Raw genomic sequence first — 72,089 nt, 5'->3', positions numbered from 1 at the left:
CCGTTCCTCAGAACATCTGGTCTTCAGAGCTTTAGCGCTTGAGTCTTTCAGAGTCTACATCAGAGATCTAATCTTTAGAGTAACTGAAGCGTTTACTACCGTTCAGTAGAACGTAATGATTGCAGAAGCGTTACATTGGTTACTCTTGGGTCTTCAACTTCTGACATATATATAGTCTTTGAACCAGAGCCAGAGCCTGTTTCTCACAACTAAAAAGACAAACGTTAGAGTACCATAATTATTCATACATAATAATAAACTTGTTATCATCAAAAACATAGAGTTGTACCACCTGACCAAATATTGGTCTTACACAACTCCTTTTCAATCCTATAATATTCCTCTTAAACTTCACAATCTACTAATAGTACCGTCTTTACTAAAAGTCTTCAGTGTGAGTAAATTTACTCTTGAAATCGTGTATTTCAAGTTTCATCATTCGGCTTGCTTTGTTAAATCACATTGCACACATGGTGTTGCTTGAAGGGTCTCTTAGCAAAGATGGGTTCAATATGTTTCCTAATTTTCTTTCAGCAACTATGAGTTATGACCGCTCTTCATCACTTCATTCTGTACATATTGTTTAGTTATGCGTACAATTCACACCCTGTCCAAGATTTACCAGTCTCTATAAAAAAAATTGAAAATAAATGATCCAAAATATTTGCACAACATGCCGATTGCCAACAACTTAAAAGGCAGAATCGGAGAAGAGACAAAGAAAAGCGTTGACAGTGAGAGACTATTACTAACAACTCTACATCCCATTTGGAGATTGCTCAAAATACAAATCAACAAGAAGTTGGAGATTACAACAATAAAATACTCTACACCCTAAATAACACTTTAAGGCACTAGGCAGAAGCTTTAGACGAGATAATAATACACAATACAAATGATTATTTCTTTTTAAAAAGGGGAGAAAGAAAGAATAAACCTAACGCCAAAGGTGTAGCTACTTCTTGTTTTTCTCCGTCCCCTCATTCAACTCCCTCTGTACAATCTCAAAAAGAGACAATGCCTCGCATGAACCAGATATTCAATAAGTTTTACAGGCTTTCTTAACATGGTTCTTACCACATGCACTTGGGGAGCTGGATTTACTCATGTCAATCATCATGTTTATTCACCACAATTTTACCACTGCTCTATGAGACAATTTTGGAGATATCCTTGCTAGATCTGTTGTATTTCATGTGGCTCTTAACGAGTTGCCCGGCAGCAATTGCAGACATCAGTGATAGCTCCCCAGCAAGGACGGAACCAGCTACTATGGTGGCCAATAGCCTAGAATTTGCACCTGGAGCTTCTTTACTGGCACCCTTGACACCAAGTAAATTAAGACAAGCCGACTGAGATGCGAGTTGTGTGCCCCCTCCAACAGTACCAACCTGAATCCGAAGAAGGAATGATCTCGTCATCATACAAAATCTAGCTATGTATCATGCATGGGTCCAGTTAAAAAAAGAGAAAAAGTTTGATGCACCGACGGTGTAAAGTTTTTTTACACCGTAAACTAATCAGATTTCAAGGATGTGCCACGTCAATTAATGAAATTAAATAAAATGAGAAATTTTCTCACATCCTTGAAATTTGATTGGTTGACGGTGTAAAAAAACTTTACACCGTCGGTGCATAGAAATGAAACTCAAATTTCATACAAAGTCCCTGCAGGTTCATCCATAAAGGAATATTTAATACCAAACAGCTTAAAAACAGAGAATGAATTGTACCTCAATCGAAGGCATGGTGACGGAAATGTGAAGGTCCTTGCCATCATTCACAGCTTCCATCATGGTGATGCATTGAGAACTCTCCACATTCTGTGCAGGATCCTGACCAGTGGCAAGGAAGACAGCAGTGACAATGTTGCTAGCATGGGCATTAAACCCACCCAGAGCACCAGCAATTGCTGAGCCAGTCAGGTTCTTAAGCATGTTAAGCTCGACTAGTGCCTCCACACTAGTCTTTAATACCTTCTTCACCACCTCTTCCTTAATTATAGCCTCGCAGACAACAGACTTGCCACGCCCTTCAATCCAGTTCACAGCTGCAGCTTTCTTGTCGGAACAGAAATTTCCTGGCCAGAACATCCGGGTTACATGATGACAATTTAACAACAAATTTAGATAATGAGAAAAAGAACAGATTTAGGTTCAGGGATGAGTAGAGAAGAACACATGAGGAAGGTCATGTTTACCAGAGATTCCAATAACATCCATGTCAGGGAAGTCGCTCTGAAGGAAATCAAGTACATTTTGGACACCTTTGGACACTATGTTCATCCCCATGGCATCGCCAGTGCTGCAACGGAATCTAATGTACAAATTCTTGCCAGCAATAGCAGGTTGAATGCTCTGTAACCTAGCAAATCTGCTTGACCTGCACAAACCCATTAATTATTAATCAACCAATAACTAAAAAATGATAGTTGAACATGGAATTGAATGGACACCATACATCCAACATGAAAAGAAATCAACCAGACTCCTGATCAAAATAGTGACGACAGAAACTAACATATGGCTTTTCCAAAAATATTTTCTTCGAAATTGCAGCAAAATTAACACTCCTTTGTTTACCATATTTTATTCTCATTTGCAGCAAAACTAATTACCATTTTTTTATGCTAAAAAAGAAAAACAATTAGCATTTTTTATTTCTGTTACACCCATTTTTCAAACTAGAATTCACTTCCCTCTCTCTCTTCCTTCCTTCCCTACCATCAATGTGTCTGAATCCACAATCAAACATCCCAAAATCAGCTCTCCCCAGTCCCCACTACAAAAGCTACTCTCAGTACCTTCTTTGAGAAGCACTTTTCTCTATAATGAAACTTACTCGATCTCCTAACACAGGCATATTCTCCCCGTTGTATAGCAACCCCAAGGTGTACAAGTATATTTATCTCAATTAATCAATATCCCTTTCTTCACTTTCTTCCCCTAATCACTAATCAACACAATTTGAACCTAGAAATCACAATCAACAACTAAAACAAAAATTCACTAAAAAACTAGCAAACAAAACAAAGACATTTCAGCAAGAAAAACAAAAGCAAGGCATGTTGGAAAGTTACCTATTGAAAACAACAGCAAGGGAATCAAAATTGAGGGGATCTTCGAGGTAGAATTTCAACTGTGCAGCTCTCTTCGCAGTGGCGAAGCGAACAACAGGGGCTCTAGTCATGCCATCCCTCAGCAAACACGCAGAAGCACCACCGGAAGCATGAATCGCCTTACACCCTCTGTTGGTGCTAGCCACGAGACAACCCAATCGGCACTGTGTACTCCTTCCCGTCCAGCAACAACGGACCCGCCACACCCACCGGAATCTGCACAAACCCTATCGGCATCTCGCAGCACTGCCCCAATATCGACGCGTAGTCGAACCCTCCCAATGGCAAACCCTCCAACGACCTCCCTGTTATCCTCTCCACCGCCTCGCGCCGAATCGCCGCCGCCCTGCCGCAATCTCCGATCCTCGATTCCAGCGAGTACGATGGGATCGAACCAGAGACAACCGATTTCACGATCTCCTCGTCTTCCATTGATAGTTCGGTAGGCACCGGCACCGGCACCGGCTTCTTCACCGTCACCGTCACCGCCGCTGCCGCTGCTTTCTCTGGCTTCAACGCTGCGCAGGAGTCGATGAGTGCGGCGGGGCATGGTCCAGGGTTACGGGAATCTTCCTTGGCCATGACCTCGTCGTCGGAGAGGTCGTCGTCGGGGGAGGCGCGGAAGAAGAAGCCGAGGAGGTAGAGGGCGGAGGAGAGGAGGGAGACGATGGCGGCGGTCTCGGAGGCGGTGACGACGTGGAGAGGGGTGGAGTTCCGAATCTTCTCGCGCCAGCGGTGGAGGAGGAAGTAGATGACGGAGAAGAAGAGGGTGAAAAATACAGCGTTGGTGAGGGCAGGGGCGGAGGTGGGAGTTTGCTGGTTCTGGGTTTTGAGGCGTTCGCCGGCGGGGATGGGTCTCCGGCGAACGTCCATTTTCCGACGGGTGCTGCGGCTGCTGCTGACTGAGACGCAGAAGGCGAAGGAAAATGGACAAAACCCAGAAAGCGAGGATGGAAAATGTTTTTGTTTGTTTGGGGAGGGAAAAGCGAGGAAAATGATTTTATAACCGTTGGAATTGAGGGGAAGTGCGAGAGTTTAGTTTGGAAGGTTCTTTTTTAATAGAAAGACAAGGTTGGCGCGCTACCCACGCGTACTGCGTGGTTATCTTCTCCTTGTTATATTATTATTTTCAATCCTTTGTTTTTTTTTTTAATAATGTTTCATTCACACCTCTTTTTTGAGGTGGAGAAGTGGAATGATGAGAGAGATATGTAGAAAAGAAAAAGTAAGAGAGAAAAATTATGAGATGTGATAGATGATAAGATGAGAGAGATAAAAATAAAAAGAAGTGGGAATGAAGTATTTAAAAAATGAGGTGTGTATATATCATTACTCGTTTTTTTTGGTTCCACGTGCACTTTTTGTTCTTCCTCTTTAAAAAAAACGTGCTTGTTTTCTTTGGGAATAATGTTTTGTTATCATTCCATTTTCACCTCAGCCTTAACTATATAGGAAAAGAATTTGATGTGACAGGGAATGTGGAAAGGTAAAAATAAAAAATGTATAAAAATGAGATGAGAGATAAAGTAAAGTGTGAATGAGTCATTACTTTTTTTTTTTTTGTCTTGACCAAGGTATCCCCACAGCCAACAGCCGTGAGACTAATCCCTCACTCCACGGTCAGCGCACTAAGCAGTAGGGGGATGACCAAAGAGTTTTTTCTATTCGCAAGAGTTGAGAATCATTACTCTTTCTATGCATACTAAAACATTTGGTTTATGGTTGGTAGGGCTGCACATGGATTTGTTTCGGTTGGGTTTGGTGGGTTTTTGAACTCAAACCAGTCAATTATGTTTGAGCTGGGTTGGATCGGGTTTCATTATTATTTCTATGAACTTGAACAAAAACATACCGAATATGATAGGTTGAGTCGGTTCGAGTGACTATGTCTTGAGTTATAAGAACAAATTTGTCGTCAAAATCATCAACTAACACACAAAAAAAAAGTCAGAAACAAAAATTTATTTTAAAAACCAGGAGAACTAGTAGAATGTTGTAAAAAAAGAGAATAACACTGATATTCGATAAGAATCTGATCATCCAAAAAGTCGCACATTAGAAAAAATGTTTTAACAACAATCATCAAAAGAACATGATGATGACAACGATCTCAAAACGATAAAGAAAAACTTCACTAAAAAGATAATCTAAATGTATACAAAAAAATAATTCCCTACAGGTCGACCAACCCAACTAAGGAGAAGAGGAGGATCAAGATGTGATTCACGAATGACACGAAACAACGAGAAATTGAAGTGAGAATCGAGGAATAATTAGTGAAAAAACATAAGAAATGTAAAATCTCAGGAAAAGATCGAATCTTTATTGCAGCAAAACAATGTGGCGGATCGTAGATGCTCACGACAAAGGGATGCTTAATGATGCATGGTTCTAGTTGACATATCAAACACATGAACCAAAACCTTAGGCGAGTCCCAAATCAAAAAATTGTGTTGGCATCAGGGTTGAGCCTTGTGTTAAAGTGGTCGACGGTTCATGAGGAGACGTCGTGAAGGTGCAGCGGCGGAGCGAGAGACTGGAGGGGAAATCCTGAGTGTGAACTTCATGAGGGTGAAAGATGGCTTGAACGTTAGGTCACGATGTCTCTAGCTTATTTTTTGTAGTCACGTAAGTTACAGGTTAGGTTCAAGTTTGGATTATTTGGATTTCAAGCAACAAACTTGATACTCAAACCGGTTTGTTCGACTCCTTACATTTTTTATCCAATCTTATCCGTTAATCTGAACAAACCCGCTCATTTGTGTTTGGTTCAGGTTGGGTTGTTCGGTTTGATCTGATCTGTGTTCACCTCTACCTATTACAAACTATGAAAATTTGAAAAATAACACATCTTGAGACACTTATAGTTGAAGCAACAAGTCTCTAATTATCATTAGATTATTTAAAGAGGCATATTTTCTAATTATTACAGGCAATGACTACAGTACATTATCCTAGTAATTCACGTATAAGCATCATTTGTAAAACCCCTAATTAAATAAGTAGTTTTAATTATTTAATTTATGTAATTAAAGCGTCATGCTCTATTTTATCGCGTTTGTGCATTTGATTTATTATTCCTGCCACGTTGGCAGGAAATATTTATGTAATCCTATACTATATACTATTTCCGAAACAAAAAAGTGGCAACTTCGACAAGTTTCACCCCTCATTATATATTTTTCTTCATAAGATTTCTCTCTCATACTATAATTAGTAGGTATATGATGTCATATTTATATTTTTTGATTTTTTTAGTAATTTAAATATTAAATAATTCCATATTTTCGAAAATAAGTAATGTATTAATATTGCATTTAATAGTTATTAATGACATTAGAATACTTAACAAAAGTCAATTGTGATTTTTTTTTCAAAAATAACTACTATTTTAATTTGACATTTAATCGTTTTTAATGACATTAGAATAATTAGTAAAAGTCAATTGTGACTTTTCTATCAATAAGATGTATGCTGAAAAAATCTTTTTTTTTATGATTATGATTATTTTTTATATAAAAAAAATTGAATGTAATATATTACGTTGAAAAGTGATATCAAATATGTTAAAAATTGATAGTAGTATCAAATAGTTTTAAAGGATTGATTTGGAAATTAACTCGAAAATGTTGTATTTTATGTTTTTTTATATACATCTGGAAGATTAAAATGGTTTTGAGATATTGACTCAAAGCATAACAAAGTTGAATAAAAAAGAATTAGAATGTTATTATGATTAGAAAAAAACTTAAATAGGTGATGTGTTTGATCTACGTAGTTTGGTAGTTGATGCATGAAAAAGTTGAAAATACCCAAAGTTAGCAACTTTCAGGTGTTTAATTGTGCTAGACCTTGATGCATGCTGAAATTTTTGTTCGCCTTGGACAGATGTGTTACACAATGTTCAGGACATTGTGTAGAACATGCATACAACAAATAATAAAGTTAAGTGTGTTGTTTAAGAAATAAAAACAACAAAATAAATAACACAATGAATTGGTAACCCAGTTCGGTGCAACATCACCTACGTGTGGAGGGTTTTCACCTAAGAAAGGAAATCCACTATTAGTAGTTTAGGAACAACCGGTCTTACAAGAACACACCTTGTTCAACTCCTTAAAACCTAAACACTACCCAGTGTATTTCTACTTAGTACTCTCCCTAAGTATGAGAGCTCCTCTCACTTTCTCTCAACAATCACTGCCCCAGTGATTGAATCACAAAGTACAATAAGGATGTAGAGATTAACACTCAACGAAACACAACAACTCAGTGCTTGAATTATCAATGGAAGCACTTGAGTTGATTACAATACTCAAAGAATGGACTCACAAAGTGAACCCTAAAACAATCAACAAAAACGTGTAGTAGCTAGGGTTCCTTGATCAACTTAAATAGATGTTCTTCAGACAGTGTCTTCAATAGGCTGAGCATCAAAACATCCATGTAGTAAAACAGAAAGAAAAAAAATGTGACTTGGGCATGGTTCCTAAAGCCTGTTGTTCTTCTCAATGTATGATTCTAAAGCCGGATGCATTGACTGTTACTTAGGGGGGTTTTGAACACTCGTTGCTTTATTGCCAAAACTATGTCACTTAATCACATTACTTCTTCACATTGAGTTTGGTCTTTGTCAAATATTTTGGTTCAGTTATATATAACCCTTTTGATCATGACCAATGTAGTCTACCATTAGAAAGCAAGTGAGCATACCCTCTTCTTTCTCAACTGCTTTGACCCATTCCCCAACTTTTCTTCTTATGTAAATCACATGATCGTAACAATAGTGAGACCCTACAAAAAAGTTAAAATTATACTTAAACATACACATAAGTTCATCACAAACTAAAAGTTAAACACAATAGAAGATAAACAAAGTGTCAAACTCTACTATACGACCAATCTATAATTTTGAATTCTAGATAGCCTAGTATGTCCTACATGCATGAATATGAATAATCATCATTCGGTTGATCATCATTATCAATGACATTCACATCTTATAATTTAGTAGATTTTGTTATTTAAACATATAAAATTTTCTTATATGCATATAAAAACTCTTAATAATCAATTTATAAATGAGTTTAATGAAGAACTGATAGTGTAAAGTTTTTTTACACCATCAACCAATCAAATTTTAAAGATTTGTCATGTTAGTTAATTTTATTAACAAATTCCATATTTCTCACATTCACGAAATCTGATTGATTAACGGTGTAAAAAAACTTTACATTGTTGGGGCATGAAAATTTTTCTTTATGAGTTTAAATATATAATGATTTTAAAATATTTTACAATATATATACTCATAAAGTATTTATTATTTGCTTCAGATTGTAAGTTAAAATAGTTAGCAATTTCAAAATAAAAATCTTAAAATAATTATAAGTTATTCAGACCATTGCCAGACTTACTTTTTTTTTGAAAAGATATTGCCTAACTTGTGGCTTGTCTTTTACCTAGTCCATTATGATTACGACACCGTTGGCCTTTTTTTATGAAGTTTTTAAAGCATATTGGGCTTTTTAAGCCCATTTAACTCCCAAACCCTAATCTTTTCCTCTATTTATCTCCATTTTGTTACCAACAACGTACGTTCACAGTGCCGCATCTCTTCTTCTTATTCTCATCTTTGTCCGTTACCAGATCTGAATCCTTTCCTCATTCTTCTTTTTATTCGTCTTATGGTGCTTCACAAAAAAATATAGGTCATGGATATGAAGACAGCTTCCGGCGATAACCATAGTTTTCGCCAAAGGTTTCTGGGTCCAATATGCAGGTGCGATGCAATAGTCCTTGAAAATTAAGGTTTTTATCTGATTCAACTAAATCAAAAAATCTACCTTGATCGCGATCTTGATCTGATTTTATGATTTTGATCCGATTCATGTATGATTTAGGGGGATTTGTTATATAGCTTGCGATTAAATCACCAAGCTATGGTGAATCTTAGTGATTTAAATCTCGATTCTGACTACCATGGATCAAATGCAAGTTTTGTTCAAATCTTTTTTATTACCAATCATGGCTATTTATTGATGATTTTTCTTTCTAAATATTGTGCAGGAGAAGTATATAAACCAAGAGACATTGTTACGGCGGTGCAAACTCAACTCAATATGTGCAGGACAAGAGGCCGTCAACAACAAGTTGACAACTCTATCTCATGTAAAACGGTATCTTTTGGGTTTCTGAATGCTTACTGTAATTGAATTTTACTAGAACCTACTTTTTAAGAAGTGCACAACCCGACGGGTAATGCCACATATCATTGTGCATTGATCGCAAACAATAAACATGACTTTTCAAATGAAATATTTAATCATTCTATTGTAAACAACCAAGTTTTTCCACTTGATGACCATTTAGAAAGTATTGCATGTATTGATATGGATGAGCTTTCTCACATCTTTGGTTCTCGTGGTGGAAGCAATCTGCAATTGGACCTTTGCTGAGAGTATCCTACTGGAACTCAATCTAATTTCAGATTCCTTTGAGTTATTGTTGTCTCTAGGATCATGATTTTTGGGGTCTAACTCCTCTAATGCCTTTAGTGTGAGTTGTTTCAGTCTTGAAAGCGTTCCCAAATGTATCATCAATCACATTCTTCTTTGTCTCCCTAATGTTCATAGAATCAAGCACGAGATTTTTAAATTGTTCCACCATGCAATCTGCCATCCCAGGTCTGTCATTTATGTCCTCTACTTCTACAACAATTGGATCTTTGCAGAGAACATTTTCTATAAGTTGTTCTTGTTTACATTGTCATGGTTTCTGGGGTCTGACTCCCCTGACATATGATTAGCTTCTAATCCTTTAGAGTGAATAGTTTCACTCTTGAAAGTCTGCTCAAACGTATCATTAACCACATTGTTCATGATACTCGGAATCTCTCTTGAAATATTGGTATGTTCTTCAAATTATAAAAGGAATTGTTAGTTCTAACATTGCCCACAACAGCGAATTAGTTCATGAAAAAGGAAACACATAACTCTGCAAGAGTTGTGGCATATACAAGTATATAGTGTTGTGTTTTCAACCGAATCTATGAATTTTTCTTTTTACATTTGAATTTAGATTATCCATTTTTATGCCAATTGGTTGTAGTTTCATTTCAAAACGGGAGGCTTCTTTGTTAAATTTTTCTTTTTAAACTATTTCATATTGCAATTGTCTTTGTTTATGTGCACATTTAACTTTAAGCTTTAAATTTCTGATAACTTTATTTTCTCTCTTATAAGTATTGATATTATATCAAGAACATTGATGTCATTTTGTCTAGATAATTTTTGTTATTTATTTCTAATGGGGTATAGTGCATCAGAAATGAATAGTGTCGCAAGATGCACGCCAAGGGCTCTAATCTTGGGAGTCCTTGCATACAAACATCAAAAAGTTCTTCATTATTTGTCTCAAACCTTCTTCTTTTGATTTAAGCCAACAATGTTAGAAGTCAAGTAGGATTCTGCATATATTAAGGCAAGCATCCTAGTATGAGATTGTAGTGTCATTTCATTAGAACCAAGTTTTATAAGTGACCTTAACTTGAACTTGTATAACTTTTACTTTTATAAAGATGTTGAAGCCAATGTCTACCAAGGGTTCTAATCTTGGGAGTAATACATACAAACACCAAGATATTCTTCATTATTTGTCCCAAATCTTTCTCAACAGGAAAGTTTTGATTTAAACCAACAATATGTAATATGTCAAGTAGGATTCTCCACAAATTGAGGTGAGCATCCTAGTATGAGATACTAGTGTCATTTCATTAAAACTAAAATGGAATTGACCTTAACTTGACCTTAAGTGGAACTTTTATGTATAGGGATAAAAGTTATAAAAGTTCAAGTTAATGTCAGTTATATTTTAGTTCTAATGAAATGACAGTAGCATCTAATACTAGGATGCTTACCTCAATCTGTGAAAAATCCTACATGACATCTTACATATTGTTGGTTTAAATCAAAACTTTCTTGTTGAGAAAGGTTTGGGACAAATAATGAAGAATATCTTTGTGTTTGTATGTATTAATCCAAAGATTAGAACCCTTGGTAGACATTTGCTTCAACATCTGTATAAAAGTAAAAGTTATACAGGTTCAAGTGAATGTCACCTATAAAACTTGGTTCTAATGAAATGAAACCAAAATCTCATACTAAGATGTTTACCTCAATATATGGATAATCCTACTTCACTTCTTACATTGTTGGCTTAAATCAAAACCTTCCCGTTGAGTAGGTTTGGGACAAATAATGAAGAATTTCTTGGTGTTTGTATGCAGATACTCCCAAGGTTAGAACCCTTGGCGTGCATCTTGCGACGCTATTAATTCTCCATTCAATATACTCCATTACAAATAAATAACAAAATTCAGGACAAAATGAGATCAATGTTCTTGATATAATATCAATATTATAAGAGAGAAAACAAAGTTATCATAAATTTAAAGCTTAAAAGTTAAATGTGCATATAAGCAAAGAGAGTTACAATATGAAATAGTTTAAAAATCATAATTTAACAAAGAAGTATCTCGTCTTGAAATGAAACCTCAACCAATTGGTATAAAATGGATCATCCAAATTCAAATGTAAAAAGAAAAATTCATAAATTCAGTTGAAACCACAACAATATACTTGTAAATGCCACAACTCTTGTAGAGCTATGTGTTTCATTTTTCATGAATTAATTCTCTGTTGTGGGCAATGTTATAACTAATGATTCATTTTATAATTTAAAGAACATACCAAGAGTTTAAGAGAGATGGCAGGTGTCTTGAACAATGTGGTTGATGATACGTTTCAACAAACTTTCAAGAGTGAAACAATTCACTCTAAAAGCTTAGAAGCTGGTTATATGTCAGAGTAGTCAAACCCCATAAACCATGACAATGTAAACAACAACAACTTACAAAAAATTATTCTCTGCAAAGATCCTATTGTTGCAAATGTAGAGGACATAAATGACAGAACTAGGATGACAAATTACATAGTGAAATAATTTAATAATCTCATGCTTGATTCTATGAGCATTAGTGACACAAAGAACAATGTGATTGATGATACATTTGGGAACACTTTCAAGAGTGAAACAACTCACTCTAAAGGCATTAGAGGAGTCAGACCCCAAAAATCATGATCCTAGAGACAACAACAACTCAAATGAATATGAAATTAGATTGAGTTCCAGTAGCATACTCTCAGAAAAGGTCTAATTGCAGATTGCTTCCACCACGAGAACCAAAGATGTGAAAAAGCTCATTCGTATCAGTACATGCAATACTTTCTAAACGGTCATCAGGTGGTAAAACTTGGTTGTTTACAATAGAATGGTTAATTATTCCATTTGGAAAGTCATGTTTATTTTTTGCGGCCAATGCACAATGATATGTGGCATTACCCATATGGTTGTGCACTTCTTAAAAAATAGGTTCCGGTAAAGTTCCATACAGCAAGCATTCAGAAATCAAAAGGAAATGTCTTATATGAGATAGAGTTGTCAACTTGTTGTTAACTGCTTCCGATCTTGCACATATTGAGTTAAGTTTATACATATTGTAACAATATCTCTTGTTTATATACTTCTGTGCAATATGCAGAAATTAAAATCATCAATTAGCAGATATGATTATGAATTTACAAGATCTGGACAAAGCTTGCATTTGATCCTCTTACTACTTATTAGCAAATAAAAATCTCTCATATTCAAAAAAATATCCTTTGAAGCAACATGCTTAGTAGCTCTAGTCCATGAGTAATTGCAGTACATATGACCCTCATGATGAACACTCGAACGTAAAATTGCATATTTGAAGTTTAGTTAGTCTCAGCCCTATGAGAGCATCTCCAATGCAAGGTTCTTGGTTCTTATTTCTGAGCTAAGAACTAAGAACTGAGTTCTTAACCATTGGAGGGGGCTGACGTGGAGTTCTTAGTTCTTAAAAATAAGAACTAGTTCTTATATAAGGAGTTTTACTTTTTGAGTTCTCAGCATAAAAATTTAATTTTTTATCTCTCATTCATCAGCTCATTTAAATCAAAATTATATGAAAATAAAAAATATTACTAATATAATGGTATTGTGAGACCAGATGAATAGTGGTGAGAACTAAGAACTCATGGTTGGAGCAAAATCTGCAAAAAGTTGGTTAAGCACATGTGGTAGTATGAGCCCACATGAATAGTGCTAAGAACTAAGAACAAAGAACCTAACATTGGAGATGTTCTGACAATCTATTTTATATTTTAGTGTCAATTTATTTGCAGTGTTTTCACATCAATAAGTCCAAACTTCTTAAAATGTTTTTCAAACATTATTTTTTGGAAATTTTTTATAATATCACCCTTCCATTTGATTTTAAAACCCAACATTACACTTGTTTCACTCATGTCTTTCATATCAAATTAGGAAGCAAGAAAACATTAGTGTTATTATTGGCTATATAAAAGAAACCATTTAATGATTCATCATTGGCTTATAAAAGAAACTATTTAATGATTTATTAGAACTAAAGTCATCTCTAAGAAAAACTTGGTCAAATCTTTCATACTATTGTTTTTGCACTTAGTTTAAGCTATATAAAGATCATACGAGTTTCCATCTGGTTGGGTAATGTAATTTTCTTCTTCTAAATCATCATTTAGAAAAACTATTTTTACATGAATAACAAGCTTATTAATCTGATGTTAATGTTATTTAGACATTGATGTTATTAATTTGGGTTAGTCATTGAGGTCCCACCCCCCTTAGGTGCACATTTATATACTCGAGATACTTTTTCCTCCAGTCGGATATCCAATATTTGAAGTCGAGGATCATATTTCACAATTTTTAACCTTATATATACAATAATTGCAATACTTTATGTTGTTCTTTTCATGGTTGATTGGCTGCACTTAGTTCAAACAAGATGTTGGACAAGATGTTCTTACATGATGTACATGATGTTTGTCATGTGTGTTTCACGGTGCTGTGAAATATTCCATGTGTTTTCTAGAAGATTTGATTTGTTTCTCGTGGGCCTCAAGGTGTAGTTTATGTAGCTATTCAGCGTATCTGTGGCGATTGTTTTATTGTGATCAAATCTGGTAAAAAGAGATTTGTTTCTGTTTTATCTTGTTGAGAAAATATTTATAGGATAAAATCTTTGCAAAATATTTGTTTCATATTTATGTTATGGACTATGTATTCGTTCAAGCCCATTTAAGACAAAGGCCTGAAGAATGACTATTTGAGAAGTTTCAACCCTAGTTGATGTGTGTGGATTCATCATCATATCATTGTGTTATTATGGTAGTGTCTTGTGAGTCCTTATTGTTGTCTTGTACACCACTCTACTGCCTCCATTGATAATCATTAGGTATAGAGTTGGTTTGTTTAGTTGAGTTGTAATCTCTTCAATCTCATATTGTTTGTTGTTTCAGTCACTATGGTGAATGACTGAGAGAAAGTGAGAGGGGTCTCATGTGAAGGTGCGAAAAACACTAGAAAGGGGGGTTTGAATAGAGTTTTTGAATCTTGGGTATACTTTTTGGCCTTTTCAAAACTCAAGGATAAAAACTAAGTGCTGAAAGATAGGAAGAAAAGCACACGAGTATTTTATCCTGGTTCACTTGAGATAAAAGCTCAAGCTAATCCAGTCCACCTGTGAAGGTGATTTCTTCCTTCTTCTGATGAAGACAATCCACTAAAATCAATGAGTGTTACAACTGCACTTTGCAATCTGCTAAGTGACTAACAGTACACTGATTTTCTCACTAGTATCCTCTTAAGAAGCTGATCTACCGATCCTCTTAAGACTAGCTAAATACTGAATCAACCTTGATTCAGTCCTCTCAAGATCCGACCAACCTTGGTCTCTTGATGAACTTTACAATATGATGTAAAAGGTTTCGGGTTTACAATGAGTGCTTCTAACAAGCGAATAGTAAACTCAGATGTTTAAGAACAGTGAAGACATAATGCTAAGAGAATGGTTCGTTTGTGTTGAATATTTTTTAGCAAGGTTTCTTAACTTCTTTCTTTTTTCTTCAGCCTTTATATACTCCAAGACTTGTGATGTAGCCGTTGCTAAGGTTATATCCGTTGGAGTGGCAATTCTGTAATATCATACTGCTAGGCTGTACAAGGTAGGTGGCGGACAGACTGAGACTTGTACGACGTTGTACTGTGATAGCGACCTGTCCTTTCACCAGTTGACTTGAGATGAAGAAGCTTCAGATGAACGTTGATGAAGCTTCTGATCATCGTCATATTGAAGCTTGAATTCTTCTGACCATGCAACTTCTGCTACTGAACGAGTTCCTCAGAACTTCTGAACGTTAGAGCTAGAATAGCTTGGACCTTCAGAACCAACTTCTTGCAGGTCTTCAGAACTTGAGTCTTCTGCTTCTGGACCGTTCCACTGGAACATCTGGTCTTCAGAACTTTTGACTAGAGTTCTTCAGATCTTCTTGAGAGCTTCCATCTTCAGAGCTTCTGAAGTATTTGTCACTCTTCAGAACGAACATGGTAGGTTAATGAGCTCTCTTTTTAGTAACCCTTGGTTCTTCTTCTTCTGAATGAATAGGCTTGGGTCAGATTCAGAACCTGTTTGTCATAACATAAAAAGACAAACGTTAGGGTACCACAATTGTTCATCATCACAAACCTTAATTGTAATCATCAAAACATAGAGATGCAACCACTGATCAAACCTTGATCTTACAATCTCCCCCTTTTTGATGATGACAAAACAAGTATTTTGATGAACAATTTTTACACAATAAACTGAATACACAAGAGAGAATGGATCAGAGATTAAACTTATCCTTGTGTAACAGTTTGCAATGCTCTTTCTGAATCTGGGTTAACACCTGATTCTGAGCTAGTGTCTCCCCCTGACTCCCCCTGAATCTATGACTTGATGAATCGATGAATAGTCTAGATTCGGAGTCTGGTTATGTGATCAGAATTTACGCTTGAAGGGTTGTATACTCATCAGAAGTGATGGTTTCAGAACTTAGCGTATATCACATAATAGCATAGAGTCTTGTCTAGATATAATTGGAATAAGGCGTCAGAAGCAAGATTAGTTCAAAATGTATTCCTTATCTGAGACGCTTGACAATATCTATGTGCTATAAGTATTGATACTTGTTCTCCTCTACCGGTTTTATATAATATAAAAGTTTATCAAAACCATTTTATGTACTCCCCCTTTTTGTCATAATCAAAAAGGAGTGAAAAACACAAACAACAATAACAATAACAGAGAAGTGATGCAAATAAGATAGGTTATTATTATTGAATGGAGAAGAAGTACAAAGGATCGAGAGGAAAGAAGAAGACTAAGCCTAGACAAACAGGAAAGCTCGAGAATTCTTCAGAGAGAGAAGTTGAAGGTGGAGAGGACGAATGTCCTTATCAATTGAGGCTAACTGAGTAGCCAAATCCTCCTTCAAGACAACATTCTCCTGGACCGCCTCTGGATCCGCTTCATCGTTATCTGCTTCATATTCCAGAAGCATGCAAATGCTCTGGAACTGATCTTCAACGTCCTTCCGACGATTGGTCAGACGGAGGAGGTCATTCAGAACTTCTTGAAGGTTCTGAAGACAGTGAGTCTGATGAGAAGTGAGCCAACATGTCAGAAGATGCGTAATCTTCTCAATAGCTTGAGAGATCTCGGAAGAAGATAGATTGACACTCCATGGAAAGACTTGGTTGAATACCAGAGTCTTGAGTTCAGATATCAAATTGACAGTAGTCATTGTGATTTGGAAGAGATAAGAATAGAGAAGGATGAGATTGAATGTGAAGGGGAAGATGAACGCAGTGAATATAAAGAAGAAAAGTAACAGAAAAACATGCATAAAACTTATCAATCATAAACGCATGTGAGTTACTAAATGGACGGTGCATTGAATCAGAGAATGAAAAATTAACACAGTCAACATGAAATAAATTCAGTCATAATGAATAAATGCATGCATGATAGATGTGGGGGATTCATGGCTTGGAAGAGGAGGGAAGGTTGTCCATTAGGTACTTCATGATTGCTTCCATTTTGCCTGAGGACTCTTGAATTTGCTTGCTTTGCTCATTCTGAACACGTCCTTGTTCTTCAACCATCTGAAATAACCTCTGCTGATCATCCTGAATCCTGTCAATTCGGGCAGCTAAAACGGCAACTTCTGGAGCTGGAGCAGAAGTGGGAACTTCTAATGCTTGTGGATGAGTAGCAGCTTCAGCTTCTGAAGTCATGACAGTATCAACTTGAGTTGGCCCTTGCTTCTCAACCTCATGAATATCTGCATCTTCCAGAATGACTATACCATCTGTGCTTTCTTCTTCTTCCTCTGCTGAGAGCATCACAGCATCTTCTGAGGTACATTCAGAGACAACCCAAGGGCTTTCAGCCATAGCTCTTCTCAAGGGTTCACAAACCTTGTGCAGCACTCTCTGCCTTTGCTCATAGGCCCTCTCAGATGCATCATGAACTCTTAGTCTTTTCTCCCTGCTAAGTTGCTTCTGAAGTGCATGACCTTTGCCTTCTGACCATCTCTCAAAGGCAGACCATAGACCATCAACAAGAGAGGCATCAAACTGATTATCAGTTACCTGATACAACCATTTCAGTCTTCTGGTGGCCTCTTCAGAAAACTCCTGAATGAGTTGAGTAAGATTCTGAGGATGGAAGGAGGTGGCTAGGGTCAGAACAGGCTGAGGAGTTCTGGCAGCATTGGAGCTTGAAGCATTTGATTCATCCATGTGCTCAGAAGGAGGGAAATCAATCTCATGGTCCTTCTCGAAGCCTGAGTGATCTGATTCATCCATGTGCTCAGCTTCAGAGATAGTATCTGGCCTTTCCCTTGAGGTGACAGTCTTCTCAGGTGAAGTGAAACTCAGATCCTGTGAGTTGACTGCTGAGTAATTGGACAAGGATACATAAGAGGTCTCAGCAGCATCTGGAATCCGATCTTCAAAATTGGAAGCAATTTGTTGAAGGGGCTTCACATTGAAGGGCGGCTCAAGGATCTGGACATCATCATCTTCCTTTTCTTTCTCAGCAGGGATCTCACCAGTCTGGGTTATGAGGAAGGTGTGTGGAGTGGATGCAGGCTTGGGAGAGAACTGTTGAACTAAGGTTCTCAGAGTGGCCTCATGTTGAACAATACCTTGAATGAAGGAATTGAAGGGAGGTATTGGTTCAGTTGGGATGGATGGGGTTGAAGTGTAAATTGGAGTGGAAGGGATGGCTGTGGTAGCTGTTTGGATGGATGAAGTAGGAGCTTGAGGTGCAGCTTGTGTTTGAGGTTGTGTTTCAGGTTGAGTGGGTGCTATTTGGGTTAAGGTAGGCATGGAAGTAGATATAGGCAGGGGTTGTTCAGGTATAACTACTAAAGCAGAATCGGAATTAATGCTTTCAGTAATTACCTTACTGGGGCTTCTGATGGGTGAGGTTCTGGTGAGACTAGCAGCCCTTGTTGGATCAGAAGTGCGTTTAGATCTTCTTTCTCTCTGCTCTTCTGAAGTTGGTTCAGATGCTTGTTCTGCAACTGTCTCTTTCTGCTGAAGGGGACCTTTCAGAGGCAGCTTTCTTCTTCTTACCAAGTGTACCTCATCAGAATCTGTGGATTCTTCAGCCTCTGAGGAGTCTCTTATACCCTGAATTACATTATGGATGATCTCATGGTCATCCTGCTCATCTTCCTCTTCCTCAAGAATGATTTTGCGTCTCTTAGCCAGAGGCCTGTCTTCATCTTCAGTCTCCTCACTTAAGGAATCTTCCCATGTGTCTTCTGAGCTTTCAGAATCAGACATTTGTTGTTGTTGAGTTGAGGTTCTCTTCAGAGACCTTTCAGAAGATGGTTCCCTGATGATCACAGTCTTGGAAGCAGCCTTCTTCTTTGCAGGTTCCTCTATCAGAATCCCTTTGCCCTTAGGATCTGAGGGCTTGCTGCTTGTTGCTCTCCTGGATTTCCTGGTAGCCAGATTAGGAGGACTTTCAGGAAGAGTGTTAACAAATTCTATAAGGGTGATAGGATCTCCTTGTCTTCTGAGCATCCTAACATATTCCAGAATGCATGCTGGATTGTCCTTCTTGGACCAAATGGGAAAGTCATCAATGGGGTAATTCCTCCGACGAACTTCATCAGAAGTGTCTTCTTTGGGAGCTACTTTGATCTTCTCAATGATCTGCATTTTCTTCAACTTTGTGCCATTGAGGGTATCACCAACTATCGTGGTCAGATCTTCGTGAAGTTCAAGATCTGATAGAGTCTTAATAAGCTTGTTTTGGACGAAGATGTCTGACAGTAGCCTTCCATACGGAATGTAGGAGATGAATCTCTTGTTCTCAGAACCAATTGTGGTCCTTGATTTTTCCACACACTCCTTCAGATAATTGAAAAGTAGGAATGGCAGACATATAAACTCACCAGTTGAAATGTAGTACATGATTACCTTCTGAGTTGCATTCAGGTAATCAGTTCCTCCAGTTCTAGGGTGAATGCAGTGCATGAAGATCTTTTGCCAAATCTTCATCTCAGACTTCAAGTCCTTAAAGCTGTACTTGGTTTTCTCGTAAGACCAGTTATCATAGAGCGCCTTGTTGACAACGGTCCTCATTCCAGCAACATTTGCTTCATTATTCTTGATCCTTTTTCCCTCCTGGAACTTCATACCCAGCAGCTTTGCAATAGATTCTTCAGAGATCACAATTTTCTTGCCCAGTACATGGGAGACGACGTAGTAGTCATTGCACACTGCATTTTTCCAGAACTCGACAACCAATTTGTGATAGATTGGACCAACGAGCCTATTGAAGTACCCAGACCATCCTTGCAACTCGACTTGGTTCCTGATATCAAACCCTTGTTGAGCAAGATTATCAAAATCAACTCTTGCTTCGCAGCACACATTCAGTTCTTCCACTTTCTTTGCACAGGTGTCTACATTTGGTGCATTCAGAATCTTCTGAGCTTCCTCGAATCTTTGCTTTTCCTGATCTTTGGCAGTTTGTGTGGTAGCAGCAGAAACATTCGCCTTAGGTTTCCTTGATTTGCCCATGATTCTTAGAGGATGAGGTTTTAGGGTTCAGAGAGAAAGGGGAAATGTTGGAGGGAAAAGTATGAATGAATGCAATGCACACGAGAGTTTCAAAACCGTAAGTGTAAGTGAGTGGGAGATCGTGTGTGATAGTGCATATAGTGGGTTTAATGGTAACCGTTGACAGTTTTTCTAAGAAATTAAAAGCAAGGTCAACGGTTATAAAGTATATAGTCTGAAAATAGCATAGTAGAGGAGAGTAGACATCATCATTATAGCAGATATACCACGCGACTCAAGGAACTATGTCACAAATGAAGTGACACGTGTATTGTTGTCTACCACAGAAGTTTAACCAGTGGGTTAAGTGCTTCTGATCGAGTAACTTCTGAAAGAGGTAACATCTGATGACTTCAGAGGTACCATGGTCAGAAGTTCTGAAGAAAACCTTACTCTGGACAAAAATCCATGTTCAGGTTTTCAAGAATAAATAAAAACCTATCTTCTGCTAAGGGCTTAGTGAAAATATCTGCCCACTGATGGTCAGTATCAACATACTCTAGTGATAGAGTGCCCTTCTGAACATGATCACAAATATAATGATATTTTACCTCTATATGCTTTGCTCTTGAGTGTAGAATGGGGTTCTTGCTGAGTGAGATAGCAGCTGTGTTGTCACAATAAATAGGAACCTTCTTCAAAGACAACCCATAATCTTCTAGATGATTCTTCATCCATATGGTTTGTGTACAGCATGTGGCAGCTGAGACATATTCTGCTTCAGCAGTTGATAGAGCAATTGTGTTCTGTCTTTTGCTTGACCACGTGACAAGATTTGATCCAAGGAAATGGCAGCTTCCAGAAGTACTTTTCCTTTCCACTCTATCTCCAGCAAAGTCAGCATCACAAAAACCTGAAAGTGTATACTCTGATGTTTTTCTATACATCAAGCCAAGGTTAGTGGTTCCTTTCAGATATTTGAGGATCCTCTTAACAGCAGTTAAGTGAGTCTCTCTAGGATCTGATTGGAATCTAGCACAGAGATGCACACTAAACAATATATCAGGTCTAGATGCAGTTAAGTAAAGAAGAGAGCCTATCATTCCACGATAGAGCTTCTGACATACCTTAGAGGAAACTTCCTCTTTCTCAAGAATGCATGTTGGATGCATTGGAGTCTTTGAGATGTTGCAGTCACTCATGTTGAACTTCTTCAGAAGTTCCAGGGTGTACTTCTTCTGATGGATATAGGTGACTCCTGGTCGTTGATCTATTTGAATTCCCAGGAAGTATTTAAGTTCTCCCATCATGCTCATTTCAAATTCAGCCTGCATTAACTTAGAAAATTCCTTGCACAAGGAGGGATTAGCAGAACCAAAAATGATATCATCAACATAAATCTGAACTATAAGAATGTCATTCTTATAGGTTCTGCAGAAAAGAGTATTGTCACCTTTACCCCTTACAAACTCATTCTGTAGAAGAAAGGAGCTGAGCCTTTCATACCACGCTCTGGGAGCTTGTTTCAATCCATAGAGTGACTTCTTGAGCTTGTAGACATGCTCTGGATGTTTGTTGTCTTCAAAGCCTAGAGGTTGCTTGACATACACTTCTTCTGAAATGTAGCCATTGAGGAAGACACTTTTGACATCCATCTGATGGAGAATGATGTTGTGATTTACTGAGAAGGAAATCAGTAGCCTTATAGCTTCAAGCCTTGCTACAGGAGCAAAGGTCTCAGTGTAATCAATTCCCTCTTGTTGACTGTAGCCTTGAGCTACCAGTCTTGCCTTGTTTCTTGTTACTTCTCCTTTTTCATTCAGCTTGTTTCTGAACACCCACTTGGTTCCTATGACATGGAAACCTTTAGGTTTAGGCATTAAAGTCCATACATCATTCTTGGTGAACTGATCTAGCTCTTCTTGCATTGCTTGAATCCAGCCTTTGTCTTCAAGAGCTTCATCAACTGATTTTGGCTCAATGAGAGACACAAATCCCTTCAGACTCAGAAGAGTCTCTTCTGAAGGTTTGAGCATAGACCTGGTTCTGACGGGAGCATCTTTGTTGCCAATGATCAGTTCTTCTGGATGAGAAGCAACTATTCTTTTCTTCTTCTGAAGAGGATCATAAGTTGTTGGAAAATCTTCAGATGCTTCAGCCTCTGGAGCAACATCCTCTGGGCTTTTTATTGGTTGATTTGCTTCTGAACAGTCAATGCTTAAATCTGCAAATCTTTCAAACAGCTTTGACTTTTCTGAGCCAAGCTTATCATCAAATCTAATCAGGATGGATTCCTCAACAGTTTGATGAATAATATTATAAATTCTAAATCCTTTGGATCTTTCAGAATAACCAAGAAAATAACATTTTAAAGCTTTAGAATCGAATTTACCCAATTGCTCCTTAGTGTTGAGCATGAAGCAAGTACTTCCGAATGGATGGAAGTAAGAGATGTCAGGTTGTCTTCCTTTGCATAGCTCATAAGGAGTTTTCTCCAGAATTGGTCTAATGGAGATTCTGTTCTGGATGTAGCAAGCAGTGTTGATTGCTTCTGCCCAGAAGTGTTTGGCCATACTTGATTCTTGCATCATGGTGCGTGCCATCTCCTGAAGAGTTCTATTCTTTCTTTCAACTACTCCATTTTGTTGAGGAGTGCGAGGACAAGAGAAGTTGTGAGAGATTCCTTGAGAGTTGAATAAATCTTCAAAACCTTTGTTCTCAAATTCTCCACCATGGTCACTTCTGACAGTAATCACGGAAGATTGAAACTCCTTCTGAACTTGGGTAATGAAGTTGGTAAACACAATATGTGTTTCATCTTTGTGCCTTAGGAACTTTACCCATGTCCACCTGCTATAATCATCTACAATGACTAACCCATACTTCTTTCCTCCAATAGATTCAGTTTTCACTAGTCCAAAGAGATCAATGTGAAGTAGCTCAAGGGGCATTGTTGTAGATACTACATTCTTTGCTTTAAAAGGCTTCTTGGTGAATTTACCCTTCTGACAAGCTTCACATAGAGCCTCTGATGAATACTTCAGATGAGGCAATCCTCTGACGAGATTTAGCTTGCTAAGTTGAGAAATTTTTCTGAGACTTGCATGTCCTAGGCGTCTGTGCCAGATCCATTGCTCATCATTAACTGACATGAGACACTTGACCTTCTGAGATAGCAGTTCAGAGGATCTGATCTTGTAAATATCATTTTTTCTCTTCCCAGAAAATAAAACGGATCCATCTGTTTGACTAACAGCTTTGCATCCAGTTTGATTGAAGATCACATCGTAACCTTTGTCAGCAATTTGGCTTATGGAGAGCAAGTTGTGAAATAATCCTTCCACCAGAAGTACATCATTGATAACTGGAGTTTTTCCATCTCCTATGGAACCTTTTCCAATAATTTTTCCCTTCTGGTTTCCTCCAAAGCCAACGTCTCCTCCTGACTTAAGCGGTGTCAGTTTTTGGAATATAGACCTTGTGCCCGTCATGTGTCGCGAGCATCCACTGTCCAGGTACCATGACAGGTGTCTTAACTGAGCTGCATAAGATGTCTGCAACAGGAATAATTTTTGTTTTAGGTACCCATATCTTGGGTCCTTTCTTGTTAGTTTTCCCAGAAGTTCTTGGAACTTTTGGTGCAACAGGAGGATAATGCATAGGAACCTGAATATAGTATCTAGACATGTCAAGTTTGAACTTTCCATTTGGTTTCACCATCTTTGGTTTGACCTTCTCTGGAATGACTGTGCCAGCGGGAACGAAATGCTTATGCAGTGGTTCGCGTTTGGGCTCAGATGACTTATCTTCCATGGATTGAAAGTAGCCAAGGCCATTGTTCCCATTTCTGCTCATGCCATAGATCATTGAAGCCATAAGACTTCTGTCTATGCCCTTTGCAAGGAACTTTTGAAACGCTTTCTCATATTTTGTCTCATACTTAACATCAGATGATGCAAGTTGATCTTCTAGCACATCATTTTTAGCACGAAGAACAGCATTGTCATTAACAAGAATATAATTTTCATCCATGAGTTCAGAGACTGACTTCTCATGAACTTCCATAGAACTGGTTTTAGCAGCATATTTCTTTTTGAGTTCTTTATGCTTATTTAGCAGAATATCATGTTTCTTCATTATTTCAGATAAGGCAGTTCTTAGCTCAGATAGAGAAAAGTTAGAGAATACCTCATCATCATCCTCAGAGTCTGAATCATCTTCTGAAGCTCCAGCACCTTTGCTAGTGGTAGCCATTAGAGCCTCCACAGCTTCATCTTCTTCTGACTCAGCTTCATCAGAATCAGTTGCATCAAAGGTTATGAGAGCTTTCTTCTTGAAGACTTTTCTTGGTCTCTTATCCTTCTTGAGCTTGGGACAGTCACTCTTGTAGTGCCCAGATTCCTTGCACTCGAAGCAAGTGACTTCCTTTCCAGATGACTTCTTCTGACCAGATGAAGATTCATATCTTCCTGAACTTTTCGTTGGTCCTTTGCCCTTGATATTTCTGTTCTTCCAGAGTTTGCTTAACCTCTTTGTGAAAAGAGACAGCTCTTCATCATCAGACGCATCTGATAGCTCTTCAGATGAATTTTCCTCTTCTGCCTGATAAGCTTTTGCTTTGTCAGACTTTGACTTAAGAGCAATAGACTTGTCTTTCTTCTGAGGCTTGTCTCCTTTGAGTTCAATCTCATGGCTTCTGAGATGACTCACGAGCTCTTCTAACTTCAGAGAGTTCAAATTTCTGGAGAGTTTCAGTGCAGTGACAAAAGCTCTCCACTCCTTAGGCAAACTTCTGATAATCTTCTTGACATGATCACCAGTAGAGTAGCCCTTGTTTAGCACTCTGATTCCAGCAATCAGAGTTTGAAATCTTGAGTACATCTCCTCAATGGTTTCACCAGATTCCATCTTAAACTGCTCATATTGTTGTATGAGAGCAAGAGCCTTGGTTTCCTTGACCTCTTCATTTCCTTCATGCGTCATGACCAAGGAGTCAAAGATGGATTTAGCAGTTTCTTTGTCAGAGATCTTCTCATACTCAATATATGATATTGAGCTGAATAGCATGGACTTCTCCTTGTGATGATCCTTGAAACGTTTCTACTGAGCGTCAGTCATTTCAGAGCGAGGGATCTTCACACCTGAAGCATCTACTGGATAAGTATAGCCTTCAATGACCATATCCCAGAGATCTGGGTCAGTGCCAAGGAAATAACATTCTATTCTATCTTTCCAGTACTCAAACTTTTCACCATCAAAGATCGGTGCTCTGAGTTGATTGTTGTTATTGTTGTTGTCAGCGGAAGTATTGGCTTGGGCCATTGTTTGTTTTTCACACAAGGTTCTGGATCACTGAACACTGTTAGGTGTTAAAATCAGAACCGGAGCTCTGATACCAATTGAAGGTGCGAAAAACACTAGAAAGGGGGGTTTGAATAGAGTTTTTGAATCTTGGGTATACTTTTTGGCCTTTTCAAAACTCAAGGATAAAAACTAAGTGCTGAAAGATAGGAAGAAAAGCACACGAGTATTTTATCCTGGTTCACTTGAGATAAAAGCTCAAGCTAATCCAGTCGACCTGTGAAGGTGATTTCTTCCTTCTTCTGATGAAGGCAATCCACTAAAATCAATGAGTGTTACAACTGCACTTTGCAATCTGCTAAGTGACTAACAGTACACTGATTTTCTCACTAGTATCCTCTTAAGAAGCTGATCTACCGATCCTCTTAAGACTAGCTAAATACTGAATCAACCTTGATTCAGTCCTCTCAAGATCCGACCAACCTTGGTCTCTTGATGAACTTTACAATATGATGTAAAAGGTTTCGGGTTTACAATGAGTGCTTCTAACAAGCGAATAGTAAACTCAGATGTTTAAGAACAGTGAAGACATAATGCTAAGAGAATGGTTCGTTTGTGTTGAATATTTTTTAGCAAGGTTTCTTATTTTCTTTCTTCTTTCTTCAGCCTTTATATACTCCAAGACTTGTGATGTAGCCGTTGCTAGGGTTATATCCGTTGGAGTGGCAATTCTGTAATATCATACTGCTAGGCTGTACAAGGTAGGTGGCGGACAGACTGAGACTTGTACGACGTTGTACTGTGATAGCGACCTGTCCTTTCACCAGTTGACTTGAGATGAAGAAGCTTCAGATGAACGTTGATGAAGCTTCTGATCATCGTCATATTGAAGCTTGAATTCTTCTGACCATGCAACTTCTGCTACTGAACGAGTTCCTCAGAACTTCTGAACGTCAGAGCTAGAATAGCTTGGACCTTCAGAACCAACTTCTTGCAGGTCTTCAGAACTTGAGTCTTCTGCTTCTGGACCGTTCCACTGGAACATCTGGTCTTCAGAACTTCTGACTTGAGTTCTTCAGATCTTCTTGAGAGCTTCCATCTTCAGAGCTTCTGAAGTATTTGTCACTGTTCAGAACGAACATGGTAGGTTAATGAGCTCTCTTTTTAGTAACCCTTGGTTCTTCTTCTTCTGAATGAATAGGCTTGGGTCAGATTCAGAACCTGTTTGTCACAACTTAAAAAGACAAACGTTAGGGTACCACAATTGTTCATCATCACAAACCTTAATTGTAATCATCAAAACATAGAGATGCAACCACTGATCAAACCTTGATCTTACATCATGGAGTAATAAGTAGAAATACACGGTAGTGTTAGGTAGGAAGATTTTGAACATGGTTTTTTCATCTAAGACCGGGTGTACCAATACTATTGAGATTGGATTTCCTTTCTCGGGTGGAAGCCCTCATATGTAGGTGACGTTGCACCATGTTGTTGTTGTGATTTATCTCGTGCATGTTATATGCGTTGTTATAGACATAGTGTTTGACATCTGTCCTGCGTGAACCAGAATTTCACTTTATAATATGATCACGATAGCATTTTAATGATAGAAAATTCAAATTACAATGAATTCAAAATTGCTACTCATTATGGAGAAATTTTCCACATTAAACATTTCAATCCCAACACAATATTATATCAAATATAAATCAACTTTATACTAGCTTGCTTCACGTTACATGTTTTTGTTAAGTCAAAGAAGACAAATTAATTCAAAGTTCTACGACTCAGAACAAGTTTCTCTATGATGCTATCATGTGTTCGGATTTTTAGAATAATCATCAATATTTGAAAATCACAAAAAAATGTGTATCGTAAACAATCATGAAAATTCACAAAATTATTACTATTTGAAAAAAACTTTCAACTCAAGCAGGCTCACTCAAAATAATATATAACTCACAAAATGATTGTTTTTAAATTATATCTTGCAGGAGTATATATCTTGCAAGACCTCCCTCCTCGTCCTCCTCCTTTGTACTCTCTTGTTCCCCCATTTATGTTTTCAACATTTTTCTCTCTATCCTACCTGAGCTTGGTGATTCCGACAGTCATGCTCTGCAACCTCATCGAAGAAAAGCGCAAGAATGCTACTTTCGGGTTTTTCTTCCCAATAACATTTTCTTTTTTCTTTTTATTGGTTAATGCAATTGCCAATTGGTGAATGTTGTGGTTTTTGTGTTGTTGGTTCTTGGAAATAGGTCGAGGGGATAATGAAGCAACACGAAAAAAAACTTGTGACGATCAATTTTTTCACATTACGGAGATTTCGACCGTCCTAAATTACATGAATGGCAGTTTGGAAAACTGTCGTAATTTCTTCCACTGGTTGGTATAAAACGACGATTTACATGGAAACATGAATAGTTTCATATATATATTTCTACAAGGATCGATCTCCTGTACACTTGGTCATAGAGGCTCTCATGCCATGTCAAGAACCAATTGTGTTGAAAACTTAAAATGTTCAGTAGAGAACACATGAACTTTGGATTTCGTTAGTGTATTAAAATTTTGATGGTTTCAATTTCTTAACTTAGTAAACCGTTTGATTTTCGTCATTGACCATTTTGACCGCGAATGTGTGCCGCCAGCATGTAGGTAATTGGTGACATGATATTTTTTTCCGATTTTTAATTATTTTTATTCCACGTGGAATATGTAGAGGGACTAAAATTAAAACAAATTAAAATTTTATCATAATCTGTTATAATTAATATTATTATTTGTTCCGTGCTAGAACATAGAGAGGGAAGGTAGTACCCAAAGTATGAGAATGCTTAGAGAGAGAAGCTCTAACCGCTTAGAGAGAGAAAATGTAACTGAATTTCCATGCTATTATTATTCCGAATGAGCTAAAAGTCATTTACAATTGGTATTTCCCTCCTATTTATAGAGGTGGCGTTGGGCTTTGACACCTCTAACTTACCCAAGTGGGCCAGTTGGGCCTCGGGAAGGGAGGCCCAAGATCATGGTGCGTTCCCCGCCCAAGGTCAGGTTTCCTGGGCGAGGGACCCTAGGGCCTCGCCCAGTCCACAAGTCCACAAGACATCGAACTCGAAGCATGAGAGCTAAGTGTGTCTTTAAGCAAGAAACAAGGTGAAATTCCCAAGAATCCTGACTAAGACCTAAGAAAAACCTTAAAAATCTAAAAGTGAAGAACAATGGCCAACATGGCCTGATAAATAAGCCTTTGTAATCAACACTTTGGATCTCCAGCCATGCCCTCCTCTTTCGGGCGATCCAAGTCCACAAGCAGGCTTGTGGCGAAGGCTTCTAGCCCGCCCACCTCAACATAGCTATGCATGTGCCTTGAATCATGATACTCCGCTGCGTGTTGCGTTCATCCTACGCGTTAAGCCTTGAAGTGACGCTGGGGTTAGTGAATCCAAAAAATCTCTACCGCTACCTTTGATGTAAGACCCTAGACTTGTTGGGAGCAATAATAGAAAAGAGAGAAGAGAGAAAGAAATATAACACAGGAGTTTTTAACGTGGTTCGGAACACAATGTGTGTACCTACGTCCACCGCTACACTAGGTAGTAATATTTTTTTGGTGTGTATAATGCTTACAATGAGGTGCTTATGTATAGTAGGATTAAGTCAACCTCCTCCTTATTCTAAGCAACATGGGACTTACAAATAGACTACATAAGCGATGTGGGACTACAAATAGACTACATAACATAACAATTCTCCCACTTGGAGTCTAATTGTAGTAACTTCTTGTAAGCAATAAGCTAATTTGCTCTCCACCTAGTGTAGCGCCTTCGTCTTCAATTATCCTCGAAGGCCAGCTGAGGCAATGCAAAGCCTCAGCTTATCAGCTGTAACAGTCTTGGTCAACATATCAGCTGGATTCTCTGATCCTAAGATCTTCAACAGAGATAATTCTTCATCATTGATAAGTTCTCTGATGAAATGATACTTCATCTGTATGTGCTTGCATCTGGAGTGAAAGACAGGATTTTTTGCAAGGCAAATAGCACTTTGACTGTCACTAAACAATGGAGGAACATCTTGTTCTTTTCCCAATTCTTTGAGAAAATTCTTCAACCATATCATCTCCTTGGCTGCTTCTGAAATGGCAACATATTCTGATTCAGTGGTTGAGAGAGCAACTCTATTTTGAAGTTTAGACTTCCAACTCACAGCAGTTCCTCCTAAGGTGAAAATATAACCTGTGGTGCTTTTTCCACCATCTGAGTCTCCTCCTAGATCAGCATCAGAAAACCCCTGTAAAGTGAGATCATTTCTTCTAAAGCATAGACACATTCTTGAAGAATCCTTCAGATATCTCAGTATCCACTTTACACCTTCCTTATGCTCCTTCCCAGGATTTGACATGAATCTGCTGACAACTCCCACAACATATGCTATATCAGGTCTTGTACAAACCATAGCATACATCAAGCTCCCTACTGCAGATGCATAAGGAACTGTTGACATGTAACTTTCTTCTTCATCTGTTTGTGGGGACTGCTTCTTTGAAAACTTTAAGTGATTTCCCAAAGGGGTGCTTCTGGTATTGGCATCTCCAACATTGAATCTGTCCAGTAATTTTTCAACATATTTCTCTTGGGACAACTTCAGAACACCTTCTGATCTATTTCTGGAAATCCTCATACCAAGGATTTGTTTGGCTGGACCAAGATCCTTCATCTCAAAGTTTTCTGACATCTGTTGCTTCAACCTGTTAATTTCAGTCATATTTGATCCTGCTATCAACATGTCATCAACATACAAAGCAAGAATAATATAACTGTCAGCAAATTTCTTAACATAGCAACAATGATCCATGTCACATCTATTAAAACCTGAGTTGCTCATAAACTCATTAAACTTCTTGTACCACTGTCTCGGTGCCTGTTTCAGACCGTACAAGCTTTTGTGAAGCTTGCATACAAGAATCTTCGTGCCTGGAACTTCAAAACCTTCAGGTTGTGTCATATAAATCTCATCTTCCAAATCACCATGTAGGAATGAAGTTTTAACATCTAACTACTCCAAGTGAAGATTCTCGGCAGCTAAAATACTCAGGATAACTCTTATAGTGGTCATTTTGACAACTGGAGAAAAAATCTCCGTGAAGTCAATTCCTTGCTTCTGCTGAAACCCTTTCACTACAAGTCTTGTGTTGGTCAATTCGCAAGTGTACGAATACCTCCGGGTTTTAAAATATCGAACCACAGGGATTGTGAGTGAGAATTGTTGATTGAAGTCTAGAGTTTGCACGTTCTTAAAACAGTAAAATCCAGAAATTGGTTTTGGTTGATTGTAACAAAAGATTTGCAAAAGAGCAATGTTGAAAATGATGTAAATAACAATGATGGAAAATTGCCTTGGGATTTTGATCATCTAATCCATTTTAGTCCACCTATCCTATGCATGTGATATCTTGATTTATCTCTTGTTGTTATAGCCTATGTACTTACTAGTTGATTCCTCACAAAAGTAATTCTCTCAAACTGAAAGATAAGCCCAATTCCTTGTGTACTTAAACATTCATAAGGGGTAAAAGAGCATGTATGTTCAGGCCAACAAAACCCTACCCTCACTCTATTCCTAGAAGCAAGTATAGAAGGATCTATTCCAATTCATGTCCCTAGATCATAACAAATTTCCATTCAATTATAATCTAGCCTATAGCAGAGGTGCACCAAAGCTAAACATGCAATAAGGAATTGAAATACAAGATTGAATCAAGACTCATGCATAGAGATAGGATTTGACAAACTAAAATTTCATAGAATCTCTTAACCCAAAGCAAAAAGTAAACTAGCCACTCATGGCTAGTGAATTCATAAAGGAAATGTAAAGAAAACCTGAGAAGAAATACAAGTTGGAAGCCTCCCTTGGCCCCAAAGTTCTCCTCAGCTCTCAAACTTGATCAAAAATGAGTAAAATGTCCAAAATGTATCAAGGAAATTGGCCTAAGCCTTATTTATAGGCAAAACAAACGAAACTGGGCGCTCAGGCGCCAATTCAGAGCGCCTGAGCGCCAATTGCATGTTGAAAAACATGCTCTCTGACCCTATTGGCGCCTAGGCGCCCACTCCCAGCGCCTAGGCGCTCAAGCTCGCCTGAAAAAGACTTTTTGGCTTCTGAAACTCCTCTTTTCAATTCTCTTTAAGTTCTTCATCAATTCCATGCTTCTTGGCCTTCTCTCTCCTTCAGTTTCTGCACTCCAAACCTAACCAACAAGACAAGGAAGATTCTAGAAGCTCCAAGAGCTCATTAGCACAAGAAGTCCTTCATAAAACACAACAAAACCATGCAAGTCTTAAACTTTACTCAAAATGCATAATGAGGAAAGAGCAAATCAAGTGAGGAAAGATGGGCCGATGCTTGTCTTTACTCCTGTTGTAGAGGGAATAAATTCGACCAGCAATGATGGTGGCCACGTCCATAGGATGGCCTCTCACGATGCAATAGATAGCAACCAATGTAACCTCTCTAACTTCAGATTTGTTAGAGCTAGGAATGAGGGAATCCTGCAAAAATTCAGCCCAAACTCTAGCCAGCGGTGTCATATCCTTCCTTCTCACAAAAATGATCTCATCTTCAACTGCTTCCCAGTCCCGCCTAGGCCTAACAATCACTGCCTTCATGTCTTCCAAGATCTCTGGTGACGTCTCCTCTAAGAGCTCATGATAAGTGGCCTTCTCGGGGAAAAACTCCTTCTCTTGGTCCTCCATGAGGAGACCAAGATGCCTGCGAATGACTGCTGAATTGTAGTCAATCACATCTCCCCTGAACCAAGATGAATTCACCGGTGGCCTGGACCTGTCCTCTTGATTGTCACAGTAGGTATTCGCGTAGAACTCCCTAACCATGACTTCACAAGCAAATGGAATGGGGTTGACCCAATTCTTCCACCTCCTAATCTCCATGGCTTCTTGCATGCCCAAGAGGTCTCTTCTTCCCTCCCGATACAAAACTCCCCGCTCCTTCACACACTCCTTGTGTGCTAGGTAAGCTCGGTAAAACTCCTACTTAATCGCTGATAGGAAGCGGGAGCGATCAAAACTCCGGGAGGTGGAGGAAGAAGCTACAGCTCTTGTGTTGGTTCTTGCTCTTTTCACAGGCATCTGCAAAGTTGTTAGCCCATACACAAGCCACAAATGTTAGAAATGTTAGTTCAAAAAAAAAAAAAAAAAGAAGAAACTTTGTACAAAAACAAAAATAGAACAACCTAAGAGCACCCAACAAGTCTCTTAGTGATTTTGGCAAAGAGAGAAAGACTACCACAAGCACTTGCCAAAAATCGACTAAGAGAACCCATTGAGGCATTCTATCAAACACCTTATAAGCAAATGCTAAACTAAACTAATCCACAAAATCCTAACTACCCATTCCTCACAAACTTACAACCCCTTTCTAATTAAGCACAAAATCAACCCAATATGAACATACACATCCCAAACCCAACTTGCACTAGCACAAATTCACTCACCCTTACCCAAAAGAAGCATGCATTGCAAAACTCATGAACCATGATGAAGGGAAGTGGAAAATGGAACTTACCTTGACTTGAGAGTGAGTGGGTGCAAGTGGAATAGACTTGATGCAATGCAGAACTTTGAAGTAGAAGGAAGAGCCAATGTGTGTGCAAGTGAGAAATGAGAAGTAGAAATGGGGTATGGAGAGAGTGGGGTGCGTTTTTTATGGGAGAATGAGAGTTAAGAGTGGGAAAAATGAAAGGTTGGGGTTTTAAAACCCAAAATGTAAGCAAAAACACGAACAGGAGCGCTTGAGCGCTCGAGGGGAACGCTCAAGCGCTCACACCAGTGCCAGAGGCAGTGCCTCTGCCAATTCATGGACGCCTAGGCGTCCATGAAGGTTGGGGTTTTAAAACCCAAAATGTAAGCAAAAACACGAACAGGAGCGCTTGAGCGCTCGAGGGGAACGCTCAGGCGCTCACACCAGTGCCAGAGGCAGTGCCTCTGCCACTAATTGGCGCCTAGGCGTCCATGAATTGGCGCCTAGGCGCTCAACCCAGTTCTTTCACAAAAATTTCACTTTTTTTTTCCTTTTTTTTTTGAAATTAAACACCTAAAATACTACAAAATTAAAAGATAGAAAATAACAAAATTAAGAGAATGGGTTGTCTCCCATTTAGCCCTAGGTTATAGTCCTAGGTTGACTCTCCTTCCGATGGTGTTAGGAAGGAAATTCCTTTCCATTGATTAACTTACCACAAGTGCAAGGAAGAAACCTTGCACAAAACCTCTGGAGTAAATCCTCCCATGAGGCAATGTCCTCTTGCTCATCGAACCAAGCTCTAGCCTCCCTTGTCAAAGAATGAGGGAAGAGTTTAATCTTCACTTCATCACTTGAAACGCCCTCAATCTTAGCAAGGGTCCTAGCTTGGGTAAACTTCACCATATGAGCATGTAAGTTCTCATACTTGGACCCCCATACTTGTTACCATTAACAAGCTTGATGAGAGCCGGATGAAACTCATCAATTTGGGCATTAACTTTGGGGGTCTCTTCTGAAACCTTTGACCTGCTTCGAATCACATCACAGACAAAATCATTGTCATGGTTAGTCTCAATCATAGGATTAAAAACAGAAAACCGTACCTTTTCCTTACCAACACGGAGAACGAGGTGACCCTTGTCAACGTCAATCTTAGCTCTACCAGTAGCTAAGAAAGGTCGACCAAGAATGAGAGGAATCTTCTCATCCTCCTCCATATCAAGCACAACAAAATCCACGGGGAACACATACTTGTCCACCTGCACCATTACATCCTCCACAATCCCATATGGAGTCTTAAGGGATCGATCCGCCATTTGCAAGGAGAGCATGGTTGGGGTAACCTCTCCTAGGTTAAGCCTCTCAAACATGGTGAGCGGCATCAAATTGATGCTCGCTCCAAGATCACACAAGGCTTCCACGTCCGCCATGCCTTCAATTTCTATCGGAATAGTGAAACTTCCGGGGTCCCTTCTTTTCTTAGGCATCTTCCGCTGCAAAATGGCACTACATTCCTCCGTCATCAACACCGTCTCATCTACTCCCTTCAATCTTCTTCTCTTATGCAGAATATCCTTCATAAACTTAGCATATATAGGCATTTGTTCCAAAGCATCGGCAAAAGGAATACTAATGTGGAGCTTTTTGAAAACATCAACAAATTTTGAAAACTTTTTATCTAAGCTCTTCTTAGCCAATGCTTTAGGAAACGGAACCTTGCTAGTTTCAGGAGTAAGATCAACTTCCTCTCTCACCTTAATAGGCACAACTACTTCTCCTCCCACTATTTCCTCTCTCTTTTCTCCCTCTGTTTTTTTCTTCGACTCACTCATCACTCTCCCACTTCTAGTGGCTACAACAGAGGCATTTTCTTGCTTAGGATTGGGGATAGTGTCGGAAGGAAATTTACCTTGAGGTCTCTCAGCTATTTGCTTGGCCAGCTAGCCAAATTGATTCTCAAGATTCTTGATAGCCGCCTCTTGATTCTTGTAATTGTTCTCCGTCCGGTTGATGAAAGTTTCCACCAACTCTTCTAAGCTCTTCTTGGAACCACTACCTTCACCTTCTCCTCGCTCTTGAGGTTGTCTTGACCTTTGGCCTTGAAATCCTTGGCTAGGAAATTGTCATTGAAAGCCATTTCCTTGCCCATTATTACCTTGCCTCCAAGAAAAATTAGGGTGATTTCTCCATCCTGGATTGTAAGTATTTGAAAATGGGTCATTCCGAGCTTGACCCATAGCCTTCACTTCCTCCTCCGGTCTAGTCTCTGTGCATTCTTCGCTGTCATGTGGCCCTCCGCAAGTCACACACTCCACCTTGGCAACTCGACCACCAATCTTGGTAGTCTTCATTTGATTTTGAATCTCATTCATTTGCTTGGAGAGTTGCTTGTTGGAGGCCATAAGTTGATCATAAGCTTCAACCTCAAGGACTCCTCTTCGGGCTTGGCAATCATTACTAGAGTTCATGGCTCTTATAGCCATCTTTTCAATCAGCTCATACCCCACTTGTGGAAGTAAGGCATCGAACTCTCCACTTGAAGCTGCATCCAAACCAAACCTCGAAGAATATTGGAGACCATCATAGAACTTTGCTACTTGCTCAGCTTGAGTAAGGTTATGTTGAGGACACCTCCTCAAGAGCTTCTTGAACCTCTCCCAAGCTTCATAGAGATTCTCATCGGTGGATTGAGTAAAAGTCATGATGTCATTCTTGAGCTTTCTCAAGAGGGCTCTTGGAACAAACCTTGTGGTGAACTTCTCAGCCAAGTCTTCCCAAGATGTAATGCTACCTTGGGGCTGTGAATTCAACCACTCTTCAGCAGTATCCCTCAATGAAAAAGGGAATAAACTCAAGCGGATGGTGTCCGCTGAAACATTCTGAACTCTGTAGGTGTTGCAATTGCGGATAAACCGCTCCATGTGTGCATGAGGATCTTCGAGAGCACCTCCACCATACTGATTTTGGCTCACCAAATTAATGAATGCCGGCCTCAGCTCAAAATTTCCCGTGCCATCGGGGGAAACTATGCTGCCCGGATAATCGTAGCTCATGGCAGCCGAGGTGAGGTCTCTGAGAGAACGATTGGCATTCTCCAATTCTTGCTCTTGAAGTCTTTGAGCAAGAGCCTCATTCACTCTTTCTTCTATGTGGGCTTGCATCTCCTTTTCCGTCATTTGAGCAGCCATGGCTTCAAGCCTTTGTTGGGCTCAACGACGGCGAAGAGTACGTTCAGGCTCCGGATCAAACAGCAATGGATCTGTGCCAAGCCTACTGTGCATAAACTGAAATCACAAAAACAGAGAAAAGGTTAGTAACACCTATTCAATGCAATGCTTAGTAAAACAAACAAACAAACTCTTTAACTTAAACCGAAAACCACAAACAATCCCCGGCAACGGCGCCAAAAACTTATTGGTCAATTCGCAAGTGTACGAATACCTCCGGGTTTTAAAATATCGAACCACAGGGATTGTGAGTGAGAATTGTTGATTTAAGTCTAGAGTTTGCACGTTCTTAAAACAGTAAAATTCAGAAATTGGTTTTGGTTGATTGTAACAAAAGATTTGCAAAAGAGCAATGTTGAAAATGATGTAAATAACAATGATGGAAAATTGCCTTGGGCTTTTGATCATCTAATCCATTTTAGTCCACCTATCCTATGCATGTGATATCTTGATTTATCTCTTGTTGTTATAGCCTATGTACTTACTAGTTGATTCCTCACAAAAGTAATTCTCTCAAACTGAAAGATAAGCCCAATTCCTTGTGTACTTAAACATTCATAAGAGGTAAAAGAGCATGTATGTTCAGGCCAACAAAACCCTACCCTCACTCTATTTCTAGAAGCAAGTATAGAAGGATCTATTCCAATTCATGTCCCTAGATCATAACAAATTTCCATTCAATTATAATCTAGCCTATAGCAGAGGTGCACCAAAGCTAAACATGCAATAAGGAATTGAAATACAAGATTGAATCAAGACTCATGCATAGAGATAGGATTTGACAAACTAAAATTTCATAGAATCTCTTAACCCAAAGCAAAAAGTAGACTAGCCACTCATGGCTAGTGAATTCATAAAGGAAATGTAAAGAAAACCTGAGAAGAAATACAAGTTGGAAGCCTCCCTTGGCTCCAAAGTTCTCCTCAGCTCTCAAACTTGATCAAAAATGAGTAAAATGTCCAAAATGTATCAAGGAAATTGGCCTAAGCCTTATTTATAGGCAAAACAAACGAAACTGGGCGCTCAGGCGCCAATTCAGAGCGCCTGAGCGCCAATTGCATGTTGAAAAACATGCTCTCTGACCCTATTGGCGCCTAGGTGCCCACTCCCAGCGCCTAGGCGCTCAAGCTCGCCTGAAAAAGACTTTTTGGCTTCTGAAACTCCTCTTTTCAATTCTCTTTAAGTTCTTCATCAATTCCATGCTTCTTGGCCTTCTCTCTCCTTCAGTTTTTGCACTTCAAACCTAACCAACAAGACAAGGAAGATTCTAGAAGCTCCAAGAGCTCATTAGCACAAGAAGTCCTTCATAAAACACAACAAAACCATGCAAGTCCTAAACTTTACTCAAAATGCAAGAAAACTACCTATAAAACTACTAAATCACCAAAACGAAATAAAAACTAAAGAAAAGAATAAAAATGCATGAGAATGCATGAAACACTACATGAGACTCAACAGAAAGACTCAAAACAAACAAAGAAATGACCCTAAAAACACTACTAAAATAGGGTCATCATCTTGCCTTGTACCTTCTGCTGCCATCAGATTCTTCCTTCAGTCTATAGACCCATCTGTTCTGTAGAGCTTTCTTTCCTTCTGGTAACTTGGTCAAAGACCATGTTACATTCTTCGGAAGGGACATCATCTCGTCTTTCATTGCTAGCTCCCACTTGATAGAGTCATTCCCCTACATGGCTTCACCAAAATATTCTGACTCTCCAGCATCAGTTAACAACAGATAATTCAACGAAGGAGAATACCTTTGTGGTGCTTTCGGCGTTCTTGTAGATCTCCTCACTTGAGTTATAGGAGTTTCAATTATTGTTGTTGGCTCTTGTTCCAGCTCAACTTCTACCTCATCATCCTCGTTCTCATGATTAATCTGGTTTCTTTTGGCTACATCACTTTCTGAAATTTCTTCCAATGCCACTCTTTCAGAAAGTTCCAATTGTTTACTTGAACTCATAGATTCTGCAGAAGACCTGTCTTTATAAAGCACACTTTCATTAAAAGTAACATTTCTGCTTCTAATGATTTTCCTGTTTTGTTCATCCCAAAACCTGTAGCCATACATATCAGACCCATAACCAATAAAGAAACATTTTATGGCCTTGGGGTCCAATTTGTCTCTCCTATCGGAGTCTATAAGAACATAAGAGACACAACCGAAGACTTTCAAATGTCAAAGACTTACCTCCTTTCTAGACCATACCTCTTCAGGCAACTGATAATCCAAGGGAACAGATGGTCCTCGATTTATCAGGTAAGCTGTTGTATTAATGGCATCTGCCCAAAACATTTTTGGCAACCCGGACTGGATTCGCATACATCTAGCCCTTTCGTTCAAGGTCCTGTTCATTCTTTCCGCGACACCATTTTGCTCAGGTGTACCTGGTATTGTCTTGATCATTCTGATCCCATTTTCTGAACAAAACTTTTTGAACTCCTGGCTGTCATACTCCCCGCCATTATCAGATTTCAGACTCTTAATCTTCAAGCCTGTCTGATTTTCAACTTCTGTTTTCCACCCTTTAAACACAGAAAACACATCAGATTTATTTTTAAGAAAATAAACCCATACCTTTCTTGTTGAGTCATCTATAAAGGTGACATAATAGCGTGAACCTCCAAGAGATTTCACTGGGGCTGGACCCCACACATCTGTATGCACCAATTCGAGCTTTTCTGATTTTGATTTCCTGCTTGCTTTTGAGAAGCTTACCTTTCTCTGTTTCCCCAAAATGCAATGCTCATAAACACCAAGATCAACATGCTTCAAATTTGACACCTTACCCTTTGATGCCATGATCTTCATTCCTTTTTCACTCATGTGTCCAAGTCTTTGATGCCATATAGATGAGCTATTGACAGCTTCAGTTACTGCTATCATGTCCTCCTCTGCAACCATATAAAGGGAGCCTCGTTTCTTTCCTCGAGCTACAACCAGATTGCCTTTCGTCACCTTCCAAGCTCCACCCCCAAAAGTGGTGTGATAACCCTCATCATCCAACTGGCCTATAGAGATCAAATTTCTCTTTATTCCAGGGACATGTCTGACATTATGCAATGTCCAGAGAGTTCCATTAGAGGATCTGATATCAATATCACCTCTTCCCACAATATCAAGTGGTTTTCCATCTGCAAGATAAACCTTTCCAAACTTTCCACATATATAGTTAGATAATAATTCTTTTGAAGGAATAGTATGAAAAGATGTCCTGAATCAATAACCCATGAATCAACAAGACTATCCAAGCTGCAAATTAATGCGTCTGCTACTTCCTCAGTTGCTGCATTAGCAGATTCATCATCATATTGCCTCTTTTGGTAATTTTTCTTCTTCCTTGGGGCTTTGCATTGATTGGTGAAGTGACCTTTTCTGTCACAATTCCAGCAAGTGATGTCATTCCTGACTCTTGTCTGACTTCTGCCTCTTGATTTTGATCTGCCTCGGCCTTGGCTTTGATTGTGACTCTTCTGGCTACTTCTTCCTCTACTTTCAGTATTCAATGCTGAACCGGAAGTGTTTGAAGACTCTCCTGAATCTTTCCTACGAATATCTTCGCTTAAGATCAGGTCTCTGATGTCATCAAACTTCAGCTTGTTATCCTTTGCGGAGTTACTAACCGTAGTGACAGTTGCAGCCCAACTATCCGGTAAGGATTGTAACAGACTCAAGGCCATCAATTCGTCGTCAAAGGTAATCTTCACTGACGATAACTGCGAAATAATTGTATTAAAGCTATTAATGTTTTCAGTTACAGAGTTACCTTCTCCCATTCTGAGATTGAATAGACGTCGTATCAGATGTACTTTATTGGCGGCAGATGTCTTCTCGTACATATTTGATAATGCCTTCATCAGATCTTCAGTAGTCTTCTCATTCACAATGTTGAAGGCAACATTTTTGGATAACGTCAATCTGATCACACCAAGGGCCTGTTGATCTAACAGATCCCAGTCTTCCTGCTTCATGTCGTTTGGCTTCTTCCCTGTCAAGGGTTGATACAACTTCTTTTGGTACAGATAGTCCTCCATCTGCATCTTCCAAAACCTGAAGTCTCTGCCATCGAACCTCTCGATCTTCACCTTCCCTTCTTCTAGCGCCATTGCTCCCACTTCTTCCTCTACACTGAGGATCTATCCCACGAACCTAAAGCTCTTGATACCAGTTGTTGGGAGAAATAATAGAAAAGAGAGAAGAGAGAAAGAAATATAACACAGGAGTTTTTAACGTGGTTCGGAACACAATGTGTGTACCTACGTCCACGGCTACACTAGGTAGTAATATTTCTTTGGTGTGTATAATGCTTACAATGAGATGCATATATATAGTAGGAGTAAGTCAACCTCTTCCTTATTCTAAGCAACGTGGGACTTACAAATAGACTACATAAGCGATGTGGGACTACAAATAGACTACATAACATAACAAGACTTACCTATGTAATGCTTAAGTGATAGATTGAATAAAATGAGACTTTTGGCTAAGTTTGAGTTTTGACAGATTACGCTTGTCAACTTGTGTGAATTTTTAGAGGGTCTTAACGACCTCATTTGGGAAACCTTCCTTCATAATAGTTGTAGCCCTTTAATTGTAGAAAATTCTCGAAGTGTAATCAGGTCATTCCGATATCTGTAGATCGCGATATTTGAATTTTACCGAGCAGGGTTCTGGCTGTAAAGTGCCAGCGAATTCATTAATGTGTTTTTATTTTTATTCCGAATTTGGTTGGATTTTTAATTAAAAATAGTTGAGTTTTAATTATGTTCAGACCTGATTAGGGTTAATTAGTGGGCCATATGTTTAAATGGTTTGGGCTTAAAAAGGTAAAAGCCAAACCCTAGCCCACATGTTGGTTTGCATGGGTTTAGTCACGAGGGGGGAAAACCCTATTTTCTAAGAATCAGAAAACAGAAGTTGCACCCACACTATTTCACGTTAAAACCAGAGGAAAAGAGAGAAGAGAGAGCTTGAGAGAGAATAGGAGCGCCGCCGCCCAAGCCGCCACCACCACTCACGACGCGCGTGCGAGAGAGAGCTTGCGAGAGGGAGAGAGATCGCGAGTGGAAGAGGGAGAGACCGAGAGCAAGGCAAGGAGGTTTGGACAGCAGGAGAACCATCTTCTTTCTTTCTATTTTCAAGCTTTAAAACAAGGTAAGGGCTGGTCCTAGGACTTGGGTAGTTTGTTAGGGACTTGTTGCTATGTTTGGTTGTGAAGAATCTTGATTTTTGAGGGTTTGCATGAGGGTTTGGGTTGAAGGTTTGCTTGCTGTACTATTATGATATGAGACCTATGTGATTTGATTTTTATTGCTGGAACATAGCTTAAAGCCTTGGGCTGAAATGGTTTATAGCTTAAACTAGAGGTGGGAGTTTCGCTGCCAGTTTCCTGTACTGGACAGCGGACTTCAGAGCCCCTTTTTACCTGTTTATGGTCGTCAAATGAAAAAGTGATTAAAATGAAAGTTGTAGATTTTCAAAATATATTTCCAGAAATATAAAAATCATAATTTTTGGTTTAGTAATGTGATCTGGGGGTTGTTTTTAGTAACTGTTACACCTGCTGTCTTTCCTGTTCCGGACAGTAAGCTTTAAGGCCTAATATCACCGAATTATGGGGCTCAAATGAACGAGTCTTTAACTAGAGAGTTGTAGATATTTAAAATAGCTTTCCAGAAAGGTATCATACGTGATTTTTGGTTGAAAGATACATTCAGTGGCTCTGTTTTTGTGAAAGTTGTTTCTGCTGCCAATATGTTGAGTTGCGAAAATGTTTTGAAGTTTTGTTTAGGAACATGTGTTTAGGAGATGTTGTGAGTTATATGTTGTTAAACTTGATTTCATGACCCTTGGTACTTGCCTTGTGGTGCTGTTGTGACATAATATGCATGTTTTTATGTATATGGCTATTCTTAAATGATTTCACACTGTTTAATTGGTTATTTGTACAAAAGGGTCGCTCACCTAGCCGTAATCCCCTTTTGTGCACTGTGAATGTTGTGTTGCTATCTTTAGTGTTGTGAAGATAATAAAAGACTCTAGGAAGACTTGACTTAGAGCCTCAATATAAGAGAAAGAGAAATAACTCGCTTGCAAGTAAAAAGTGAAAATGTGATTAGTGGAACATAGGTCGGTGTAGACTATGGTCCATGAGAACGATTGGCTTGCACGCGAGGGAGAATTTTGTGGATCATTGCGGCTCCACGTGATTTGGTTGACTGCGGTCACCATGAGATTTTGTGAAGTATTGCAGCTTCACGTGATTTGTACATCTGCGGATGTATGTGATTGGCCAAGGAAGGTTTGGTGGGTTATGTGATGTGAGATTTCGTTAGTAACTGACTAACTGACTTTATCCCATAAAAGACATATAACAGACTTATATTGTGTACTGTCGATTTTGTTATTATTATTTCTGTCGACCTGACCCTTGCGCTACTTGTTTATTTGTTATATGTGGGGGGTAGATGGTGTTGGCTACGATCATGGTGACTTCCTGGAAGTTGAGCCTCGATGATGGAGTCCGAACTAGAGTCAGAGGAAGAGCTTCCCAAGGTGACCGACGATCCTTGGAATGAGATTAACCCATCTGACGATGAGCTGTGGTCCCGGAGCTTCACTGCAAGGACCAAGCGGCATTTCCAGAATGGTCAAGGGGGCATCTATGTGGACTTGAAGACTTCATGGAGGACATGCTCCGGAATTACTAGGGTTGGGTTGAGTGACTTGTACTTCTTCTTTTGGGTTGAGAGTATCGGGTGGGCGTTGAACTATTTAGTTTACCTTTCAGTTGGATATTTTCCTTCCACTTAATATAATTTATAACGAGGTTTCTTTTGGGATAAATATTTTATACATTTCCGTTGTTTAATGAATTTGAGTTCGCATTGGCTTTTATGTATTCCGCAAGTTAATTTGGTATAGTTTTTAAGAGTTTCGCAATATTAGAACTTTTGTCATTAATTCAAGATTAATAATTGAATCAACAAATTGGATTAATTGGTTATTGTGTGACACTCGAGAAATCGGGGCGTTACATTTGACATGTTCCTTCCAATCACATCACTTCTTTGACAATTTGAATTTCAACCAATAGGCAGCAACCGTTGCAGCTTTTCATTTAATGCGTCTTTCTCACTCCCCAGAATTTCGCAACCACAATCATGTCATTTCCTGACGTCATGGGGCACAGCCTCTCTTTTTCCTCCACATCCCTCGGTAACCGTCCACAACTTCTTCCTACACGTTGTCCTCCACACGTCGCTCCCCGCTTATAACAACATTGTCCTACTCATTCCTTCCGTTCCTTTGCGACTTACAAATCTTTACTCCTTTACTCTCGCGCAAACTTGTCCAGTGTCAGAATTACCTTTGTTCCTTGCAATCCCTCTGCCATGACTTCAAAGCGTCAGACTGAAAATCCCAAACGTAATGTCGTCGCGGCCACCCCTCTACGGTGTGTTCCTCCCGTTCCCCCGCCCCCTCCAGGAGGCATCCCTCTTGAAGAAAAAGAAGTTATTGCCTTCCGAATGAGGACTTGGGAATATTTGAGTGCTCCCGCCGTGAGGGCCTTGCCCGCCGGAACAATACCTAACCAACGGTCAAGTTTGGAAAATAAGTCATCCATTTGGGAGATTTCCTCAGAATCCGGCGGACTTTGTCATGAGAAACCTCTTGACGAGCTTCTATGTTTCCGTGCCTGCTTACCCCTTGAACGCCCTTGGCTCCGCCCTCAAGACGGCTCCGTGGGTGATCCTCACTTCTTTTATGTGTATGGGTATATGTTCACAAGTTTGAAGATTAAATTTCCTTTTTCTCCTTTTATCTGCTCCGTTCTTCACAATATCAATGTGGCTCCTAGTCAACTTCATCCCAACAGTTGGGCCTTCCTCCGGTGTTTCGAGATTCTCTACGACGCGATTCACCAGGAACCTGAACCTTCGAGCTTCTTTTATTTCTATCGTGTATCTAACCAGCCCTCCCCGCAACGTATTATCTCGTCGCCGCTTGGTCCAAACCTGACATCTTCCGCCAACGCCCCTCCTCCACCTGTTCATACTTCCACTATCTCCTCAGGGTCTGTGAGTCGGGGATTCCCGCGTTCTCTAACTTTGACACCAGCCCAAATGGCGTGAATGGATGAAGTTGTTAAGCAGCGTGGCTTGGATAATGTCTCTGAAGGGGCTGTGGCGGGAGTTCTCCGCGCGCTCTACTGCTATAGGCGCTCCGCCCAGGATGCTGACGAATTACGATCCGAAGTGGCGCGCCTCCGCGCTCTCAATTCTCAACTTGCTGAGGATCGCATAGTGCTTGCCGCTAAACTGACCGCCAAGGAAGACTCCTTTTCCAAAGAACTAGCCGAGCAGCCCGCTCGTACTGAAGTTAGCTTGGAGTTCCGCGATAGGAGGATTTTCTGAATTGGAGAAAACTCTTGCAGAGCTGCGGCAAGAGGCGCAGCTAGAATCGAGCGCAAAAGCAGACCAAATAGCTTTGATGGAGGCCGACCTTGACAACCTTCGATCTGACCTGGCGAAGAAAGACGACCTTCTATCCTCCGCGAAGACTCAAGCTCATCTTGAGGCAAAGGCCTTAGAAGAGAGATTGAGGTCAGAGGCTGCCGTTGCTGCTGTTTCCGAACGTGGCCGAGGCTTTTTCCTCGCCAAGCCCAAGTCGAACATCTCCATCCTCTGATTGACCTCAGCCTGATGGGAGCATTCAAGAGGGTGACTCCCACAAGATTGGTCGGGCCCGACAATCCTCCAGGCTTCGTCGCCGAGCGCTTCTTGACAAAAGAGCACGTAGAACCAACTCCACATGTTAGGAGTCCTTAGATTATCTTTGCCATCTTTGTACCGAGGGTCTCCCCTTTTTTAAACTGAACTTCCTTCTTTTTAATGAGAACCCCAAGTTTTTACTGCTTTTGCTATGAGTTTCAATTGTACGCCTCCCGCCAGGGAATGAACCATGCGGAATGTTCCAACGGTTTACCGTTGACCACCGGCCACGAACGTTCAAGCCTTTATTGCAAGTCGCTCTTTTTCTAAGAAAAACTCCTCGAGAAACTGCTCCAGCAAAAACTCACGAAAACCGAACTGGCTTATAAACAAGAACCAAAACGCAACAATCTTTACATTTCGTCTGCTTTCCAAAACATCAAGGAAATGGCTTCCCATATTGCTTGTCTGGAAGAGCTCAGGAAGAAGGCCTTTGACGAAGACCTCCTCATCAACATCAGGCATCCGGAAGATCCCAGCGTCTACGACCTGACCAACAAACTGTTGGGAATGGATCTGAGTCCCAAGATGGATTCTATCCTCCGGGATTTTATCTGCTTCGTGGAGGAAATTCAAGAGCTCTGCCGGCGGGAGCTGGATCTGCTAGAGGAGAAAGAAACGGTGATAACAGCTCTGGAGACGGTGGAAGAAGGTCCTAAGAAGCAAGAGCTGAGCCGAAAACTCTGCAACTTAGAGTACAGGCAACACCGGTTGGAGCTTGAGAGGACAGAGCAGCGCAAAGAATGTAGGAAAATGAGGAGAGACCTTCCCTTTTAAATGCATTAAGTCAAGTATTTGAATAAAATTTTTGTTTCCCGAATTGTTCTGTCGTGCACTATTATGAAGATACGAGCAAACAAATAATTGAGGTAGTAAATCGCCTCAATATAAATAGATAAACAAAGGAATGAATGAATAATTAAATGAGCGAAGGATAGTTAAGCGGGCGAGGCAAGCGGCCCGCCACTTATCTTCGCCTTTGTTCGTCGCCGTTTACCACGTGTTTTCAGTGCTAGCCTCCTAGTTTTGCGTGAGTAATTTTTCGAGAGTGTGCTACGTGTAACTAGGACTTTCGCTCGGTATTTTACCGAGGCTTTTTGTTCGCACCAATATTTCCCGTAAGAGCAGGTGCAGCTCCTCCAGCCTTATTAGATGGGGACTTACAGTTGCTCGGGGCCCAATGGCCATATGAGTTTACCCGAGACTTTTGGTCTTGTTAAAAATGTTTCTAGCATTTCGGGAAGACTCGACTCTCTCATATCTCGGGGAGGTTCTTTGGATAAAGACCTTATTCGCGCACACCACCAATGGGTGGCGGCGGGAAGCTCATCCGCACACGTCGCCTACAGAGGCTACAGTCAGCGCCGGACTTTCCGGACATCAAGGTCGTGTTGGTATCGCCACCTTCAGGGAATTTTTCCCACCAGGCTGTCGTCTCATTTCGATAGTTAGGAGTATTGCTAAGAATATCCTTTTGTATTTGATTTGTTTAAGTTTTACATCAAGGGATGCCTCGTTAAAAAACTCCCGTGTTGGAGAAAAAGAGTGCATCTTTATTTTCGTCCTTGCTTTTCAATCAAAGTATTACTCCCAGCATCTTGTCTTCCTCGCCCTCTTTGCCTTCCTTGCCATGGCGAGGGATCTGTCCCTGGTCTTCCTCGCGATTGGCGGGCCGAGCTGACTTGGTTGGTCTTCGGTCCCCATCTCTTTGTTGCTCGGCCTCCCTCTTGTTATCCCTTCTTTGTGCTCTTTCCTTTCCTTCATTTCTGGTATGTTGATGAGTTTCTCCCTTTCCTACCTTTCGAGGGGGCCAAGCAAATGCAGGTGGCTCCCCACAAACAGTTACTCTCTTCCCCCAATTGAAGAGGTCAACGTTCTCTTCTACGAGTTCACTCAAGCGTTGTTCTTGGTCCTTGGTGAATCTGGGTTCGATTTCCAATATTCCTCTATTGGTAGCGCTCATGTCCTCGTCCTCGTCATACCACTCATTACCTTTTTTAGTGTAGAGCTTGCCTCATCTTATCCTACGGGATTCTTCCCCTTCCTTTCGTCGCCGTCGTTCTGGCTTTGCACTCCCATACGCTCCTGTTCGCCTTCACCGCCTTCAGACGTCCCTATCTCGTGGCACCTGTGTCCGTCGCCAGCTCCTTTTCTGCCATACAGGTTGAGGCAATGGCTATGGCACTTCCTCGCCTCCTTTTGGTCTACTGCCAGTTTTCCTATCCTCCCGCAAAGTAGGGGATATTTTACCGCAAGGTGGGCCGTAGATATCACTGCATGGAGGCGATTTAAGGTACCTCGCCCTATGATGATGTTATAAGCTTCCGCGACTTGTAGGACCAGATATTTTATCCTCAAGAGCTCGGCGTCCTCGCCCACTCCGAAAACTGTATCCAACTCTACGTAGCCCCGTACCTGAACTTGTTTCCTGGAGAAACCTACCAAACTTCCCGCGTATGGCCTTAAATCCTTGTCCGTCAGCCCCATCTGTCTGAATGCGTCCTCATAGATTATATCCGCCGAGCTGCCCTGGTCTAAAAGCACCCTATGTACATTGAAACCTCTTATTTGTACCATTACCACTACCGGATCGTCCGTATGGGGCTTGATTCCCTCGAAATCTGCGGTCGATATCACTATGTCTGGATGTGGGCACCCAAATGGTTCTGAATATACCTGTACTGATGTTGTCGCCCCCATTGTCTCCTGGCCCGCCGCCGATACGTCGTTGCAAACTTCGAAACCTTCAGCGATTATGTTCGTTGCCTCAACCGTTCCTTCGCCCTCGCCGTTGTTAGCTTCTTCAAATTTCTGTCTATTCGCCGCTTGCGGACGTCTCGCCCCGATCAACCGTCTGATTTGACCCTTCAGCATGAAACAGTCGGTGGTGTTATGGCCCTCTAAGTTGTGGTATTCACACCACCTCAACGAACTCCCCGCCTCATTTCTGGGGTCCTTTCTACGCTCGCCGACTCCGTTCATATCTTCAATTTCTGCCTCGAGAAGTAACTTTGCTAGCTCCTTGTTTGAGCATCCTCGCGACCTCATTCGCTGGCTTACATTCTCTTCTCGGCGCGAGCACCAGTGTGTCCTATTCCCCATTCTCAAGCGGAGTAATTTCCCTTTTTTTCTTCTTTATGAATCGGCCAGCTTGTATGGACCCGTGCTCGCGACTCGTTTCCTTGCCCTGTACCCTTTCCCTTGCCACAGTTACCTTTGCTGTTCGCTCGCCCTTCCTCTTGTGTGCTTCAATTTCCTCTTTTAAGATGTAGTACTGCGCTCGGGCGCGGACTTCCATCATTGAGCATGCCAGCTCCCTACTCAGCTCGTAATAAAATTCTCCCCGGGCCAAACCGCCTTTGAAAGCGCACACGCATACGCGTGGCTGCAATTCCTTGAACCTCGTGGATATGGCACTGTATCGTCTCACATATTGTTCCAAGGTTTCACATTCCTCCTGCCGAGTATCAAATAGATCCTCGACCGTCCTTGAAGAGAAATGGTCAAGGAATTCTGATGAGAAATCACAGAACTTAGCTATGGATCCTGGAGGCAGATTCGTGAACCATTCCTTTGCCACGCCTCGAAACGTTGATGGAAACATCCTGCATTTTACAGCGTCGGAAACTGCGTACTTCGCCATCTTCGCCTCAAAACGAGACAAATGATTCTTTGGACTGGTTTGTCCGTCGTACGCCTCCAACACGAGGCTCATCATGTCGTTCGGTACAATCACCTCTCGTACTGCCGCTGAGAAAGGCTTGGTTCCGGCCGTAGCCGCAGCTTCCTCCTCCTCATGATTCCACTATCGGAGGTGATAGTAACTCAACTGCTCATGTAAACACTCATTTTGCATCTTCAAGTCGCCACTTAACGCTCGACGTGCTTCTGCACGACGATGTCTATCCAACCTCGCGGTGTGCGGGGAAGGTAGTACCCAAAGTATGAGAATGCTTAGAACATAGAGAGGGAAGGTAGTATCCAAAGTATGAGAATGCTTAGAGAGAGAAGCTCTAACCGCTTAGAGAGAGAAAATGGAACTGAATTTCCATGCTATTATTATTCCGAATGAGCTAAAAGTCCTTTACAATTGGTATTTCCCTCCTATTTATAGAGGTGGCGTTGGGCTTTGACGCCTCTAACTTACCCAAGTGGGCCAGTTGGGCCTCGGGAAGGGAGGCCCAAGATCATGGTGCGTTCCCCGCCCATGGTCAGGTTTCCTGGGCGAGGGACCCTGGGGCCTCGCCCAGTTCATTATTTTATTAAAATGAACGTGAATCATTGGGAAACAGTTCACATGGACATGATCCCGAAAATTACGTGCTCGTTTGGTATGTTGTATAGTATAAGACCTGATAGTATAAGGCCTGATTGTATTAGACCTGATAGCATAATGCCTGATAAATTTTTAATACTATACAGTGTTTGGTCGTACACTATATAATTTGGTGGAGTACCAGTGGTGGTGGTGGTGGTGGTATTTGAAGTTGATGATGGTGATAGTGGTGGTGGTAGTAGTGGTGGTAGCGACGATGGTGGCAGTGGTGGAGGGTGGTGGCGACAGTGGCAGTGGAGGGTGGTGGCGACAGTGGCAGTGAAGGGTGGTGGTGGCGTTGGTGGTAGAGGGTGGTGGTGGTGGTGTGGTGGTGGTGGTACTTATAGTGACGGTATCAACGATGGTGGCAGTGGTGGAGCATAGTGGTGGCGGTGGAGGTGGTAAAGGGTGGCGGTGGCGGTGGCGGTGGCGGTGGCGGTGGAGGATGGCGATGGAGGGAGGTGGTGGTGGAAGTAGCGGTGGTTGAGGTGATGGTGGAGGGTGGTGGCGACTTGGAGGTGGCGGCGATGGTGGGGGAGGGTGGTGGCGGCAGTGGAGAGTGGTGATGGTGGTAGTAGTGGTGATAACGATGACGGTATCAACGATGGTGGCGGGGGTGGATCATGGTGGTGGTGGCAACGACGGTGGTGGTGGTGGACGGTGGTGGCGATGACAGTTGATTAAATATATTCAAGCAGTTTATACATCACACTCTTATCATGCCTTATCCATCATCTCTAGGGTGGACTAAATAATCTATCATTTTAATGTATAAGAGAGGATTGATGTATAAGCATATACATTACAATGTGAGCCCCAAACAATGGATAAGTCCATAATGTATTGTATAAGTTTATACTATCATGCCTAATACAGTGTATCAAACGGGCCCTTAAAGTGTATGAACAAGAAGGGTGTGTTTATTATGCACAAGGAAATAGGTAGTGTAAGGTTACACAACCATCATTTGACCCACTACAATAGATTTCCCTTTTTTTCAAAAATAAAAATTATATTTCTTAATCAAAACAATTAACTTGACAAAAACAATTATGTTAATTGGATCTAGGTTGCAAGTTGCAACAATGAACCCACCATCACCAACCTCTCTCCACTCCACCACCACCACCCAGAACCCACCCACCACCATCGGCTAACGGCGGCGAAGTCGCCATAGAAGAAACGAGGGTTGGAACCTCTTCTCCTCGTGGTGGGGATCATCGTGGTGGTGTTCGTTTCTTCAAAGACCGAAGGAATCGATCGGAAAAACCATTTACAGGTGCCGGTGGCATCTGGTGGCAGAACGACTATCTGACTTAGGGGTTTTGTTGCGGACGACGAGTGGAGTATGATGGTGGTGGTGGTTCCTTCAGATGGCTCGTGGTTTGATCGGGATCAGAAAGAGAAGGTCGTGGTGGTGATGGGTCTTCCATGAACAGGAAGGACTTCAAGTTCACACTTTTCCCCTTTATGCCAACTAAGTATTGTTGTTTTGGTTGATTTTACTCTGCTTCATCACATGAGCTTCATCAAGCTTCCTACCGTTGTGAATGGTCTCCTCGCCTCTAGGAACTACGACGAAACCCCCTCTTCGAGACCATACCTCGCCGTCGTTGTTCTGGCAAGTTCTTCCATCACCATTGTCTCAATCTCCCTCCTCCCCCACCCCCCTCTCTCCTTCTCTTCATCTTTCACCACCAATTTATGGTAAAACTCCCTTTTGATTTGTTAAGGTTATATAAATGGAATAAATAACTCCCAGTACCAATTTAAAATTGAATCACTAAAAGTTTAAATTGAATATTCAAGGCCCTAAGAACCACTCTCAAATGTACTTCGAAGCAGATTTTGTAGTAGATGCTTGCAAAAGTGATAAGATGCAATTGTCAATGTTCTTCTGATGAGAACCGGAAGAGCACGAAACAGAACCAAAAGGAAAGCCGAAAGAAGAGAAAGAAATTAAGGATAAATGTTGGTAATTAAGAAATATGTTTTATTTTATTTTATTTTAAAAACCCGAAAAAACCCACTTTTGTAGGTCAAAAGCACCTTGTGCATATTAAATTTTTCCGCACAAGAAAAACCAGAAATACAAATAGCCATCAATTCCACAAAAATATATGCAAGTGAAACCCTAACCATATCTTTTATTACTGTCCAATGACATAGTGTTGCTAGGACTCATGGTATACGTCTATTTTGTATGGAGTTGTTTAATTTTCAGTCATTACTTATGCTTTGCTTTGGCTAAAAAAAGTAAAAAACAAATAGCCATCAATTCCGCAACCCATCATGGTGCTACCATCCACAGAAAGAGACGAATCCTCCAAAAGACCAAAACCCTTTAATTAAAACCCAAACAATAATTAAAATCCAAAACCCACTATCCCTAACCTCACCTCCATCAACCTCTTCGTAGTCATTAGTTTAAGGAGATACCAATTTGGTCGATGTTTTCTATGGCAAACAATCTGCTCAAATTAAAAAAATACCATTTGTTATGTTTTTTTATGTTTGGAAAATCCAATACTCAAGCTAATGAATCAGTGTAATCTGCTCCAAAATTTCTATGGAACACAATCTGCTCAAATCAGTGAACTTCTTTTGACTTCTAAACTGATCAATCAAGTTTAGTTATTCAAGCTGCATCTAAGTACCAATTTATAGATTAAACTCCCATGGAAAAATTTGAACTTCCAGTACTCTCTTATCAATCCGTGACTCTGTTATATTCTGATTAATACAAACATCAAAGAAGGCCCTTGCAATATCCTTGGTCCTGTCAGCCCCCTAATAGTGATTTTCTTAGTTTTTACCATTACTAGCTCAAAAGCCTCACACTTTTCCTTTTTATAAGAGCACTGGTTAAGGGATCACAAATTGAATTTACAAATGATCAATACTACACAAAGTAACATTTGAAAAGGTAGGCTTTTGAAATGATCATTACTACACAAAGTAACATTTGAAAAGGTAGGCTTTTGAATAATTAGAAAACCAATCCATACACTTCAACTTGTACATTCCCCAATAGTACCAAAAGAATTAGATTTCCAAGCACCCGCAGTAGCCATAATTATAAAGAAACGGTAGTAATGAATACAACAACCCATTCAGTCAATTAAAAAACCAAGCAAGCCCAAAACACATGTGCAAGGCATCCAAACACCATGGCATTCAACATACTCTTGAATCACTCTAACATAAACTCACAAAATCAAACTACAATGACTAAACTAAAACAACAACAAAAATATGAAGAAATGCACAAAGCAGATTGTAAATCATGAGCAATTTAACAAAGAACAGACTTACTAAATGCCAACAATCTTAAACACTGTTTCCATTTCTACTCTATTATCCCTTTCATATAAAGAATAGACATACTAAATGTCATTTAACAAAAGTAAAGGTAAGTCATTATTACATTAGGGACCTCTAGCATCTCTAGATAACTTATCATCCCTCAACAAATTAGGAAGTCTAAAATCAGTCTAAGGGAGATTATTAATATATATTGAATAAAAACAATGAAGAAAAGGTAGAATCTAGATAACAATAATAGGAACTTACTTTTCCCCTTCTACAGATTATTAACAAGGATGGCAAGTTTCGAAGAAGATATACTATATTTGTTCTAAGTCATGCATGTAAATAAGCACAACAATAACAGCCACCATCAAAGCCAGACTAATCAATAAAACGAAGTTAAGCTGTATTATGCTAGACAGCTAGATTGCCTCTGATACCAAACAGCAATCGCATATGCTACCTAGAAGCCAACTATCTATTCAAATGAGCATGCATTTGGACACAAAACTAGGGATACATTTATGAACTTCTGCTACAAACACGTCAAAAGAGGTTTCAAGGTTCAAGTTATCAAACAAAATAATATTAGAAGAAGCACGCGAACCAGAAATTGCGGCTAGGATAGCTTCTGCGGACGCAACCCAGAAACTTGTAGACTTCAAACGATGAAACTAAGATTTCCATGAGAAAGAGATGAAAGAGGAACAAATCCACATATCAAACAATGAATCAAGGGGCTCTCTGAGATAGAGAATAGAGAACCATGAAAGACCAAAAAAAAGCTACGAGTGAATTCGATTCCATGAGACCAAGACACTTGAGATAAGAGAAGAAAAAGAAGCTGAAGTAGAGTGAGAAAGAGATTGAGAGGAGCTGGGGAGAACACGGATTTTTAAATTCCCTTTGTTTGAGGTGTTATTTTGAATTCCCTGTTTTTGCTTAAAAAACATTACCCCATAAAAAGTGCCATATGTTCAAAATTCTAGAAGGAGAAAGATATATCCAAACATGGCATTTTAACAAAATTCATTTGAATTCCTCAGTAAAATACATTACCCTCTCAAAATACTTCATCCAAACACACTCTTAAGTCTTAAGATATGAACTTGGCATTTTGATAGCTTGCCCTAATCGACAACTATAGAACTATGGTATGTGTTGTATGTTTTCAATATTTGCTAGCTCTTGTAAATTGTAATACTGGCTTGAGCAAGGCCAATGCAATCAATTCCATTCAATGATTACTAGTTGATTAAGTGGTCCTCTTTATCTTATGATGTACAAATGGTATAGCCGCATATTGCCATACAAAAGAAAGGGTAGGGTACACATAGCAGTAAAATTAGTAGTCAAAATCAATAAATGGAGAAAAAGCCAGCAGCCTCAACATTCAGGGAGGACAGAAAAGGCAGTAAACAATTAAACATTAATGTGCAAGCCAAGAAAACATAATAAGTTTCCCTCCATACTTCACCTGATAAAGATTGAAATTCTACTCAGCATCATTAGAACACAACTTGGGTAGTTAAACTTATAAAAGTCAGTAAAAGACTTTATCTATCTCACAGCAAATGACATGCAGCAAAACAAGGAGGCAAATCAAAGTGTGTAATTCAAGAGGCAAACCAATGAAACATGACAGCAAACTTATCTAATTGATAATATATAATACTCAAACTCAACCAATTGTGCAACAGAACATTTCTTTGTTATACTACCATGTGCAAACCAAGTTCACCAATAACTACCTATACAAATATAGACAGACTAGACTAGAGTTAGACAAATACTCTGCTGATAGTTCCTTCCAAAATACAGCAGCAGCAGTATGAATACTTCATTCATTTCATTTCCTCTTTCACTTATTACAAGCTTCACTCCATCAGCCATCATATCACCACCCCTACTTGCATGTAAAAAGCAAAATGGAGTAAGTGAGCAACCCATTAATCAATTCATCACCAAATTGATATCCAAAATGTAAAAACCATACCATTCCCGGAAAACCGGTAACTCAGGCAGCCACTTCATCCCTCATCTTCCTCGCAGTCGCGTATCCTAGAGAGGTTGGTGATGCGCTGTTGGAAGAAAGCTACTTTCAGATTGGTCTCCTGAGCTAACAGCTCAAAATCTTTCACCTCCATCTCAATACCCTTCTTCAGCCCCTCATTCAACTCGCTCCACACCTCATGCACCAAAAATTTCCTCATCTGGGACAAGTCCTCCACAATCTCATAGAGCGAACTCAGCCTGGAGTTTGTCAAGTCTCGTGAAAACTCAAGAAGCTCCATCGCCATCTCATTGATTCTCGTCGACATTGTAATCAAGGCGTCAAACTTGTTCCGGCGCGTCTCCGGCAGCTCAACGGTGAGGCGGCGGTTGTGTTCCTCCTCCTTCCATCTCTTTGGTGGCATCATGATGGGACTCGATCAAGTCCGATACGCGTTGCCGTTTTGGTCAGGTTCTTTGGAGTTGAAGGAAGGGGGAGGGGAGAGGGTGTAGGAGATTGGGTTGGAGTTGAAAGGAGGCATGGAGGAGAATCTTTCGGTGAATGGTGCTACCAAAACGTACTCTCTAACTGAGAGCTTTTTGATAGTCTCCTTGAGTTCTCTGAGGAAGGAAGGGGAGGGAGTGATGGAGTTGGGGTCGTCGCCGGCGCCGGAGCCGGAGGTGGATGAGAGGGGGCGGTGGTGGTGGAGCAGGGTTTGTGAGAGTGAGCATTCTTCTGAGACGGAAGAGAACCGCCATAGCTCAAGAAGAAGAAGAAGAATCGTTGTGTATGTTTTGATTAGGGCATTAGGTCCTTCAGTTTTAAGGCATCACAAGGTTGTGGGCTCCCAAGGTGTGCCGAGGCCCATTCCTCATGGAGTTAATGGGCCTCTCCAAACAAATGTCACATATACTAATTAATATTAAAAACAACTAACATAGAGAGTATCAAAATAAATAATACTTTTAGTAAAATGTTTGAGATAGGGTTTGGGAGAGAGGATAGCTACACATAGTTCGACGTTCTAAGGATTTGTTAATTGTGACGTTGTGTGACTTTGTGCGAGAACCTTTGTCTTTGAGATAATAGACAGAAAAGAAACTCAAGGAACATGGGGAATGCGGAAGCAAGGAAGGAGGTAAGGAAGCTAATTTACACCTTAAGTAATTCAATTTCTAGTTTAGAAGGTATTTTGAAAGTCCACGATTGTGTATTTGGACACTGCTTCATTGGCTTAAGAGGTGTATTGGGAGTAAGAGGTACCTTGTGTTATCTCAAATATGTGTGCACCATGTAGCTGGGAAGAAAAGAGATAACGATGGGCTAATTTAATTAGTTGGTAGAGCGAGTATGACATCCAGAGATGGTGTTTGGCTAGAGATTTAGTGAAATATAAGCTCTAAAGAAAGAAGGGGAGTAAATGGTGATTCGGCCCAAAACAACAGGGAGATAGATCATTTTAATTGCTTTATTGACTCTATGGAACTCCTAGACATTCAGTGGCGGAACTACTTGGATACTAAGGGGGCCATGGCATTAGCCCCTCCAACAATTTTCAGAAAAACTAAAATATAAAGAGACTAAGAGAGAAATAGATATGTAGAGACACAAACATGGAGAGAAAGAAAGATATTAGCTGGTGAAATGATAGGGAAGAGTAGCGAGAGGTGGCTGGTGTAGTGAGTGTGAAAAGAATGGTGTAAGTGATGCTTGGCTGGAGATCTATGAGAACACTCACTAACATTTGCCTTTGCCTTTGTCTCTTAGTTTAGTGTTCACATTAATTTGAAGAGGAGATAAGGCAAAACATGAAAACCAGATCCTCGTTCATGTTCATCGACTCATGAGTTTCCCCAAAAAAAATTATCAATAGTTCTTTGTTTTTTACAGGCCCTGTTCCTCTTTTCAATGTATTATTTACCATCTGAATATAGGATAATTGTTGCTATGTGATACTGCAAAGTAACAACTGACCTCATTCTCCATATGTGGCAATGTATATCAATGTCTTTGTGAAGCCACATGGTGCGCCAAACTAGTTTTCTACTTTTCTTAAGAATTATCTTCATTCTCCACTCTTAAATAACACACATATTTGGATTTTTAGGGAGTGGAGAGAAGAGAGAAGAGAAAAAAAAGAGGAAGTAAGAAATTAAATGAGTAATATAATTGAAAGAGAAGAGAGTTAAATAGAAAATGAATGTGAAAACGAAATGAAAGTGCGAATGAATCATAATTCTAAATGTGAATTATATCTTTCATGATTAATAATTTGTGTTTTTTTATAAGCGATTAATAATTTCTATGACTCTATGAAACAAATTTATATTTTACTTTTGCTAAATTTGCAATAATGCAAAAATTTAAATTTTTAAAACTACATTTGCACGCTGATATATTTGAAGTGTTGTGCTACCATTTTTTTTCATGGCATGTATATGTTAAGTTTAAACGCTAATTATATCATCTCTCATGTTTCGAATGATAACAATTTTCAAGAATATAAATGTTGGGATTAAATTAAATATGTGCATTGTATTTCAGGAAATAACACTTATGCCATCTTTCCCTGTCGTCTCTTATTCAAAGTATAAGACTACACAAATAGACGCTCAAGCAAAGAAGAGAAACGACAAAGAGTATTAAAGGAAGACAAGACAAGCTAAAGAAGTCAAACATGCAGCATTAACTATGCAAAAAGATCATAGGAAGAGTCAAAGCATCAAGGAGATGATTAAAAATGTCGATAAACAATTTTTATGATCTTTGTCGTTAACAATTTTTTTGTAAAAGATATCTTTAAAAAGATAATAAGATTAGATAATTATAGATTCATATTAGATTTTTTTTAAAGGGAATTAGATAATTGAATAGATATAGTTATTGTTAGTGATTTGAGATTAAAAAAGAAAAGACAAAAGCCACGTGTATTTATTAATTGATGTGGCAGGGCCACGTCAGGTCACTGTGACATGTGGCCACGGTGGTCAACGTCTCCACTCCGACAGGGACTAAAACCAACCATTTCCCTTATGTTCAGGGACTTATCTCGGCTTTTGCTCCGGCGAGGGACGAAAATCAAATCTCGCTCAAAGTTTAGGGACGAAAAACGTATTTAACCCTATATTTAATTATAATAACCTAAATATGCAAGAGATACATATGGTTTCATACACATAGAATTAACCCACTAGAATGTATTACAATGCCTTATTATATTTGGTTCATGAGATAAATCGAACTAGGTTCATTGGATGAGCCTGTTAGGTTTTATTACAAAATTAGGATTAGCCACATTGGGAGTGCATCCCAAGAGGGCTTATAAATAGAGAATGAGATGCTCAAACTCTAGTTAGACACTTTACTCAGACTCTTGCCTCCACTAGCTCATCAAGATGCAAGGGTGTCTAGTCAGAGCGTTGACCTAGACTAATGTAGAGATGAAGCTGATATTGCTTCATGTCCTCACTTCTTCAAGAGGTTATCATTATTTCATCTTCCATGTTTTTTTGTCTTTATATATTTGATTTGAAAGAGTTAATTGATGGTCAAACAAAAATATTTTCCTAATTATATGCATCCATATTGAGTAAATGGTGGGGAATTTGATTCAAATAAGGTCGTGGTCGCAGAAGCAGGATGCTGTTACAGGTGGGTTCCTTTCTTCGGCGTGTTCGTGGCGAGACATCGTCGCGAGAGAGCTTCATCGTCATGTGTTGTCGCCGGCGGAAGACTGCCTCTTTGTAGGTCTAGGGAGGTGGAATAAGGATGATGAGAGGGTTCCAGTGAAGATTCTTTTCCCGGAGATTACGATTAAGAGGTTGGGGTCTGCTGGGTGTTCCAATTTCCCAGATGCCTCACTGTTCCCTGAGGCATTCGGGAGGGACATATTGGTTGATTCTACTGTTCTTCCCGTCTCTGAGGTGGCTTGTGGTGTAGAGTTAGTGGAGCGAGGTGTGATGTGCGGTCCTTTAAGACCCTGTGAGGTGCCTCCGTGTCTTCATGGGGGCTCTTCTCAGAAGCTCTGGCTTACTCAGGTAGGTAAGGAGTTCCATGTTTTATGTGGTGATCAAAGGCCTTTGTTTAGGCTAGCGTTCATTGGTGTTGTTCCTGATGCTGGTTGGTTGGTGGAGGCCCCCCACTTCTGGTCCATGGTGAGGGAGGTCGTGGATTCCATGGCAATTAGGATCCCTGCTCTTGCCATTGAGGATGCTCTTTCTTCTGTTGGGCCTGCGGATTTGCCAAGTGGAAGTGATGTGCAGGTTTTGGGTGCTGTTGGGGTTGCTTCCTCCAGCGCTTCCAAGTGTCGTGGTCGCCCTAAAAAGACTGGTCGAGGTACTCGTGCTACTGGTCTTGTGGGGAGAGGTGCAGTGCGTGATCAAGGCCTGACACCGCTACCTTCTCGCCCTCGAGGGCGACCTAGAAAGGTGAGGAATCCGGGTTCAGAGTTGGAGCTTGGGAGTGGCTCTTCCTCTAAATCTGGTGTGGAGGATTTGGTTTGTAATCAACTGGCTCTCCTTGAGCCTTTGTCTCCTAGCTCTTCGGAGGTTATGACGAGGGCGAGATCGGCGCTGGCTATGGGTAAACGGATGAGGATGGTTTATGATTGCTCTGACGAGGTTGCCTTACAAGGCATAGCGGATAACATTAGGTCCCGTAGGTTGGTGTATAGCTGATTGGTTAAATTGTTTTGACTAGCTGTTGGTATTGTGTCTATAGGTTTTTTGATTTGTTTTGGTAGGTGGGTTTGCCTTGGTTTCTTTCTTCTTTGTGGGGTGGCTTTTGTTTGTTTGTGGGTTAGCTTTTTGGTGTACTAATCCTCACTTCCCCTTTGTACTTCTTTTGGCATGGCTTGCCAAGTGTTGATTTATAAATATTTTCTTTTGCTGTAAAAAAAAAAGAGTAAGATGAAAAAATAATTAATTATATATATAGAGGATAGTTTTTTTTATTGGATAAATAAAGGTTTAGTTAGAATTAAAATTGAATTTTAATAATATATGTTAGGGAAACAAGTTTTTGTTATATTTGGAAAGATATAATAAAGAGAGTGTGAAGAGATAAGGCTTGTTTAAAAAAATAAATTTTATTCTATAAATTTTATTTTGTGAGATTTAATTAAATCAACCTGATTTACCTTTTAATTAAATAGAATTCTAATTGATCAAAATTCAGCTCTAAATTTTCTAGAAAGATAATCAATTAATCTTCTAAATTTTAAAAAAATTAATAGTTACTTGCTGGTGGGGAAAATCTAGGCCTAGACTCGGCTATCAATAGACCTTGGAAAAACCATCCCTTGGAGTTGTACCTTTTTCCCTCACTTAAAATTCTCTATTGATGAAAAAATTAAATCCACAAGACCACTCTCACATTCATTCTCGCGAGTCCCTCTCTGTTCTCTAGAAGAGAACTCAAGCCCTCTTCATTAAAGATCAACTTGTTCTAACTCTGAGTCATGGTTGAAGATCTCCATCTAGTTCTTGTTGCTCAACTTGAAATTCTTAGAGGTATTTGTTTGATCCTCCCTAAAATGTTAATTTTTCTTATAGATGTTTTTCTACCGTTTGATCTTTAAAAATAAGAGAATACATCCCCTTTGTTGTTAATAAGCGTGATTAGGAGGATGAATTTGTGTGTGTGTGTCATGAAAATTATCCATTAATAGGGGAATGAATTTAGTTTTTGAAATTTAAGTAGGAATATTGCGGTAGGTGGTTAAATAGTTGAATTTTAGTGATAGGATTATATTTTTAAGAGTAATGAAATTAAATCTGAATTTTTTTTTTTTTAAAACGAAATGAATATTATTAAGTAAATGCTTGAGCCAAAATAACTCAAGACAAGAGCAAAGTACAATCTGAAACAGAAAGGTTCCTGGCAAAACTATGTGTAAAAAAGTGCACCAAACCCACCACCAACCCGTATGATGGCTTCTAACATATTCCCAAGAAGGAGTCTCTTTAAAACCTTACTGAGAAAAACTCATTGGGAAAAAACCCAGCAAGAAAAAAGAGTATCACAACTTGGGAAAGCCACCCTGCTACTAGAAAGCAAGAAAATTAGCCCAAACAACAGCTGAAATTCGTATACAGTAAAAAGAGCAGCATTCTAAATTTTCTGTAACATGTAAACAGCAAACAAAGACAGCATCCATGCGAAACAACAACCAGAAACAGCATCCAGACAAAACAGCAGCAACAACAATCAGCAAAACAGACAGCAGAGACAACAACAGCAGCAACAACAACATAACAGAAATCTACAACAGCAACAGCAGATAACAGCAAACAGCAACCAGAAAAACAATATCCAGCACGCCCAAACAGCAAACAACAACCAGCAAAACAGCTGCAAAATTGGGCTGAAAATTCCACAGCCAAACTCTCCCTTAGCTTACGGCCCAGCAAAAACAATAAGTACTAAACAAAAGCCAAAAGTGTTATGTCATCCTTGTTGCCCAGCATAGTGCCAAATTGGCACCTCACGAAAACATCCCTCCTTTGCTAGTTCATCCGCTTCCACGTTCCCCTCCCTCAAAATATGGGACACCCCACAACACGCCACCAATGGAAATAAATAGTCAATCATATTCAACTCATTAGTTAAATTCCAAGGTATGTTTTTGTTCCACTCACCAAATCCACAGCAAGACTTGAGTCACTCTCAATTTCTACCGAGCATACCATGAACTGCTGAAAAAATAATAAGGCATACAAGATTGCCAAAACTTCCGCCTCATCCGCTCGTTTTACCTCCACCTTTCTAGAAAATTTCCCAATCACCTTCCTCGCATTATTCCTCAAAATCCCCCCAATGCCTGCTCTTCCTGATTGGAAAGAACCATCCACATTGAATTTCAAAGTCGTTCCTTGAGGTGGTTTCCAAGTTATGACAGGCCGCACACTACCCGTGGCATGTAAATCAATTTTTGTGAAACCCCTTGCAAACTGATTTGCATCATAAGGACAATCTTGCCACCAAGCTCTTATCCAAGTAAATAATAAAAATACATGAGACTCCCAAATGGCTTCTGCATCAAAAAGTTTATCATGGAAAATCACATTATTCCGAGCCATCCATATCTCCCAGCATAATGCATAAGGAATCAAATCCCACAAAATTCTTGAGGTATTTTTGCGTAACAGACTCCATTCAGCCAGCAATGTCGAAACTGATTCTGGAGCAGACCACGTAATGCCCTCCCTCTGTAACACAGCTGTCCATAGCATCCAAATCCGGGGACAATGCAAAAAAGATGAGCCACCGTCTCTATTGTAGACAAGCAAAAATTGCAAGACGCACCATTCTCTAAGACCACCCCCCTTTGTTCCAAATTCTCCTTTGAAGCAATTATGTTTTTCTACACCTCCCACAAAAATAAAGCAATTTTTGAAGGTAAAATAGGCCTCAAGAATTGAGGGACAGACCATCCCTCCTCAGTGAACCACCGAGCTTCCACTACTGCACACATAGACTTAACACTGTACAGTCCCTTATTATCATGTTTCCAAATGAGCGAATCTGTATCCGCCCTCTCCCTCTGTTTGGGAACCAGTCTGAAGAAGAGCCTGCAATTCATGATACTATTGTCTCTCCCAACCCAGAAAATCACGTACAAAGGCAATATTCCATACCCACTGAGGACCTACAACCGTGCCACACTCTCACACCAATGCCCTTTTATTTACTGCCAAAGCAAACACCCGAGGGAAAGCCACTCGAAGAGGCGCAGAGCCTACCCACAAATCCAACCAGAAAAATACACAACTCCCCCTGCCTATCTGACAAGCTATCCCATCCCTAAAAACATTGCCCACTAGCCCACTATCACGCCAAACGCCATACACATCTGCCAAAGGCTTAGATAATTTTTTCACATCAGCAGGATCAACATTAAAAGATATCAGCTGCAGTGGTAAACCATATTTTTTACAAACCACCTCCCTCCATAGTGCATCTCTCTCCCTACCAAACCGCCACACCCACTTCAAAAGCATAGCCTTATTTTTCCATTCAAGGAAACCCACTCCTAATCCTCCAACCCGGGTACCCTTACACAAGTCTTCCCATGCTACCCACATGATTTTATTTTCACCGGAAGGGCCTCCCCATAAGAAACGACGCATAATCTTCTCTATCCGCTGAATTATCCCCTTTGTAGCTTTGTAAAGAGCCATATAGTACAATGGAATAGCATTAAGAACATATTTTATCAATACTAATCGCCTATTTAAAGTCAAAAAGCGGGAACTCCATAAGCCCAATTTTGCAGTCATATTTTCCAGCACCGGATTCCAGAAAGACAATCTTCTAGGATTACCACCCAATGGAGACCCAAGATAAATGAAAGGTAGTGTACCTATTTTAAAGTTCCACCAAGATGCAGCTTGTTGTAACAAAGAAGGATGAGCATTCACCCCATACACCGCTGATTTATTAAAATTTACTTTCAAATCTGAACTGTATAAGTATTCTTCAATTGCCATAGCCAAAGTTTGGAACTGAAACTCATCACAGTCAGAAAACAGTAATGAATCATCTGCAAACTGTAAATGATTTATGCGGAACCCCGGCGCCAATTCCACTCCACATGGTGCGTCCCCTTCTAGTAGCTGATTAAGCATGCAAGACATCCCATTTGCCACAATATTAAATAGTAAAGGTGAGAGGGGGTAACCCTGACGCAGCCCCTTTTGAATATTGAAGAAGTCAGAAGGCGAGCCATTAACCAGGACCGCCAAAGAAGCTGTTGAAACACAAACCTGCATCCAACTAATCAATTTTCCCCAAAACCCATTTCCTGCAGAAGCTTCAGCATAAAATCCCATTCAACATTATCATAAGCTTTTGCAAAATCAATTTTAAATAACATACCTCCTTCTGGCCTTGAAGCCATGGTGTGTACAATTTCATTAGCAATTAAAGAGAAATCTGCAATCTGGCGGCCTGCTGTGAAAGCGAATTGATTCTGACTTAACAAACCTGGCAGCACCGAACTCATACGCACAGAAAGGACTTTTGACAGCAATTTATAGATACTTCCAATTAAGCTGATTGGCCTGTAGTCTGATATTTGCTCTTGTTGACCTCCTTCAGGAATAAGAGCTATAAAAGTAGAATTTAGACCCCTCACCAGCCGCCCTTGTAAGGCCCAAGTTTTAACGCTTTGGATAAGTGAATAAAATAAAAGAGTTTATTTGATTAAGATAAATTTGTGAAGGAAAAAGGTTCAGGAAAAGTCCAAGAATTTATCGAAAAACCGATAAGAGTTATAGCACGACTAACATACGCTTAATCCTAGGTCAAAGGTATTAGTGAATAGTTAATTTACGCTTTAGGACACGATGGAAACTAATTCCAAAAATCCTCAGAGAAATGTTAGAACTTCTCTTTTCCGTCCTTAAACAACCATTTCGATGCGAAATCCTGGAAAGTACGAACGTCAAATTCCAATTCTCGGAAGTTTGCCGAAACGGAATCCCTGATAGTTCGAGAAACCTAAGATCGACAGACGATGAAGACTTTTTCTATTCGGAGCTGCAAATGAAGATTCCACCCGCGTTCTCCTATTTCTCTCATCATTCCTAATCTTTCTTCAGAAGGAAGTTTTCTCATCCGACGATCACTGCAAAAAGTAGTTTTTCGGGATAATCCGACTTACACCGACTTATGCCGATTTTGGATCTTTTGGTTTAATTCCAAGAATCCTGTTTTGAGTTCTGGAATTCTGTCGCCAGAACCTATCTTAGAATGCGCAGAGGAACGCGCAGGAAAAATCGGAATCGCAAAAAAATCTTTTTTCTGCTTTTTCCAAAACCTATAAATAGCTTGAAAATTAGATTTTTTGCAAAAAAATCACCCATTCCCTCCCCCAAAACCGTGAGCAGCTAGAGAGAAAGAGAGGATCCGGATTTTCGCGAATCTTTGCCCGTTTTCTTCACCGATCGTTGCTAATCGAAGACCTTGAGGTAGGTAAACTATATCTCACTTCTGATCGTCAGATCTGTCGACTTTTTCTATGTTTTTCTGAGCTCAAAGTTTGGAGCTTTTTGTAAAATTGTCCAAATAGCTTGATTTCAGTGTCTAAACTTCTTCCCTGCATGCTCCTGAGCGTGTTCTGCGGATTAGATTTTGTCAAATGTCGACGAAATGCCGCCGGGATCAATTTCTACCTTAAATACCCATTTTTCGGTAAAGTCGCAACCTTTAAGCTCTAATCTATCGACTTGGCTTAGTGCTAGTAGGATTTGTCGTCATAAACGTCGTTGTGGACGTCTCCATCCAATCTGTTTTTCAAAAATCCAATTTTGAAATTTTGAGCTAAAAATAATGACCAAACTACCCCTATATCAGTTTTCGATCCGAAAATTTTTCCGAGCTTAGAACCGTCTTAGTTACGGCGTATGTTAACCTAGGAACCAAGTTTGATCGAAGAAAAATCGACCCTCCCAATTAAGGAAAGTGGCCGAGAGCTATACCAAGGGGGGAGGAAATCCGACTTTTTCGAAAACTTGTCTTAACGCGTTAGATTGTCGTACCACGGAGTTGTAGTGTTCCGTGTGACCCTAGGACTTATTGTTTGCTGAGTTTCTGACTCATTGTGATTGATTTCTGTGAAATTGCTTTAAGGTTCGTTTGAGGAATTCGGAGGACTTGAGGAGGAAGATCGTGAAGGAAAGACCAAGGAGCGAGCTGGAAAACCAACAGGTGAGGGCTACTCTCTGAATTACTAGATAATGCTTTAGGTGTCGATGAAATTCGACTTGATTTATGTGTTATGCACCTAATTGCTAAATGTCTGAAATGATTTCTGAGGCTTCGGCCACACTTGTTGAGTACTTGATGCCATGATATTGTGTGCTAAATGATTCACATGCTATGTGCTACATGGTTAACTTAGGATGTGTTGGAATATGCTGTTTATGCCTATTGGTTGAGCTGTTTCATTGATGCTATTCCACTCGTGCCTATGTTTCTGGAAAGTGAGGATTACGGGCAAGTCATGCCGAATTTTTATGAGATTTTGAGAGAGTTTGAAAGGACGAACGAAGTTCGGACCTTGTTATGTTTTAATGGATCGAGACCTTCTCAGAAATTAATTGGGATTATGGGATCCCTGAAACTCATAGGAAGTATCATAAGACTAAACGAAATCTATTTTCTCAAAGAAAATTCATAAGACATTAATCAATCTCTAAACCCCCTTGAACAATGATAACAACTTTAGATAAGAGCTTAGAGCCTGAATATTAGTCTTGAAGATATGAGAAGTGTCGTCGAGTCCAAGTCTTGAGGAAACTTACAAGTTTCCGAGTATGCTTATACTCTTTCGCTCGATGAGCAGTTTAATGTTTGGCTATCTAAAGTTTAGCCGGAGACTATAGGTTTCCAAGTACTTCGGTACCTTTTCGCTCGATGAGCAGTTTATTGATTGGCTATCTAAAGTTTAGCCGGGAACCATGAGTTCCAAAGTACATTCTTCTTCTTTTGATTAATTCATTTTGTCGCAGAATCGACGTTTGCCTTAGGGTAGGCTTTTTAGAGACAATAAGTTAGCTAGAACATGTGACGACGTGTCGAGTGAGGTCGGAGACGTTGTTTGGCTAATCACTTGCATTCATGCACTCATTTTGAGGTTAATACACGGCGTGATACCGGACCTCGGTGGATTCCAAAATGGTCATAAGACCCGGATTTCCATATTTAGGACACTACGGTGGTCCTTAGTAGCAGACGGAATGGAAGACCTACGGGTTCACTGCTGATCTGACTACTTTTGTGTGGTGTAAGAGGCGCCCGAGCGGAAGGGTCCCACTTTGGCCGGTGTTAGGGCTGACTCGATGGTGTCCATCCTTCTTCCGGAATGCATTTTGTTACCCAGCATTGCATTTCATGCAACATACATGCTGACTTAGTTGCTGAGTGTGATTGGTACCTGTTTATCCTACTTGAGGCATGCTAATTGTTATTATGATCTTTATATTCATTGTGATATATGCAACCCTAGGATGTTATCCCTAAACGTATAAGCCTGAGAGGCTAAATAATTATTACCCTATATATCTGGTTTTATTATTTATATAATTCTTTGGAGTTGACCCTCGCGTCTTCTGTGTGTGTTTGGGCGGACTACGCCATTGTCAGTTGAGTATGGCGGACCGGTTCACGCTGGTTCACCCTTCAGGGGAAACTAGGTTGAAGAAGCTTGATCAGGAGGACTACGGTTCAGGGGTGGTCGACCCCGCTGGCCACCGAGCAACTTACTCGAGATGGGATTAGTGTAGGAGTAGTGTCGATGCTCTGACCGTCATGCTTCAGTTTTGGGGACAGGGTAGTTTCCTACCGGTAGCTTTTTGTGTGGTTTCCTATGGAGATCACAGAGAGCTGGTTGGATTTAGGGGGTCTTTTCTTAGGCCGCTGGGCCAACTTGTTCTCAGATTTTGAGGTTTAGTGTTGCAGACACAGTATTTTTACCTTGGTTTGTACTTTTGCCTACGGGCGTTACTCTCTTTTACTTTCCGTCACTGGAGGTTTACTCGTGACGTGGTTTACAACTTACAGTGGGGGCTGTAATCATATTGTATATTAGTTCTGTTATCTTCGTTTTAGAGTTTCATCTCTTTCTGTCTTTACTTACATCATCGAAAAAAAATAATTCACGTTTTTCCGCTTAAGTTATTTCTTTGGTTACTAAAGTGACGCCACCGAAATCGGAGTGTTACATTGTGGTATCAGAGCTTGTCGAGTCTTTCGGGAGTCTTTGGGGAATAGGTCTTCTGTGCTAGGTTGTGTGACTCTGTAAAGAGTAAAAATTGATTGTCTTCAAGCGATTTGTCGCTTAGAATTGATTGAAGTTATTGCTTTATCATATTGTATAGTATGTTAGATGCTATCTTATGATGAGTATTAACTGTTTGTTTGACTAAACATAGGATGGTAAGCCCTGACAGGATGGCAAAGGCAATAGCTACCATGATTGAGGCAATGATGAATCAGGCTGCTGAGGACGCTTACAGACGCGCTGAGGAGGCTGCACGTGAACGACCTCAACCGCTAATCGAGGCGTCCAAGTACCAGCATAGTGGATTGGATCGAGCTGGAGCTGGAGGACCAGTGAGGTCAGATCCACAGGAGTACCGGCAGTGGAAGCCATACCAGCATCCCGAGGGAAGAGACCCTACCCCAGGATCACGCAAGTTAACGACCGCAACTAATTTCCAGGAGGCTGTGACATGCTACCGTTGTGGGAGACTTGGACACTACGCCTTTCAGTGCCCAATGACTGGACCAAAATGCTGCAAGTGCAAACAACGTGGACATTTGGCTGTAAACTGTAGGACGTTCCAGGCAGGACCGTCTGACAACAAGATGAAGGGCAAGCTTCCTGCCATGGTCAGAGGGGAAAAGAAACAAGTGTCATGTTACAGATGCGGGGAGATTGGGCACTACTCCACGAAATGCCCGAAGGGGAAGCCGAGGTGTTTCAAGTGCGATCTACCAGGACATCTGGCCAACAACTGCAAGACACCCAAGGTTGAGCCGTTTGTTAACACCGTAAGGGGAAAGCGCCCTGCTGCTGAAGGAAGGGTTTATATCATGGACGGTGAAGGAGCTGAGGGATTAACCAGAGGAGAGCGTAATAACGATGGTAACCTTCTAACTATTCTTTCTCCTTCCGGTATAATACGCTTCAATACTCTCGTAACGTGTGCAACACACCTAACTTGCCTTTACTGTCGAGCTTTGACTTTATAGTTATTACGCCTAATAATACTTTATTTGACCGTTGCTCGTGTTTAAACTATAGAAGTTACACGAGGTTTAGAATAACGCGTTAAGCCTAGAAAAGTAGTCTTGCACCGATGTGTTTAACAAAGAAGCTAGAAGCTGAAGGATGAATCTCAGGGAGATTCCGTATGGATAGTATATGTATGGTGTCGAGAGTGTGTAGTTCCGTAGCGGCATCATTGAGGATTTAATATCAAGATCTCTGTGACTACTGGATGTTAGGAACTCATCGACTGTTCCAGTGGGTTTTTCTAAATCTTCACCTTCGATGTATTAGGCCTGATCAACTTAATATGGAGGGGGTGATATTCGGAATCAGAACTGGCAATGGACTTTGATAGATGGATTGGTAAGATTAATTTGATTGGATCGAGGATTAGTGGAGTCGGGAAGTAAAGTTTTTGTTAAGTAATTGATTTCCTTTGGGGAGGAGTTATAGTTTAAGAAATGGATATTCATTTAAGAAGTATTGAAGAATTAAAGGACATTTGAGGTCCAAACGTGGTGAAAGTTTAGGTTTTAAGTCTATGAATTCTTGTCTTAAGTGCGTAGGACTCAAGGTTTGTCAGGTTTTGATCGAGAGACTAAGTATCGGATTGATGGGAGGACGATCTAGTTACGGAAATAAAGAGTTAGTATTAAGATTAATACTTGAGGTTGTTATATGTGGACAAATTTCTTAGAGTCTAAGAGTGAATGGAACTTTGTTATGGATTCCGATATTGCATGCTGGGGTTAGCAAGTGAATTTCACTAAGTTAAGTGAGGATTTAAGGGTTAAGATTGACCTTGGGAGGTGAAAATCATGTTCGAATCAGAGGTTTAGTGGTGTTGGCATTAATGATTGTAGTTAAACCTCCGAATGTTGAGGGATCGGATGATAAAATGACTAGTTAAGTTTCCTGAGGTACAACTATGGTTTGATCTTCTAGGGAATAAGTTCGGATTTGGGGGGAAGTGTTAAGGATTTTAGGTAATTGTAAAGTGGGTTGTGAATAAGTGAAGGTTGGTTTTATGGTTCAAGTAAGGGAAGTCTCGAAAAAGTGGAGATGACAATAATGGATTGTAAGATATTAAGATGGTGATTAGCTTATAAGTTGCTGATGAATGGATGTTAAAAGGGATTGGGTCTAGCGATGCACAAGGTATTAAGACTCACGTCGAGTTTTACTTTGAGTGATGACTAAGTAGAAGATTGATTTCATGGTGCGAATGAGGATAGTTACGAAGTTGGAATCGACGTTAATGGACTAGTAGATTCCAAGGGAATAGTTCGTCTATGAGTTATAGAGCGATCGAGTTAAGTTTTGAATCATGAGTGGAGATCACGAGGACCGGTTGAACATTCACTCTGGAATGCCAGAGGTGTACTGAGTTTAAGCAGAATTTTTGGACGAACAAAAGTAAAGGATCAAGTGGTTAAGGTTGTGCAATTGCACGTAGCGTCAACCAATGTTATTTCCAACATAGAACCGACACGAGTGGTCGAGCAGGACGACATAGAGCTTAAAGTACTTGTTTGACCAGAAGGAGTTGAACATGAGACAACGACGCTGGATGGAATTTCTCAAGGATTACGATTTTACCTTACAATACCATCCTGGAAAGGCTAATGTCGTTACTGATGCATTGAGCAGGAAGATGCATATCTCATCAATGATGGTTAAGGAGCTGCAACTGCTGGAACAATTTTGAGATTTGAGCTTAGATGTGAGAGCATCTGAGGGAGAACTGAAGTTTGGGACGATCAAGATCACCAATGGATTGATGGAAGAAATCCGAGACCAACAGTTACAAGATGAATTTTTACTCGGAAAATAAGAATTTAGTAATTCAGGGTAAGGACCCGGAATTCAAGGTAGGGAGTGACAATATCCTGCGATGCAAGGATAGAGTGTGCGTACCTAACAACCCTGACTTAAGGAGGTTGATTATGGACGAAGGTCACAAAAGCAAGTTGAGCATTCACCCTGGAAGGAAAAAGATGTATCAGGACTTGAAGGTGAATTTTTGGTGGCCAGGGATGAAGAGACAAGTGGCAGGATATGTAGCTGCATGTTTAATCTGTCAGAAGGCGAAGGTGGAACATCAGAAATCTTCAGGTATGCTACAGAGCTTGGATGTACCTCAATGGAAATGGGATAGCATATCGATGGATTTTGTCGTGGCGTTGCCAAGAACTCAAAAAGGATATGATTCGATTTGGGTAATCGTGGACCGATTGACTAAGTCGGCTCATTTCATACCTGTGAGAACTACGTACAACGTGGAGAAGCTATCAGAGATATATAAAGCTGAGATTGTGCGACTTCATGGTGTGCCAACAAGCATTGTTTCCGATCGAGACCCGAAGCTTACTTCACATATGTGGAAAGCTCTTCATGAGGCTTTGGGGACGAGGTTGAGATTAAGTTCTGCTTATCACCCACAGACTGATGGACAGACTGAGAGAACTATCCAATCATTGGAGGATTTGCTACGAGCTTGCGTGTTAGACAACAAGGGCAGTTGGGATACCCTATTGCCACTGATTGAGTTCACATACAACAACAATTTTCATACGACCATAGGCATGGCACGGTATGAGGCTTTGTATGGCCGCAAGTGTAGAACGCCTTTATGTTGGTATCAAGATGGAGAGAATTTGTTAGTAGGACCGGAACTTCTGCAACAGACAACTGAGAAGATTAAACAGATCAGAGAGAAGATGAAGGCTTCTCAGAGTAGACAGAAGAGCTATGCAGATCAAAGGCGCAGAACCCTGGAATTCGAAGAAGGAGATCATGTGTTTCTGCGAGTTACCCAGACTACAGGAGTTGGTCGAGCAATCAAGTCAAGAAAGCTGACGCCAAAGTTCATTGGACCTTATCAGATTACTCGTCGTGTAGGACCGGTAGTTTATCAGATCGCACTACCGCCTTTTCTATCAAACATTCACGATGTATTCCATGCGACACAACTGAGGAAGTATATTGCTGATCCGACACATGTTATCGAGCTGGATGACATTGAGTTGAAGGATAACTTGTCTTTCGAGACACCGCAAATCAGCATTGGTGACACAAGGATAAAGCAGTTGAGGGGTAAAGAGATCGAGTTAGTGAAGGTTATTTGGAACAAGGACACCGGCGATGCGACGTGGGAGCTGAAGGAAAAGATCAAGGAACAGTACCCAGAACTTTTTACTGAACCATAAGTTTCGAGGTCGAAACTTTCTTTTTGGAGGGTAGTAATGTAAGGCCCAAGTTTTAACGCTTTGGATAAGTGAATAAAATAAAAGAGTTTATTTGATTAAGATAAATTTGTGAAGGAAAAAGGTTCAGGAAAAGTCCAAGAATTTATCGAAAACCGATAAGAGTTATAGCACGACTAACATACGCTTAATCCTAGGTCAAAGGTATTAGTGAATAGTTAATTTACGCTTTAGGACACGATGGAAACTAATTCCAAAAATCCTCAGAGAAATGTTAGAACTTTCTTTTCCGTCCTTAAACAACCATTTCGATGCGAAATCTGGAAAGTACGAACGTCAAATTCCAATTCTCGGAAGTTTGCCGAAACGGAATCCCTGATAGTTCGAGAAACCTAAGATCGACAGACGATGAAGACTTTTTCTATTCGGAGCTGCAAATGAAGATTCCACCCGCGTTCTCTATTTCTCTCCATCATTCCTAAT

At 40.2% G+C, this 72,089-nt stretch overlaps 3 protein-coding genes, 1 non-coding gene and 1 pseudogene across 5 annotated transcripts; 2 read left to right on the top strand and 3 right to left on the bottom strand.

Annotated features, from left to right (window-relative positions):
* Positions 1 to 745: 745 nt before the first annotated feature.
* LOC130710916 (3-hydroxy-3-methylglutaryl-coenzyme A reductase 1-like) lies at positions 746 to 4,126 on the bottom strand (annotated as a pseudogene). The gene is made up of 4 exons (XR_009010502.1): positions 3,080 to 4,126; positions 2,201 to 2,382; positions 1,734 to 2,080; positions 746 to 1,391 (listed from the first exon to the last, which is right to left on the bottom strand). The product of XR_009010502.1 is annotated as a 3-hydroxy-3-methylglutaryl-coenzyme A reductase 1-like (transcript).
* A 31,488-nt stretch (positions 4,127 to 35,614) lies between these two features.
* LOC130716472 (small nucleolar RNA R71) lies at positions 35,615 to 35,721 on the top strand. The gene has a single exon (XR_009012083.1). It is a non-coding gene; the product is annotated as a small nucleolar RNA R71 (small nucleolar RNA).
* A 12,376-nt stretch (positions 35,722 to 48,097) lies between these two features.
* On the bottom strand, positions 48,098 to 48,649 carry LOC130712469 (uncharacterized). The gene has a single exon (XM_057562301.1). It carries the CDS (start codon positions 48,647 to 48,649, stop codon positions 48,098 to 48,100), a length of 552 nt encoding a protein of 183 aa, XP_057418284.1.
* Positions 48,650 to 57,977: 9,328 nt separating this feature from the next.
* On the top strand, positions 57,978 to 59,549 carry LOC130713645 (uncharacterized). Its single transcript, XM_057563427.1, has 2 exons — positions 57,978 to 58,103; positions 58,256 to 59,549. Exons 1-2 carry the CDS (start codon positions 58,083 to 58,085, stop codon positions 59,297 to 59,299), a joined length of 1,065 nt encoding a protein of 354 aa, XP_057419410.1. The 5' UTR covers positions 57,978 to 58,082; the 3' UTR covers positions 59,300 to 59,549.
* Positions 59,550 to 60,669: 1,120 nt separating this feature from the next.
* On the bottom strand, positions 60,670 to 61,855 carry LOC130712468 (uncharacterized). The gene is made up of 2 exons (XM_057562300.1): positions 61,262 to 61,855; positions 60,670 to 60,885 (listed from the first exon to the last, which is right to left on the bottom strand). Exons 1-2 carry the CDS (start codon positions 61,853 to 61,855, stop codon positions 60,670 to 60,672), a joined length of 810 nt encoding a protein of 269 aa, XP_057418283.1.
* Between the last annotated feature and the right edge of the window lie 10,234 nt (positions 61,856 to 72,089).

The sequence above is a fragment of the Lotus japonicus genome, chromosome 4, assembly GCF_012489685.1.
Source record: "Lotus japonicus ecotype B-129 chromosome 4, LjGifu_v1.2".
Lineage (NCBI taxonomy): Eukaryota > Viridiplantae > Streptophyta > Magnoliopsida > Fabales > Fabaceae > Lotus > Lotus japonicus.
This window is presented reverse-complemented; position numbering and strand designations above follow the sequence as displayed.

What these genes read in the sequence shown, in the direction of transcription:
- LOC130712469 (XM_057562301.1), bottom strand. Translation starts at nt 48,649, where the DNA reads ATGGCGAAGTACGCAGTTTCCGACGCTGTAAAATGCAGGATGTTTCCA.
- LOC130713645 (XM_057563427.1), top strand. Translation starts at nt 58,083, where the DNA reads ATGTCCTCACTTCTTCAAGAG. An exon ending in TGTCCTCACTTCTTCAAGAG is followed by an intron (nt 58,104 to 58,255) that starts GTTATCATTATT and finishes TCGTGGTCGCAG; the next exon opens with AAGCAGGATGCTGTTACAGG.
- LOC130712468 (XM_057562300.1), bottom strand. Translation starts at nt 61,855, where the DNA reads ATGCTATGGACAGCTGTGTTACAGAGGGAGGGCATTACGTGGTCTGCT. An exon ending in CAAGTCTTGCTGTGGATTTG is followed by an intron (nt 60,886 to 61,261) that starts GTGAGTGGAACA and finishes TTGCTGTTGTAG; the next exon opens with ATTTCTGTTATGTTGTTGTT.